At 37.1% G+C, this 72,089-nt stretch overlaps 2 protein-coding genes, 2 long non-coding RNA genes, 2 other non-coding genes and 1 pseudogene across 7 annotated transcripts in view; 4 read left to right on the forward strand and 3 right to left on the reverse strand.

The window, feature by feature from the left end:
* Window positions 1–5,957, reverse strand: part of LOC122310944 — a 15,850-nt gene extending 9,893 nt beyond the window's left edge. Inside the window, exons 1-2 of the long non-coding RNA XR_006242707.1 lie at window positions 5,760–5,957; window positions 4,937–5,045 (exon numbers count right to left, since the gene is read on the reverse strand). This is a non-coding gene — a long non-coding RNA (uncharacterized LOC122310944). The remainder of the gene's footprint in view (window positions 1–4,936; window positions 5,046–5,759) is intronic.
* Window positions 5,958–6,098: 141 nt separating this feature from the next.
* Window positions 6,099–7,741, forward strand: LOC122307820 (annotated as a pseudogene).
* Window positions 7,742–10,886: 3,145 nt separating this feature from the next.
* LOC122310958 lies at window positions 10,887–12,094 on the forward strand. Its single transcript, XM_043125255.1, has 3 exons — window positions 10,887–11,188; window positions 11,334–11,672; window positions 12,048–12,094. The coding sequence occupies exons 2-3, from the start codon at window positions 11,344–11,346 to the stop codon at window positions 12,064–12,066; spliced, it is 348 nt and encodes a 115-aa protein (XP_042981189.1). The 5' UTR covers window positions 10,887–11,188; window positions 11,334–11,343; the 3' UTR covers window positions 12,067–12,094.
* Window positions 12,095–12,649: 555 nt separating this feature from the next.
* LOC122310948 (mitochondrial adenine nucleotide transporter ADNT1-like) lies at window positions 12,650–19,633 on the reverse strand. 2 transcript variants are annotated; one of them, XM_043125240.1, is made up of 8 exons: window positions 19,099–19,633; window positions 18,687–18,735; window positions 18,053–18,216; window positions 17,484–17,521; window positions 16,942–17,051; window positions 16,525–16,638; window positions 14,821–15,165; window positions 12,650–13,013 (listed from the first exon to the last, which is right to left on the reverse strand). In XM_043125240.1, exons 1-8 carry the CDS (start codon window positions 19,251–19,253, stop codon window positions 12,930–12,932), a joined length of 1,059 nt encoding a protein of 352 aa, XP_042981174.1. In that variant the 5' UTR covers window positions 19,254–19,633; the 3' UTR covers window positions 12,650–12,929. The 2 variants fall into 2 exon arrangements, with proteins under 2 accessions (XP_042981174.1, XP_042981166.1); XM_043125232.1 differs by having other exon boundaries at window positions 16,942–17,054; window positions 19,099–19,627.
* A 2,143-nt stretch (window positions 19,634–21,776) lies between these two features.
* Window positions 21,777–23,347, forward strand: LOC122310963. The gene is made up of 2 exons (XR_006242708.1): window positions 21,777–22,009; window positions 22,906–23,347. It is a non-coding gene; the product is annotated as an uncharacterized LOC122310963 (long non-coding RNA).
* Window positions 23,348–45,794: 22,447 nt separating this feature from the next.
* Window positions 45,795–45,902, forward strand: LOC122293659. Its single transcript, XR_006237330.1, has one exon. It is a non-coding gene; the product is annotated as a small nucleolar RNA R71 (small nucleolar RNA).
* A 20,078-nt stretch (window positions 45,903–65,980) lies between these two features.
* LOC122293743 lies at window positions 65,981–66,088 on the reverse strand. Its single transcript, XR_006237352.1, has one exon. It is a non-coding gene; the product is annotated as a small nucleolar RNA R71 (small nucleolar RNA).
* Between the last annotated feature and the right edge of the window lie 6,001 nt (window positions 66,089–72,089).

Consider the following 72,089-nt stretch of genomic DNA (forward strand, 5'->3'; position numbering starts at 1 on the left):
CCAAACTTGGGGTACTTGATGGAAGACCGAGCCAGACCTTGAGGCAAGTGTAAGAGAGAACTAGGGATTCTGAGGTTGTGAACATCCATCCAGACTCACCTGATCATTCCTCGGCTTAGTCCTCCCTCAAAAAAGAAAAAACCCAATGTTTCTAGACTGTTGAGATCATGATCATCTCAAAGCAAACTCAAGTAAGGTACTGGCTATTGAGGCCACGATAGTTCAGAGGGAGAACTAGGTTGGGTTGCAATGCAAGTCTTTGGGGAGGGCAAGGACTAATGATGCAACGATTTTTCTGAGGCAAATTCAAGGAAGGGAATGGATGAGGTTGCAGGTCATCCCTATTCAAACTCAACAGAAGACCTAGGGTTACTGAAGCCACGATCATCGTGATGCAAACTCGAAGATGAATTTGGCAATGACGCGGGTCTTCTTGAGATAAACTTAAGGGAGGAATTGGGTAGTTAAAGCCACCGCAATCCTTGAGGTATACTCTAAACTGAAGGAACAATCAGACTATGCTAGGGCTATTGAAGCTGCGGTCATCCCTGAGGCAAACTCAAGGAAGGACCTTACCTACCAAGGCCAAAATTGTCTAACGGCAAACCAAATAGAGCGAGTAGGACCACAATCATCCTTAGGAAAAATCGGAGGAGAATTGGGTGCACAACAATTCACTTCAAGTGAAACTTAAGGGAGGACCGGTAATGGCAGAGGGTCATCTCAAGGGAAACTCAAGGGGAGACTAGGTAGCAAGCCATGAGCATGACATGGCAACCTTGACAGAGGATCCAACAGGTTTACGGTTATTCTGAGAGAAACTCAACAAAGCATAGGGATGCGCCACAAGTCATTCGAGGCAAACTCGAGGAGAGGACTAGGTCTGCTTAGAACATTATCGTCCAGAGAAAAACTTGAGGAAGGACTGAGCTAGGCCACAAGTCGCCACAAGGGAAACTCAAGAGAGGATAGGATAAGGCTGCCCGAGGCAAACTCAAAGGAGAGAGCCTAGTGAGGCCATGGATCATCCTCTAGCAAACTTGAGGGGGAGGGGGGGCTAGAGTGGTTAAGGCCACAATTGTCCCGAGGGGACTAGTGTGGTCACGGCCATGATTGTCCCAGGAGGCTAGTGTGGTCACGACCATGATTGTCACGATGCAAACTCGACGATAGATTGGGCAAGTCAGGTCATTCTGAACAAACACAATGGAGGATCAGGCTTGTCCGAGACAAACTTGATGGTGGATTAGTATTACTTCGGTAGCGATCTTTCTAAGCCAAGCTCAAGGGAGGATTGTGTGAGGCCTTCCCTCAAGTTTGCCTTAGAGAGACTTGTGACCCTACTTGGTCCACCCTAGGATGACAAGGCCTCACCTGATCCTCGAGTTTTCCTTGAGAAGATTGCGTCTTTAGCAACCCTACTTGCTCGAGTTTGGGATGACTTGCAACCTATCTGGTCCTCCCTCTGGTTTGGAATAGGATACAGCCCAATTTTTTCCCTCTAGTTTTCCTTAGGATGACCCTCATCTTGCCCTCCATTTTGTTTCCCTTGGGATGACCTATGATCAAGCTAGGTCCTCCCTTGAGTTTACCTAGATGATTACGGACTCAGAAACCCTACTAGTCCTTCCTCGAGTTTGCCTCTGGATGACTCACGATCTAGCATAATTCTCCCTCGAGTTTGCGCCTCAAGAAGATCTGTTCGATTACCTTATCTTCCTTCATGTTTACCTTGGAAAAATTTTCTGCCTCGCAAGATCCTCGCTCAAGTTTTCCTTGTGACGATAGCAACCTCAACAACCCTAGTCCCCCATCGAGTTTGCCTCAAGGTGATTTGAGGCACTACCCAGAGCTCCCTAGAGTTTGACTTGGGATGATTGCAGCCTCAACCCTAGTTCTCTATCTAGTTTGCCTTGGTATGATAATGACTTAAGCAACCTTAGTCTTCCTACAAGACAACTCACGACCTAGCTCTGTCCTCCCATGAGTTTTCCTCTAGATGACATGTTCCCTTGCCCAATCCTTTCTTGAGTTTGCCTTAGAACGATCGAGGCCTCAACAACCTTAGTCCCCCCTCGCGATGGTCGCAGCTTCAACAACCCTAATCCTCTCTCAAGTTTTCCTTGAAGCAACTTGCGACCCAGCCTAGTCCTCCTTTGGGATGATTGCGGCCTCACCTTAGCCTCACACAAGTTTGCCACATGATGACTTGTGACCTCACATGATCCTCCCTCAAGTTTGCCTCAAGATTCTCACCTAATCGTCCTCGAGTTTACCTCAAGAGCAATTTTAATAGCACTTGTCCTCCCTCAAGTCCTTGTTGTGAAGACTTGTGAATCAGTCTGGTCCTCCCCTAAGTTTGGGCAAACTCAATGGAAGACCAAGCCGGAGCTCGAGGCAAGCATGAGAGGGAACTAGGTATTTCAAGGCCATAATCATCTAGAAGGACACTCGTTGATTGCCATGAGGTAAAGTTAAATGGAGAGTTTGGCTGTTGAGGACTCAATCATGTCAAAGCAAACTCAAGAAAGGATTAGGCAAACACAAAGGTCCTCTAAGGCAAACTCTTGGGATTATCGTGCTAGGCCGCAAGTCGTTGTAAAGAAAACTCAAGGCTACTAAGGTCGTGGGTCCTCCTGAGGCAAACTAGAGGGAGGACTAGGGTTAATGAGGTCGAGATCGTCCTGAGGCAAACTTGATGGAGGATCTGGAAAGGTGGCCAAGTTGTCTTAAGCAAAATTAATAAAGGACTGGGTTGCACTGCAAGTTGTACAAGACAAACTTGAGAGAGAAGCAATCTTCCCAAGGCAAACTTTAGGGAGGATTAGGTCTAGCCATGGGTCAGCCCACGCCAAACATGAGGGATGACCGAGCTAGGTCTTAATTTGCCTCAATGCTAACTCGAGAGAGGTTCGGATGAGGTTGCCCGCCACTGAGGCAAACATGAGGGAGGGCTAGGTTGTTGAAACTGCGATCATCCCATGGTAAGCTCGAGGAAGGATAAGGTGATGCCATGGTTCGTCCTGAGACAAACTAACTGGTGGACTAGTTGAACGGGCACAAACCATTAGAAGAGAGGAGTTTGGATCGGCTACTGAGTGTTGAAAGGCTAGACAATGAAAGAGATGAAGATTTGAAATTGACTTTTTGTTTTGCCTCACCAAAGGCTCACCTAATCCTTCGTTGAGTTTTCCTCAGGATGATCGCCGCTTCCCGCTTCAACAGGTCTATGTTTCCAAGCTGTTGAGGCTGTGATCATATCGAAGCAAACTCAAGCGAAAACCTGGCTGTTGAGGCCACAATAGTTCAAAGGGAGAACAAGGTTAGGCTACAAGTCGTCATGGGGCCAATGTGAGGGAGAACTAGGATTGCTGAAGCAACAATCGTTTTGAGGAAAACTCGAGAAAGGAATAGAGGAGGCTATGGTTTAGGGTCATCCCTAGGCAAACCAGACAAAGGAGCTAGTCTGTGAGGCCCCGATCATCCAAAGGCAAACTCCAGGATGAATTTGGTGATGACACGAGTCTTCTTGAGGTAAACTCGGGGGAGGACTTGGGCTATTGGGGCCGTTGCAAGTCTTCTTGAGGTAAGTAAACTCTAAACTTGAGGAACGATCAGGTTACACACTAGGGCTGCTGAAACTGAGATCATCCCAAGGCAAACTCAAGGAAGGATTAGGAGATGCTAAGGGTTGTCTTGAGAAAACTCAAGAGAGGATCAAGAAGATTTGTTGTCTTGCCTTATCCTCTCCGTCGAGTTTACCTAAGGGGTGACTTGCGTACTAGCTCAGTTCTCCCTAGAGTTTCCCTTAGGTTGGCCTGCAACACATCCTGGTCCTCCCTCGAGTTTCCGAAGGGACGACTTGTGTCCTAGCCTAATGCTCCCTTGAGTTTGACTCAGCAAGACCATTGGCCTCACTCACTCCTCCCTCAAGTTTTCTTTGCATAGTCCTTCCTTAGTTTGCCTTAGGACGGTCACAGCCTCAACAGCCCTAGTCCTGCTTAAAAATTTGCCTTAGACTTGTGACAAAGTCTGGTCCTCCCCCCAAGTTTGCCTTAGGATGATCCATGATCTCCCCCAATCCCAAGTGTCCCTTGGCAGCCCTAGTCCTTAGTTGAGCTTGCCTCAGTGCCCAACCCGATCCTCCCACAAGTTTCCTCAAGATGACAGGTGATCTTGCCAGATCCTCCCTCTAGTGTCCCTCTAGGAGATCGCAACATCAACAACCTTGAGCATGCTTCATCCCAGTCCTCTCTCAAGTTTGCCTTGGAACCACCAATGGTGCCCTAAGCTCTCTTGAGTCTCGCTCGGGGAAAAGAGAGAGAGGAAGGGGGAGGGAAAGACAATGGAGCAAGAGAGAGAGATAAAAGGGAGATGGAGGGAGGTAGAGAGGAGAGGGAAGGAGAGAGAGGATTGGAATCTGAACTGTAAATACAAGAACTGAAAATGACAAATAGAAATGGAAAACAACTCATTGTTTACATGAACAATTTCCTATAAAGATAAAAATGAATTATACAAACAAGCTTAATCAAGATAGTAAAGAGATCCAGAAAATTTGCATAGTTAAAAAAACATGGTACCAGATCTACAAAAAGGTTTAGCACTACGAGATATATGTTTACTATGCAGATACTCAAATCTAATCTCATCTTTTATTTAAGGCTTTACAGATCACCAAGCCATGAATTATTGCTAAATACTTTTTTGTAGATACTCAAATCACCAAGCCATGTTTATTATGCAGATACTCAAATCTAAATATCAAAATATACAACAAACTTCTTGCTAATATTCCTAAATGAAGTGCCTTGTAGTTGTTATTACTATATCTTTCAAAAAATTGGACACCTTAAGAGTCACTTTTGAACCATTATCGTCTACAAAGCTTTTCCATTATTGCACCAAAATCTTACAGAAAAATAATTTTGAATACCTGTTCAATGACAGTAGCCGAATGTCTTTAATATTGTTCATGGCTTCTTAAACACGGATGAACGAGGTATGTGGTCAGCATCACCATCCATATACAAGATTTGTATGACCTGAATAAAGAAACAAACTTTAAAATAGACAGCAGCAAGTATCATTTTTATTTATCTTTTTTTTTTTTTTTTTGAAGAATAGAATATCTAATGGTGAAGCAGTTGTAGAGGGATTCCATAGCATAATCTCTGTGAGATTCCTCTCTACAGTTGTGTTTCAGCATTTGGTATTTAATTTATCAAGAAAAACTAATAAAAAGCTACACAGAAAACAAATCAAACAACAAATGGGTAACTAAGATATACATTTTACTTCCTGATGTTTTCTAATGTGTTAGCATGTGAGAAAAATTTCTACTTTCTTTACACAGAATGTGTATATATTCAGAGCCAAGCTCTACTAGGGAAAACTTAAACGAGAATTGACATCGATGGCTATCCTTATTGAACTTTAAGGATTTGAGAATCATGGCAGATGAAGTAAAATGTTCCGGGGATCAAAGCCACCGAATCTTTGTTTTCTTTAAAATACCGCATCAGTATGAAACCAGCTCAATCAAAACTTAGACGACCCAATTAGCAACCCGTAGAAACACACAAATTTTTGGTTCACGTCAAAAACTAGGATTGAAAACCAAAAAGGATGACAGCAATATGTATGAGATTAAAAACTGCAAAATTGAGAATCAAAAGGTTAAAGCGCATTAAGAAACCTAAGAAATATCAAAGAATCCATGGTGGGAATCCAAGAATGCAATTCCAGAAAATGAAAACCTCAAAACGAACGATCTGATAGTACGCTTCCTCTCTCGTTCTTTACACCTTCCTGTGAGTCCCATTGCCCTACCTTCTCCAACCTTTTGTACGCTTCCATTGCAAGCACAACCGCATTCTCTCTCTCTCTCTCTCTCTCTCTCTCTCTCTCTCTCTCTCTCTCTCTCTCTCTCTCTCTCTCTCTCTCTCTCTCACACACACACACACACACACAAATGGGCTACGGGTTGTGAGAGAAATTACAATGTATGTAATCAATATATAGACATTGGGGAGAGTAGGTTGGTGACTGCAACGGCTACTTTTCCCTTTTTTGTTTTATTTTAAAATTCAAATCCGATGATACGGTGCCAGTTTCCTCAATCAAATGGGCTTAAGGCTCTGGTTGTGATCGTTGGATTAATATCAAATCATATTGGTGCCTGTTTCATTCGTTATATGTTTTATTTAAGACGTCGCTGACAACTTACAACACCTCGATACGTGATGGTACGTGTATTTGCTCTTTCTGCGAGTGATGAGCACTTTTAACTCCCATATTTCTTCCGGATGACATTCTGGAAATGTGCTTGGTGAGGCTCCCGCTGACCAGTCTTATGGCCATACTTAACTCCCATTCCTAGTTTCCTGCAAAATGAGAAGAGAAGTTTCACATGAATCACATCAGAATCCATGGGTTTTTTCTGGTTGATGCTGTCAAAGATGGCTATTACTCCAGGGCGATACATGCATTAGATGTTTCTCTAGACCAATGGTGTAGGACCGATGCAGCTATTCTGAATGGAAGGTTCATGTTCCCTATTTCCAGCATCCAGGTTGAATTGTTGGAGATTGTTCAAGCTTGACCAACTTTGGGAGGGCGGACAGGAGCATATTGAAGCATTCAAGACACAAAGGGGTGCTAATGTTTAGTCCCTTGACATGGCATAAATATACATCTATGAAATAAGCACCAAACTGTTTCTGAGGTCAGTTCAGATTTTCCAACGAGAAATGCTTTTCCAAATCACGGGTTGTTGCGATGTCTGATATTAATGTCTATCCTCACAGGCTTTTTCATGAAGACGACAATAGTGGTATGCTTTTGATGCAAACGAGGCTTCATTGTTGCTCAATTAAAAAGTTGTACAAGTTTATTCTGCAAAAAAAGTGATCATTTGATGCACACTAAGTGCTGTAGAAGGTTTGTGCAGCTTGCTGTTGGAGGTCTTGGAGCTTGGGATAAGCCTTTGGATTCTGGAGAAAAAGATGACTGAGTATCAAATTGATGGACAGAATTCCAGAGGATGCATGAATTGGTTGCTCTGGCATTGTTTGTAATGGGGTGTTATGTTGACTCAGATACGGATAAACTTGCGGATATGACGCATAAATGTTAGTGGATTGGTGTCAAAATGACTCCATTCCCATCCCACGTTCAATATTACCACGCAAGGCTTTATCTTGTAGTGGGCGGCTGTTCATGTTCTCTATCTCCTGGTTTGAAGGAGAGGGTCAAATAGGCCTGAGAAACAAGGCTATTAGGACTGGAATGCTGCATTTATTGGGCATAGAACAATGATATTTGGGGTGGTTGAAATGTTAAGAATATTTTGGTCAGATCTTAGATTTCTTGATTGTATGTGACTCATGAATTTGATGTCTCTTCATGCATGTCTATGAAGTCCATTGCAAACTGCAACTCATGCAGAAAATGGAAGGCATCCCTTCTCACTAATGAAATCATTTTGAGCAGACATTACGGCTGGGAAATATCTGTTTCAAATTCTTTAGAGTATGCCTTTCTCATGTAATTTATTTTTGTAGTGTACGAGGAGACCTTGAAATTTGTTTTCAGATCAAATTTTGTATTTTCAAAATATGATCTGAAACAGAAATTGAGAGAGGCAAGTTTTCATTTTTCTTCAACAAAAGGCCTGCAGCAACCTTGATATTAGGCCCCAAAACATCCTCAAATCACAGAAACATTAGCTGATACTGAAAATATATTGACTCTCAAACATAGTTACCATAACATATCTTGAACACAAGATCACCGAAGACGAAGGATCGAATTCAAAGGAACATTACAAAAACATCCATAATAATTTTGCATCATATATATATATTTATAACACAAAGTACAATTCAGATTAATGAGACCAGAGAAACGATCCCATGGCGAACTTTCTCTTTTGTTCAACATCCCCAACCATTGGTAGGCCGTATTCTTTAAGCAAGCAATCCAGCTTCCACTCCGGCATGGTTTCGTAATCGGCTTTGGTGTATCTTGGGTAGTGCAACGGCATTTGGAAGTGTCCACATCGATCCTTCCCTTGCTGTCCGTTGGCTCTACTACCTACGTTTGTTGAAGCCCTTGTCACTGACTCCATTGCCCCCAACACCAATGTTTCTCAAACCTTTCTTCTTTACTCTACACTATCTCTTGTGCCCAGTTATGGCAAACTGGTGGGCTATTTAAAGCAGTTGAAAAGTTTTTTCTTCCTTTATTATTATTATTATTATTATTATTATTATTTTGTGGTTAAGGTTAAGGAATATTCTGCAAGCAGGCCGCAGGGTATTTGGAGTTGATTTCCAAGAGACAGTATGAACAGGAAAGTAAAAAAGAGTTACGTGGGGAAGTCCTTTACCAAAGGTTTTTGGGTTAAAGTCATTACAGTTTTACAACAAAATCAAGCAGATCTAGGCTACAGTTTTGTTGCTTTAAGAATCTTAAATAATCATTCTCTTGATGGAAAGTGATACCATGGGAAGCATTAGATCTATTTTTCCTGGGCATTTAATTTTAATCTCAAGCTTTTCAGTTATAGCTATTTACTTTTTCTTGAGCCTTTGTATCATGAGAGACATAAAAAGATAGGCACCCACTGTTCCAACTTTAGTCTATGCTTAAATTAAACTTCTACATCTTTGCTTTTTTATTTCACAGAAGCTGCCAAATCCTCAAGTTTTTGGCTTGTGTTTAGATGTTGTTGGGTGTGGTGTGTTCTTTTGAAAAGGTTGTTTACCAAGATTCCCAAGAATCATCTATAGGATAATTTGAAGTAAATTTTACTGGACTTCATCATGCCCTGGCTGGTCTTGAATTCAATGGCCTACCTCCTGTACTGAATATCAAGATTTAGACTTACATAAAATAGGTCACGTAACGATTTTTGCTATTTATGTGGAGTACTTGGGTATCATGAGATACTGTAAATGCTATAGCCAATAGGATCCGTGTGTCCATATCTTTCACTTGAGGTCCTTAAGTTTGGATAAAAACTTGATAGGGATCTTGATTTGTATCTTACATCACTCCCAAATATTTTGTTTTATTGGCTTTCAATTTTTGTCATAGCAGCTTTCCCAAGGTGCCGGATTCACCAAGAAAAACAACCCTCCTCTCCAAGGTGCCGGATTCCTTTCTCTAGATGTAATCGAAAGGAGGATTAAATTGTGCATTAAAAAAAAAAAATACATAGACAAGAATACTTGAACATAAATCAAGTCATACCAAGTCAACTATGTGTAGAGTGTGTCCTTTATATCATCATCTTGCAAATGAAATTTTTTTATAATGAAATGCAACAAATGGCGAAAGAAAATGAATGCTCACCTTTCTCAACTGAACAAAGGAAAAAACAATTTAAGGTTGATGGTAATGACTCAGTAACCACTAGACTATGCCTATTAAATGCAAACATAAATACGTACTGTTCATTCATTTTTTCTTGTCCACATCAGTCTGTGGAGTATGAGACATGGCAAGCAATCCATTAATTTCTTAGTTAATCATAGAGCATTCAAAATGTTTGGAACTACACGATCTGATCATAGCCATCTCCATTACATGTGAATATATTTAATGCCAACACATTACTAGTGATGAAGAATGAATTGGAGAACCAACAATACATATAGACCACATATGCTTTCTTGAATTCTGTGACAACCATAGTACTTGTCAGTGGGTCAATGTAAACAATCAGCATTAGATTCCATAGACCCACACAAAATTCAATGCCAAGATCTTACTTTTTCTACACTACCTTCAAATTTTCACTTGAAATACCTAAACGGAATATGAATTTGAATTAATTCCTTTGGGTTCTTAAGTGAATGCTGCTTTGGAGATTGCATGGCAACATATTTTAGCTAGATGATCCTGCCAATTCACATCTCTTCCCTATTTTGCAATGACAGAAACTTTTGATCTGCTATTAAAAACAACCAGTCTTTGACAAAACTAGATCAAGGCCCTCAAATAGGTCCAAGATTTATGACCCCCAAATCCTCATCAATGGTGTCCTTAGCCTCGATGTAAAACCATTGTCATATTTATCTGCTACTTGAAGCATCTCATCTGAAAAGTACTCGTAGTGTTAAGAATATAATACAAATAACAAAATCTACATTTTTTTATTAGCTTAACCTTTTAGGACAAATGGTGATTTCACAGGTAAACGCAGTATTTTACTGATGGAATAGTAATGTGGCATCTACTATACTACTTCCTCCCATTACAGTACCCCATTTTCTTCTAGTCAAAGTCTATAGAGTTCATACCACTAATAAATTGTGATACCAACTGATCCTCATACTCAATTAAATTAATATGATTAAATTCTGCGATTTCTCTTTTCCTTGATTACTATGAAGAAAGGTTGTACCTATAGAGATTACAATCCATCTATAGTTCAATTATAAAGGAAAGCATGTCAATTGAGTTATACAGTTCAACTAATAAATTTAACTCAATTATAAAGGCATGATACTTGAATGGTCTAATTTTTAAAATGTTTACAAGGATTTTACCAATAATTTACTCTCTCCAATTGTCTAATTAAATTGGATGATCCAATTCAGAAAGAGACCGAATCACCATTGAACGTTTATGCCGAACTCATGCTATCTAAAAAACTAAAAAATGTAAATATTATAGATCACCCATAATATATACCTATCTCTAAAATAGACCCATCCAATTTATCACACAATTAACGAGGATCTCTATTTTATTTAGTGATTTTTTCAAAAAATAACAAACAATTTATGACCATGAATCTATAAAATGGCAAAGGAATTTGAAAAAGAAGTAAACGGTAAATCCGATGTTAGTTAAAAGATTCAGAGTAATTCGTGGCTACTTTTCCGGTCTTCAACAACACACTCCATTTTTTCTTTTCTTTAACCTCTTTTTCTTTTCTTTTCATTTTTTCTTGTGTGTAGCCAAAACAATAAGTAATATTGATTCACAGACCCTTATGTACCTGTCGAAGAAGACATACTCTGACAAAAACAGTTATGCATGTTAAGCTTTTAAATCCAACTACTTTCTTTGGTTAATCAGTTGTCACCAAGTTGGTTCCTATTACCCCTCATGTCCTGATTCGTAAGATTCAAGATTTCTTTTTCCAGCGCGCATTTTCTCAACAACCAAACAGGTTTCTCCACAAGTTTATTATCACTCTTGTCAACAGTAAAAATCGAATAATAGGGCACCCTTAATTTCCATGTTCAATCTGTTTCTTATAATATATTCCGACCATTAATATGATCGAAACATTAATGACCATATTAATATTTCAGGTTGTTGGCGATGGTAAAAATGGCAGAACAACCTAAAGAAACAGATGAAGAAACTGCGATGGTAAATGAAGAGTGCAAAAGTGACGATGGCCGTCATCCTAAAGAGCTGTCCAACACGTCTTTTCTAGCTGAAATGAATCTCCTCCTTGTATTCCTCTCATCACTCTCTTCACCCGATCAAGAACTCTTAAATTACGAGCAGAGAAAAGGACAAAGTACAAGAGACCGTGAAGCCAAAGCTTGCATATCAAGATTACGCACCAAAAGACAGGAAATAAGTAAGGTCAAGCTCATGGGGCGACCAGCACCAAGGTTTCAGACAACCGTACGTGATTCCAGGTAAGATTGTGACTGTATTTCACAAAGATCATACAGATTCAGACCTTTAGAACCTTCCCATTCCCATATACTCTACTCTCTACTACGAACAAACTGCAATTTTCTAATCATCCAGTATTAAGATCAGAATGTACACCCAAGCACGCATAAGCAATGCTCTACTATATGTCGAGTGTGCTTGGACTCCTATTCTCGTGATCAATAAAATCTTGTTTACCGAGGGAAAAATAAAAAAAATAAAAAATAAAATAAAATAATTCAGAATGTACACCACAACAGTATGTCTCTAATAACTAGATTTTTATTTCCATTTTATTTGTGGTCTTCAACATCAGGATTTCTTTATGATGGCTTCCTCTTGTTTTTTGTTTTCAGTCATGGAAGGAGGATGTAACAAAAAATGTCCACCAAGCTTGACGAGAGAAAACGGGGGAAAAGCAAAGAAGTTATTCACGATTTGCACAATATCACAAATATGTTGATAATGTTGCAATAAATACGCGTTCTCCTAAACAGCCACTGCGAAAAGCAAACCAGAAAACAAGGAGCGGAAAGCTTGATTATGTTCTTTGTTTCTAATTCCTCAAATTCCTATACGTCATCAACATTTTTGTACGTAATTACTGGATAATGTCCAATGTACTTACTATGCCATAGGTATACGCATTATGTAGTGTGAAAAATCGAGTTACCATATTGGGACACCTCTGAATCTAGAATTTTCTATGTACTCAGCAACGTGTTTCCACTATATATTATTATCACATCTCATTCTAGATGAAATTACAGAACGTACTGAAACCAGTTGGGAATGAAACATATTGATCTCCATAACTTTGTTTTATGTGAGAGCAAAGTTTGATTCTAATAATTACTCTTCTGCCTTCTTCTTGATTTCCAAGTAAACAAACGATCTATGGAGAGAGAGAGAGAGAGAGAGAGAGAGAGGGAGAACTAAGGAACAATCACATCAAATATACTTGGAAAAAAGCTTTCTTAACTCTTATGCAAAGGCACGAAATGCATTGTTTTATTGTCAAGACATTTATTGATACAGCATAAAAATGAGAAGCTGAAAGCTAAAGCATGTTCACAAGGAAAAGACAGGAAAACAATTTATAAACACAAATTCAAACTTGCTTCTAACTGATTCTCGGAGAAACGAGAAGAAATAAATTATCCCGCGTTTACCTCTCGTCATCTTGCCTACAAAAATAGCATACTTGGTTAACTAATTACCATGGACTTTACTGCACTTTAGTCTGATATTCTGATCTCAACTCCCAGAATGTCCTTCACCATCTCGTATGTCACAAATGCAATTGCTATAGATGGAACTACCTGAACAAGAAAGGCAGCATGTCAAACAAGTCCTTAATGCAGGGCAAAGATACGTTCATTCAACTTTAACAAATGAATATCAGCAACATTTAAATGAGTAGATTTGAAAGGCAAAAAGTCTAGGACACCTTTAAGTAGACTGTAAAAAGTGAAATTGAAGGAGATCCTAGGTGAATGTCCATCTTAGGAAACACTATTGGGTACATTTGGAGCAAGGAACTGATCTGCAATATTTAACTGCTAATAGACTATGCTTGTACAGATCATAAAGGGGCTTGAAGCTGTGGCTCTAAGGCACAACGGCCTACCCTCAAAGTACAACCACTTTTCACATCAATCATAGAAGTTTTCCACAACTGCTCTACAAATTCTAGAACACACATTCTAGACTTTGAATAATAGAATTTTTTTTATCAGCAAATAAAGATTTTATTGATGAGGAATAGGTAGGGCTGTAAACAAACAATACTACTTGCTCATTGAGGGGGATTTAGAGACCTATTTCTCTGATCTTTGTTAATTTGGCTAAGGCTATTGTATTAGAAGGGGTAAATTTTAATGACGTGTATGCTTCTTTCATTGTTCCTAGGCAGCAATTAGGTATTTCTCTCTTGTATAATACTTGCGTACTTGGGCTATGCCTAATTATGAGGATCAATAAATTTTCTTACTTATTAAAAAAAATAAATAAATAAACAATACTATTCGACAAGCCGCTCGAGATCGGTTCATACAAACTCAAATTCGGCTTGATTCATTTATTAAAGAAGCTGTTCGTGAACATAAAAATATGATCAACTATTAAATGATACACATAAAACTCAGCTTGGCTCGAATGAGTTCGTATAAAATCAAATAACTTTGTATTTATTGTTTTTTATAGTATTCTCTATATGTATAATAAAAATATTTAAAATACTAAATATGTTACCTGAATCCTTATGAATTTAATTGTTGACATATGTATATACAAACTTTAGAAAGATTTAGCAAAAAGTCAAAACTTTTAGATAAAGTTATAAAATACAATATAGATAATATATTTTATTCAGCTCGTGAACAAGCTTGAATAATATTAAACGAGATTTTTGTAAACATAAAATTCAACTCGATGAAAAGCTTGAGCTCGACTTGTATTTGAATAAAAATTAAACAAATAAGCTTGGCCACCAATTACTCGCTCAAACTCAGCTTGTTTATACCCCTAGGAATAGGCATAGGCCAAGTACATGGGACATATACAAGAGCTAGAGTGTGAAGAATAGATACCCCCAACAAAATGACATTTGTAGCTCTACAAGACCCACTACCAGATGCACCTTATGTTGGACATCCCACAGGCCAGAATTTATAAGACTGGATGGTTCTTAATCACCTAATTTGTGGAGCACCGCAACTACAAATATGGTAATGGTTCAAAGGATCAAAACTCTCTAAGATAAACCTCTTTGGTATCTACACACACCAATAAAAAAAATATCCATACACAATGGATACTTGGCTTGGCAGCCAAATAAAAGTTCAACATGACACATTGGCATTCATAGGATATAGAGCTTTCTTTTTCCCTCCTCCCAGCCAGCCAGTGGGATTTTAGTCCTAAATCTTGTATTTTCTCTATTTGATGGAAAGAAGTGCCATAGTATCTCTGTGTCGCAAATAATGGCAATTCCCTCAGCAGGTGGCCTAAAATTTCAATTTGGTAACGCAGACCAAACATTCAATTTGGAAAGTGTCAAACCAGTTAAACCTAACATATTCCCACATTTCTTAAAACATAGATTGCAAAGAATAGAAAGAGACTGACCTTCACAGAATTGGGGACCAAACCCTTGTACAATGCCCCAAAGCCCTCATATCGAACAGTTTTTCTGAACGCATCGATCATACCAGTATATTCAAGTGGGGCCTTGCTCCTCCCATCACCAGTGACAATAGAAGCAGCATTACTCCATCCCACCATCTGCATCCGTCTACGTATGACATCAAGAGGATAAGCAACAGTTTGCCCAACAGTCCCAGCAGCAGCCCCGCATGCCAGCCGTGTTGTCACACTCAACTCAGAGTCTTCAGCCAGTCCAAATGGTCTCGTTTTAACTAACCAATCCTTTAGAGATTCATACACAGCAAAGTTCAGACCCACATATGGAACCTGCAAACATCAGATACTAATATCATACTACAATTCGAGAGAAATGTTCTTCTGATTTCATATTAAAATCCAGCGAGACAAGTTTAAGGTGCTAAAGAGAAAATGATAAATTAATATCAAGTATCAGGACAGAAGGGAACAAGAATATGTTTCTAAAACTTGAATTTCTTCACCCTTGCTACAATTTTGTCTTCCCCATTTGCTTATCTACAGCAGAAGAAAATACTAACATAACTATTGACAATTTACATCTATCCCACCAATGCATTTACACGTTTGTGTGTGAGAGTGGGCACACAAGTGTCTGCATGCATGAAGGTTACACCATTCAAAATAGAAATCAACTGAAGCACAGAACATTATTGAAGTGCAAAATAAACTGAGACTTTACGCAAGGAGCTCAGCTCTCTAAACTCACTCCCTTCCTCCCTCCCTCCCTCCCTCTCTGTCATGTGTACATTATTTCTTTTTCATTGTTAACAAAGCAGGAAATTTCAACTTTGAAAAAAAAAAAAAAAAAAAAACAACCAGGAACGTTCCTCCATTTTTCCATCGAATTCTTTCTTCCATGCTAGAACAATAAGCACTCAATCTCCATGATCAAGAATTCCACACGGCACTCATAGGTTAATAAGGCATCTTGTAACATATAATTCAAAAAATTAAAACCCTAGGGGTTGGCTCAGGTGGTAAAGGCCTTTGTCATGGTGGTATGTTCCTTCCAGGTTTAAGGTTTGAAATCCTCTTGAGTGCAAATAATTTCTAGGAGCCATTGGACGGGGGGAACTTCTTGAATTAACCGAGGTGCACTTGCATAAACTCCTAGCCAATGGCCTGTGCAGACTCAGAATTAGTCGGGACATTATTCACGGACACCAGGTGCCGATAAAAAAAATTCTAAAAAGTAACATTCCTCATGAGCAAGCTATACATGTTCAAGAACATAGAGCAACGTGATTCGGGCAAAAAATAAACATCAGTGACAGCATACAGCGGGGGAAGTGTTAAAAACCTGACACATAAAAGGCCCCATTGAAAACTAATATCATACATGAAAATCAAGGTACCAGACTCAAGTACTTGGTCGTGTTGAAACCTAAAATTTCATCAGCATCTCTTTTTATTATATAAATAAATTTCATCAGCAAATATATTCTTTTAATGAAAGTAAAATATCATCATTGGTACAGGATAAATCTCCACAAGTGCAAGGGCCACATAATTTTCAAGACAACCAGGACTTTAACTGCATGTAGATGAAGATACAGATACTGGCATAGACTTCACTTTTTATCATCCTGGTTGTAATTACCCAGTCCAACATAACAGCAGAAAAAAGAAGGGAAACAAATTGCTTACAACTCCAATCACAGAAGGAAGCCAACCCCTGTATAAAGCCCGTGGGCCTTCTTCCCTGAGCACAGTTGATAGAGCGTGGAATATTCCTCTGTACTGATAAGGAGAATTTTCCGTCTGCAATTATAAGTCCCATGAAATTTTAGATCCAATAAATGGGAATTAACTATGCACAGTCCTTAATAACCCAAAAGATGAATAGCTTAAACGAAATATGTTGCCATTTATGGTAATAAATAAAATAACCAAAAACCAAATCCCCCAGGAAATTAAAACATTGCTATTTGCATTTTATCTTTATATAGAGGTATTGGTGTTCCCAGCAACTTCCATAAATGGTATAGAAGACGAGCCTAGATAATTTTTCCAGGAACATATTTACTTTAAGTTATGAGTCTATAACGATAGAAGACCAAGTACCTGTACGGTTAACCTGCCTCGTACCATGTCCATTGGATAAGTTGCAGACATGGCAATTATTCCAGCACACGCCCCAGCCCCAAGACGCAAAAGAGGAGTGAGCTGAGCATCTTCTGCAGGAAATAACATAAAAAAGTGTGTTAGACAATATGTCCTCTATTAACTGCCATCTTTCCATTTATGAATCCTCAGACACTGAATGAAGTTCATCTGAGTTAATGTTATGACCATGTCCTACTAATAAAGTTCTTGAGTAGGCCAGAGGGAAAACAAGCAAATGCACTACTCACATCCAGTACAAAATGCATTACTAAATGTACGATTAAGGTAAACTGGATTCTTTATGCCTTCAATGATTTAATACATGGCCATGAAGGAATGAAAAAGGCCCATCTGATAGTTCTTTTACAGGCATCCCTTCCTTTTCTCCCCAAAAAACTAAATCAAATTATTAGTCTAGACCAAGTCTCCATGGGGTCTTGTTAATGCATAAACAAATACATAACCCTTCAATGACACAATGATGTTAAAGAAGAACATACCATTGCCAGTTTGCTGCTGATATAGACGCAAAATGCCCCTGCCATTACAAAAAGGGGAACTTTAATCAATAGGCCTCACTACTGCAACATCAAAGGTTACATAACTAAGGTATTTGGAGTACACAAGAGGATGATGAAAAAGGTCATAAATGTCTACGATTATTTTACTATGGCCCATCATTGGACCTCAAAAGGTAGTATTGTCATATCACGTTCTGATTACTTCAATTTCACAGAACAGAAATGCACATGATGTAAAGTAGCCGAACGGTATAATATAGTTTTTCTCCTTTAGAAAGTTTGATGAAATTTGGAGTAACAAATACAATCATCAACTTCACGCAAGATAGTTGCATGTCTATAATCAACAGCAATCAACCAAACTCAAAAGACCACACTCCCAAAAAACTCGCTTTCGCTCAAGAATTTGTGTTTCACCAATGTTTCCAACATAGAAAATTACAATTCAAAAGTTGGGCCCAAAATAAAAAGTTCAAGAGCACAATTTAAAAGCACTTTCCAGAGACCAATGTAATCTATTCACATAAACATCGAGCAGAAAACTTTACTTTGAAGCTTGCTCATAGCTGAAGAACTTGACCGCAGAGTTTGGTACAATACGTGCACAATTAGTTCCATTTCCTTTGAACAGTCCACGAAAACCCTCAGTTCTCCATATATATTTCAAGCCTTGAATCGTTCCATTGTATTTTATGTTATGGGGATTCTGGACCTGCATATTATCCAAGCTAATTAACATATCATTAATATACCATGGGATTTTGCATGGAACAGGAAATGTTCCAGACTAACGAATTTGGGTCCATAAGCATGGAAAAGGAAATCTTGTCACCTTGTGGCACTTACCAAAGGGGCCCTATTGATCACCATTACATAGAAGAAATTGACCATGGAAATTAATATAATTAAATCTCATGTGCATAGAAGAACTTGGGATTTTCAACGCCAATCAAGAATAGTTCATGATCAGGGACCCTTTTCAATAAGATCAAAGGGTTGTTTCATAAAATGTACTTCAAAGCATTTGCTCCATAGATAGGTATATGTATCCATATAAAAAATCATGTAAAGAAGGGGATATATTTTTCAATGAGTTTATACATATATAAACAATCATGAATTATTCCATTGAAATAAATTAAAAAAAAAAAAAAAGAATTATTCAGTTGAATATCAACCAACCTGGAGCAATATTTTTAACCTTTCTAATGGAGCAACAGCTGTGCGTGACCTGCATAGACAATAAGAAATTTATTTTACAAAATCAAAATAGCACTACCACAAAGAAGAGAATTGGAAAAAAAAAAAAAATACAGAGTATGTTCAAAGTTAGTGATGCCGAAGTTTTTCCATGCAGCTACATTTTACAAAACTTGGATATATCATCAACTACACTGGATGCAACACAGTCTCTCTTATTCCAACTCACAACAATATTCGAAATTCCATCATTTTTCCCGATTTTTCAATAATAAGCCGTAAATATAAAAAGAATAAATAACAAAAAACCAAAAAGGATTTCAGATTTCCATTTCCATTTCCTTTTTATAAACCAACATACTACCAATTAAAAAGATAAGGAAGATGAACTCACACTCCTCCAGCGACTCCACCCGCGACCAGAGACTTGCAAATACTGAGAACAGCATAGCTTGGAGCCTTCACGCCCTCTCTAGCTAGCTTTGCCTCCCCCGCAAAATTCACAAACTTCGACACCGCCGATTCGCTCTTCACATCCTCCGAAGCCATTGAAGGTAAAAATAATAAAAAATAAAAAATAAAAAATAAAAAACAATAAAATAAACTCCTTAGGGAATAACTAGCAAAACCAAATGGAACCCTACGTCGCTGTGCACTCGATCTCGGCTTCACGGAGTTCTGTTTCGACGATCGATCGGTTCGGATCTATGGCGAGTATTTCGAAAGGCAAGCCTTTCGCAGTTCTGTGCGTAGTCGCAGTGTGTGGTAGTGGCGGCTCGGGGAGCAGAAAGCGAGGGTTTAACTGCGGGATTGCAATTAAGCGACGGCGTTTCTTTATTGTGCCAAGCATGCGCAACGGGCTTCCTGAGAGAGTGAATGTACCTGCTAGCTCAGATCGGTTGCCGTGTTTGGTAAGCACGTTGGGCCAAACGATGTATGAACAATCTCGTCACTTACCAAGTACGTCCAAAACTGTTTGGTAATAATTTTCGAAAAAGTTTATATACAACCCAGCTGCGTCTCCTCCGCGGCATCGTATACTATGTGGCACATTATAAAACGACGTCATTGTGTATTTTAATTCCCCACGAAGAAGACTCGGTAGATTTGAAACCTTCATTCATTTTGTTTATAGAAGTAGATTTGTCTTCCAATATCCCCATCGTCTTTCCCACGAAGCCAGGTCTGAAACCCTCTATAACTCTCTTCTTCATCCCCATCATCCTTCCCACGAAGCCACAACCCAGTCAGCCAGCATCTTCTTCTCGAAATCATGTGCCAAAGTAGAAGTTTTTTATTTGGGAAACGACTTGGCCTGAGCAAAAGTTGAACTATGCTTTTAATTACCTATATTAGATTATGAACTAAAAAGTAGAAGCTTAAAATCATCTATATGTTTTTTAATAAATTACAAGCCTTAATTTGTCAAAGAAAGAGAAATTGGTGCAACACTGGTCTTGGCAAAATCATAAAGAAAATCAAAAGGCAAGACGAGCACCCTTAATTATTGTCTTTTATAAAGAGATCGAGAAAAATAGATTTCGGCTCACATATACACTAAATCAAATGTGTCATTCAAGATCAAGGCCGACGGCTAGCTAATGGTCAATGAACATTAGAGTTAGGTACCTATAATTCGAAAGGAAGAAGCAAAACCAAATTAATATACTGCATAGACAAATGCCGAGAGCCCACAAGTGTTGCAACAAAAAATAAGGTAGATATAAGGTAGAGATAAAAAAAATTCTTTTACAACTTCAAAGATCAACAATGGCAACATGGAGAAGAAAAGCTTCAGAGATCGACAATGGCGATTGAATACAGCGAATAGATGGCAACCGCAACCCATGGAATCCTTCACGGGCTTTAGCAAGGATATGGGTAAGCTTTGGCGTAAAAAAAGAACAAAATCGATTTCTCTTTGTTTTTCAGATTTCTTTTTTAATATTGACTGATGTGACATAAAACCACGTTAGCAGGTGCCTCGACTAGGATGCACACTAGTTGTCCCTAGAATTGTTGATAATTTTTATCTCGTCTTTCATATCATCTCATCTCCTTTCTAAATATCATTTAAATACAAATATTTTTAAATTAATTATTATAAAATTTTCAAATTAATCATTACAATTTTTTAAATTTTCAAATAAAATATAAAACACAATTCAATTTTTTCAAATCTCAAAATAAATATAATATTAAAAAATTATATTCTAACAATATTATAATTTTATAATATTTTTATTTAATTTTTTTCTCTTATTTTCTAGTGAAATTTAAAGAAAAAAATCTATATTATAACTATTTTAGGGGAGATTTAGATAATTAGTTGAGATGAGATTAAAGTTGAAAATTGAATAAAATATTGTTAAAATATTGTTATTATTTTAAGATTTAAAAAAATTGAATTCTTTATTATATTTTATGTATAAATTTAAAAAATTATAATGATCAGATGATCAGATCATAAGTTGGGAGAACTTTTATCTCCAAACTAGACTTTAGAGTTTTCAAATAAAAAGTAAATGTAAATATTTTAAATAATATTCTATTCCCTCTTAGATTTTAAGATGTCACCTATACTCGTTGAAATGTTGTATTTAAGTGGTTTTATATGTCTACCGCTTAGATGAATAGCCACTAAAAATATATCAAATAAACAAATGAAATTATGTACGTCAATAAAATCCAACTTTCCCAATATGTAACAAGCCATACATATTCATCTAAACCACATCACAAGAAATTCGAACTCATTCATAAATACAAAAACTCGTGTATATATACCATGTACCAAATTGTTGCAAGCCCTATCTCAAATCCAATTTCAGAAAAATCTTTGCGCCATGCAGTTCATTTATGATTAGAATTAGATATTTTTGTTTCAATATATAGGGGTGTGCATCCGGACCGGATTTTTTTCCGGTCTGGTCCGGAAATCCAGAATCCGAGCGATTGAAAAAAACCCAAATCCGGTTTTATAACCCGGTTATCCGTAACCAGGTTATACACTTTTTTTATTTTTTTCTCTCTTTTGAAAACGACACCGTTCCTGCTAGGTTTAGTAACTTTAGCTCATTTTCCTCTACACTCTACAATCGCCGTCTCTGAGTCACTCTCGGTCTCTCTCGAATCCTCTTCTTCTTCTTCTGTTCTTCAGACTCTCTCAAGTTCTCAACTCTGTCCGTCTCTTGTCGCTCATCTCTCAAATCTCAAGTCTCTCAAATCCTCTTCTCTCAACACTCGTCTCTCGTCTCTCGCTTCTTAACTCTCAAGTTTGTTGAATCCAAAACCCTAGTCGTGCGGTATGTTAATCTCTCTCTCTCTCTCTCTCTCTCTCTCTCTCTCTCTCTCTCTCAATTTAGTTGGATTCCTTTTTTCTGGATTGTTGTTTGATTTTCGCTTGGGTCTGTTTGGATTTGTGTTTGATATTCGCTTGGGTTTGTGTTTGATGTTCTGGGTTTAGTATTTTGTGGTTTATATTATGCTTTTTTTTGTTGCTGAAGGTCAGCTGCTCATTTAGTTTATATTATGAATGGTATCATATTGTATAAAAGGTTTAAGATTGATCCTGAAATGTTTGGATTTGTGTTTGATTTTTGCTTGGATTTGTGTTTGATGTTCTAGGTTTAGTATTTTGTGGTTTGAACCTTAGACTTGCTGAAAAGAAATTAAGGTGCGAGCACTGCTTATGGAATGATCAGCAAAACAATGTAAGGAGACAAATAGATTAGAGAGATACAAATTCTTACATAATCTAAAAAGTCCCAATTCTAACAAAACTATATAAACAACTCTCCATTTATGTTACCAATAAATATAAACAAATAGATTGGAATACTTTCAATGATTTGCAAAGAGAGTGGGATTATTGATGTCCCCATAAAGATAACCAAAATTCATAGTGGGATAGAATGTATTTCTTTAGAGGAACCCCACAAGGTGGCTGTGAGTGGGTCCCTCCGATGATTTCAAAGCAGCCCTGCTAAACATGCCAGTGGGTTTGTTGTTGTCTTTGGTTCTTTTTGGCTGTTAAGCAATCACTTAGGCCTCAAGAGTCACTCACAAGCTAATATTGGTACTGTCAATTTATCAAATCTGCATTGAGATTTCAAAATATAAAGTATGTATTTAATAAGAGAAGAAAGACTTGACAGATTATCCTACAATAGCCATTCTGTTGTGGTTTGCTCTCTTATAGTTTTTCAATTTAAACCCAAATGAGGAAAGTGAATGTTTGGGAAAGATTTGGTGTGCTAGCTGACTGGAAGACTGGGTCTTTATTGTTCAAAGCCTCAAGAAGTTCGAGTACATTCAAGACCCTCTGGTGCACCTCTCTCTTTATGTTCATCGTCTTGGTAGAATTATTCTATGTTTAATGGGAATTCAACTAAATTATTCTGTTTGATTAGAAAAAATTATCATTGTCAATTTTATTTTTTAGCTACCCTATAGTTAACCAATCATTTCCCAAAATTCAATTTTTATTTATTTATTGTTGCTGTTTTATTTATTTATTTATTTATTTCTTAGTTGCCTTGTTGAGACTTTGGTTGGGGTTCTTAGAAGTAGAATTTATCGGACAAAAATCAATGGTACTTTCTCATCCTGATAATTATCAAAAGTTGAAGGCTTACTTGCAGCATGATTCTTTAGTCAAATTCTGTCAAAGCACACAATCTTGCATCATCAGTTTAATGGCTATATTTCCTGTAATCAGGTTGTTGGAGGATGCTAGTATGCCCCTTGTGCTGGTCAATGTCCCTTGTGCAGCTTCCTCAATTCCATATTCAACTTTCAAGATGTGAAGAGTAGTAGAATTGTAAATTTTTTTTTTGAAATAGTAGCAGCATTATATTAGTTTAATTAGTTGTAATCTATTATTATTTATTTTGTTCTTTGCAAATTTATGTTTTGCATTGATATGTAAACAAAAATATTATCTATCTTGCATTTTTATTTATTTTGTTCTTTAATTTACTTTTTTATTTTTAATTTATAAAATGTGTTTAAATTATTTTTTAAGTAAATTGGGCAATTGAAACAAGATATCAGATTTTTTTTGTTTTAAGTGCTATATATTCCTTTTTGGAGTTTTAAAGTCTAAAGAAAAAAAAAAAACCCGGATGAAACCCGGTTATAACCCGGATATCCGGGTTTTAAGGAAAAATTTGCAAAAAAAGGGGATATCCGGTTATAATCCGGATATCCAGATTAAACCCGGTTATTCGCCCGGATTGGAATCTGGATGAATCCGGGCGGATAACCGCCCGGTTTTTAGAAACCGGATCCGAATCCGGATCCGGTTGAACACCCCTACAATATAATATAATTTAAACCTCAGGCTGGGTTTGGATGGTGAAAGTATTTCAGAATACTCCACAACTATTTATTATTTTATCATTTTCTTTTACTTACTTTTTAGTATTTTATACTACTATTAACTACTATTCAATACTTTTTCATTACTTTTACACTATTATTTATAAAATATCTTAGATCATCTCATTGCATATCATCCACGAGCTATGTTGTCTTTACACATACGATTGAATAACCTCGGAGTTAAGTCAAGTGGCCCTATCACCTTTTGAGAATGAGGATAACGACATGACCTTATACTAACAGGAGCACCACTGGGTAAAGGGGAAAGTTTATGATAGTGCATGGCATCTTCTAGATGGTAATTTATTAAAATTTTGAAATATGTAATTGAATTTATTAAATTCCTGTGTTGTGGGTTTAGGATGTGCAGCTCGTAAGGCTCCATTTGATTTTACACACCATTTTATCTTATTTCATCTCAATAATTTAAGATTGTTCAACTGTAGCTAGTGAATAGCGAAAACATTAGGAACCAGGCGAGGAAGCTGACGGGCTGGGTCATGTTTTTAAAAAAGATCCAAGTACTTGGGTTTTAAACTCGTACCCAAACCAAGAAGGTCGGGGTTTTGCAACCCTTCAGCCCAGGTTTGATCTAGACTAGAACTCAAAATTGGAATCTAGTTTTTCTGGATTCTAGACTGAGCCAGCCCAAATGAATAGTGCTACTCAACATTTAAATACCATTTAAACATAAACATTTTTTAATTTTAAATTTTTTATTTTTTTATCTAGTCATTACAACTTTCCGAAACTTAAAAAAAATACAAAAATAATTCAAAGTTTTCAAAACACAAAATAAAATAAATATTAAAAAATTATATTCTAACAATATTTCAATTTTATAATATTTTTATTTAACTTCTGCTCTCTCATTTCTCAAAACTCCATAAAATATCTTAATTCAAACAATTTAACTACTATTTACAAATTATCTCATTTTTATTAACATATTTCACATCTCATATATGCGACAAAATGAGGCAGTCTTACTACCAGGCACTTTATTTCCATGCAACTCCACATCTTTTGTGCCTCACGAGAACTTCATTGTCAACCTTGAAAAATCAAACAAAATAGGTACTAGACTTCATCCCATCCTTCAAGAGTGTAATGATTTCTCATAGAAAGGTGTAAAATCAAGGAGGAGGAAAAAAAATAAAAAAAGGGGGATATAGGTATGTCAGGGTTTTTTCCCCTTCTTCTTTCGGGCCCTAGCATGGGCCAACCAAGGAGCAAGAAGAAAGACCCATGACCCGACAAAAATGGGTCTCTCAAATCGACTCAATGGCAATCCCAAGGGACGGGACGCGCTGACCTGGCAGCTCCTCGAGCAACACCCAACCTTCAAGTACATGTTCGCATGGGCCAACGAGAAATAAGGAGGAACCTTTGATTCTCCAACATACATAGCTTCATCAACGGGCCACGAGAAACACCAACAAGACAAGGCCACACAGAGTGCCATGTCACATTAATGGCAGCTCAACTCGAGCCATGCGTCGCATTAATGCTACTGTCTCAAAGGCACGCAGCAGTAATAAGACTGGCAATAAAGAACATTGATAAAGACAAGAGTCCCACTGGAGTAGAGACGATCTGTCCCCTCTCAAGCATAGGTATAAATAGTCATCCCTAGGTACGAGGAAATCTTGCTAGCTCTCTTGATTTCTCTTAGTGATTACTTACAAACATTAGAGAAGTCTTATATTGGCTTAGGCATCGGAGGCTCCTCGGGCCCAAGGTCACCCTCCCCAAGCTTCATCTTCATCTTCCTCAAGGCCCCAGGGCACCATTTGTGGGATGACGTCATGTTTCATATGTTGTTGGGCCAAGTTCTAGTGACTCAGGTCTTCAACGCTAGGACTACAAAGCAAGAGAAGATGAAGCTTAGCGAGGGGAATGTAGAAGATATGAATGGACGAGGAAAACACAATATGAAAAAGAAAATGAGGGGAGGCCCCATCAAGTTCATAAAAAGAAGGAAGAATAACCCATGATGGGAAGGTGAAAGGGGTAGTTCGAATTTTGGGAAGCAAGCGCAACGAGGCAACGGAAAGATGAAGAGCCATTCAAAGCGATTGAAGGGACACCATCTCAATAGTCGCTGCCTTTGGGAAGCATGCTACCAAAGGCCAAGCTAAAACATCATTAGGGAAGTAACAACAATAGTCACTTCGGACCGCGAAGTTGGCCACTCCTTCTACAAGCGGCCATGGGCACGATAGTGAAACTAGGCACTATGTTGAATTCCCATCGGGCTAACTATAAGGCATTTTTTTCCTTCTTCTTTCGGGCCCTAGCATGGGCCAACCAGGGAGCAAGAAGAAAGACCCATGATCCGACCAAAATGGGCCCCTCAGCCAGACCCACAGGCAATCCTGGGGGAGGGACATGTCGACCTGGAAGCTCCTCGAGCGACGCCCGAACTTCAAGTACTTGTCCGCATAGGCCAATAAGAAATAAGGAGGAACCTTTGATTCTCTAACATAGCTTCATCAATGAGCCACAAGAAACACCAACAAGACAAGGCCAGACAGAGAACCACGTCGTATTAATGGTGTCATTGTAGAGGCATGCCACATTAATAAGACTAGCAATAAAAATATGATAAGAACAAGGGCTCCACGGGAGCAGAGAGGATCTATCACCCCTCAAGAACCAATATAAATAGCCATTCTCAGGTACAAAGAAACCTCCCTGGCTCTCTCGATGATTACTTACAAACATCCAAGAAGTCTTTTACTAACTTAGGCATTGGAGATTCCTCAGCCCCAAGGCTACTCTCCCCAAGCTTCATCTTCTCTGTGTTTTGCAGGCCTAGCATTGAAGACCCGAGTCTTTGTAACTTGGTCGAAAGTCATACAAAACATGACGTTAACATGGGAAGTTCGTAAAGTAAACGAGAGAATTAGATAGATAATGAAATACTTTCATTAAACAATGGACTAGTTTCAGGAAATCCAAAGATTCCAAACCTCCATGCAAGGCACTTGGACAAAAATCCCTTCCTAGCCATCCTATCTTTTTTCAGTAATGATATAAGCAATCTTTTTTTATAATTATTTTATAATTATATCTTAAAATGAAGTTATAAAGTTTTTAATTATTTTAAAAAAAGTATCCCACATTTAAATTATACTTATATAAATAAAATATAAAAAAATGATTATTTCTTTATACTTTTTAATTTCTTATCATATTTGGGTTGATAAGCGAAATAAGTGTAAGAATGGGCTGCAAACATACAAATATAACGTAGCAAGAATGCTGAAATGCACTATTTCATCATTACTTGAGTTCCCCAAACTCCTGATACTTCCATTCCTGCCTAGATGAATCCACGCGCTACAGCCTGAGTCATCTTCATCCTTTTACAAAATACCCATAACAATGTCACCTTTGAAAGTACTTGGCCTACAAGTTGCGGGTATTTTTTTTCTTGGCAAACATATTATAAATATAAAGGGATATGGGGCCAATGACTTGACCCTCACCCATTTCCCATAATGGGAAGCCACTTGAAGTGGTTTTGTTATAGTCCAAAAACGGACTGTAAGACTATGATTGGAAGTTGCAATAAAGTGTTGTTTTCTATATTTTGCTAGTCTAAACTAGTTGCCAGATACTTCCACTATCTCTTTCCCATTGGTTAGAGAAAGAAAAAACATAGGGAAGTAGCAAGCTGGAGATGCACCAATTTGCTAGCGGATGACTGCCTGGGACAGTGGTGGTGCATAGGAGCCACACGCCACTAGGGTTATGCAAATCCTCTACCAACTCTGACTTTGTCCGACTTATGCTCCGATTTCAACTCTAACGGAGTCGTAGTATTCGAAATTCAGAGTCGGAGTCGGAGTTCCTCTAAGAATGCATGTCAAAGTCAAAGTCAAAATTCAGAGGCATGTAGAGCTTCGAACTCCGACTCCGAACTCCAACTCCAAACTCTAACTTTTTTATTTTAAAAAATAAAAAAGACCAGGTGTAAAACGATGTTGTTTTACATATGGATTTTTTTTTTAATAAATCCAACTAAACGACATCGCTCCATTTCATGTGGAATGACATCGTTTTGTTCACATAGGGGTCCAAAATGCAAGACCCTAATTCTTCCTTCTTCCTCTCACTTTTTCCCTTCTTCTCTATTCTCTCTCTATTTCTCTCTTCCCGTATGTTCTATGCCATTTGTCATCGTCCTACCATCTTCACAAGCCCAAGCCCACCATAGAATATATTTTAGCGTTCCAAATTTTGGGGGTTTTGTTGCCATGATTTCATTGTAAATGTAATTTAATGATGCAGTTGATTTTGTTGTTTGAGGGCTACCTAATTTTGAGTTTTGTGGTGGATTATTGTGGAGTTTTGATTTTTAGGCTACCTAATGATGTAGTACTCTGAATAAACATCATAGTAGAATTCAAGAGTCTTAATTTCCCTTATGATCGGGATTGGTACATGTCCAAAAGTCTAGATCTAAATTCTACAATAATGGCTTCTAATTCTAGAGAAGAATCATTGTATGCACTTGACAACATACCATTTTGTTGATGTAGCCGACTTACCTTTTTTCCCCCCACGCCATGATGCAAGCACATTAGAATCATTTAAATAATTCATCAGAAATTCATCAAATTAGATATGTCTGCTACATGAAATATAAGTGCATTATATATATATATATATATATGACCATATAAAAAGTATGTATGCCATCATCATGGTAAAGGTTGTAGAGTTAATGCATTTCCCAGATGAACTTCATGGATCTACAACATAAGTTGTGGTGATGACTAGTTATCTCTACTGGCCCCATTGTTGACAATGGGTTTTTAACTTCAAATGGAATGCTTAGAAACTAGAACCATTTGACTAAAGTGTGCATTGTTTCCTCTTGAAAAGGGGTAGGCCATTTTCCACCTCATGCATATGATTTTCCCATGGACCCACTAGCCATTTTCCATTAACTGGTCTTTTCTACCGTTTTCAAATAGGCCAATAGATGAAAATGTTTTCCTAGAAAATATTCTTGGCTAAAACAAACATACTTTAATCTACTCACTTGTGTTTCATGCATTCTAACTCACTTGAAAGGTGTCTTTTTGCCTCATGCTACCATTTTATCAGTTTATAATTAGCATTGTCATGACATGTTTCTTTAATAGGATTGAATCATTAATAAAAATATATATATATATATATATATGTTTTATTCTTTCTGTAATGTTCTCTTTCCAAATGTGATTTTGATTGTTTGCCATAGTTCTTTTTTGTTCTTTTAAAATTTAAAAGTATTTCTATTTCATTATTTCTCCATTAATGCTCATTTATTTCATTAAGTTTTACATCATGTAATCTTTTATTGATGGAAAATATAACATGATTCATGAGCATGGTCTGTGTTATGGAAGAGTTTCACTCATTGTACTAAAGACAAAAACTGAATGATTTTATATGTATATGTGCATGCATCTGCATGTATCTACAGCTTGGAAATGGCTGCAGCTATCTGCACTACTACTGTAGTAATTTTGGACCTTTTGAGACTTTTGCCACCGATTGTCAGGGTATACTAGTCTCATATATAGGACGTGTAGATTGAGTTCACTAAAACACTGAACGAGTTTTAGTGTTTTTGTCTCTTGTCTCTCAGCCCTTAGTCATTACCCCCCCCCCCCTTCCCAAGATCTCAAATACCTCCCGAAATTGAGCAAGCCCTTCGTCTTCTTTGATAACCAACACCACAACCACCACAACCTTAGCCCTCTTGAGGAAGCCAAGCCCATTGCGGAAACCCTTAGTCCACAAGCCCTCGGTCTGTTCAAACCACCAATGCAAAGCACTCTGTCCCCTTTGTCTTCTTTGACAGCCAAGTGAAGCGCACCCCTTAGTCCCCTTTGTCTTCTTCGATATCCAAGCGAAGCACACCACAGCCACCACGACCTTAGCCCTCTAGAGGAGGCCAAGCCCATTGTGGCATCCCTCAGTCCCCAAGCCATCGGTCCGTTCAAACCATTGAGTGGAGCCCTTAATCCACCGACGCTAGGGCTGGGCTTCGACTCCGACTCCTTTCAGAGTCAGAGTTCAACTCCGATCAGAGTTTGGAACTCAGATCGAGGTATGATTGGGCCAAGGCCCACCTCTGATTTAGAAGGCCCAATTCCAAAGCCCCATGTCCAATCGAAAGGCCCAACCACCTAATTAACTTCTAATTTCGAAAAAATGATGTAAAAAAATCATAAAAAAACTTAAATACAAATGACAATGATTAAATTACATATATTACAAAACCAAAAAGTAGTAATTGAACATTGAAAAGCACAATAATATAATATGACAATATAAATTAAAATTGAGTAAGGAATAAAGTCTTGATTCTTGAAGTTGAAGCCACTACTAGTCATCCTAATAAGCTTTTATTAGCAAAATAATACATCCAAAATACTTTAAAAAATATAGTATGAATTATGAAATAATCAACAATATTTTAAATTATTTAAATATACTAATATAGTGCTTGAATAGCATCACTACAATCTACAACACATGAACACTCATCCATGTCACTTGTAAGACTCTCAAGTCCCAATCATCACTCATCCGCAATTATGTTAGGGTTTGCAAGTAGATCTACAAAATCATAAAAACTAGAAGTTAAATAATTAAAACATTATAAATATTTAAATTATTATTTAAAAGCATATAAAGTTACATGATTCAAGCATATAGCTTTCAGGATCAGTGATATCTAGTTCAATGGGCATTTCACATAGCCAGTTCTGTGTGCAAATGAGGGCCTCCACAGTTTTCGATGATAATGAATTTTGATAAGCATCCAACACACGACCTCTAATGTTAAACGCAGACTCAGAGGCAACCATAGTGATAGGAATAGTTAGTAGATCTTGGGCTATTAAAGAAAGAATATGAAACTTGATAGAATTAACCTTCCACCAAATTAATAACTGAAATGCATCACTAGGTGCCTTGACATCTTCCATCAAATAGCACTCAACCTCATACAACATAATATTCCTTGATGCACGCCTTTGATGATATCGCTGCACCAATGGTGATGAAAGATCTACACCTCTATAATCATAGGAAGATATCGAGCTGGTCGGGTGTGAGGAGCTATGGCCACCACTTGCTGGAGTAAGCTAACCACTATTGTTGCAATGGCTATATAAGTCATCAATATCCTTTCTTAGCTCTCTAATAAACTCTTCAACATTCTTTTCCCCAGGGATGTCAATAACCAAAAATTCTATAATTTCCAACTTATATCGGGGGTCAAGGATTGTAGCCACAAGTAATAATTTATTTATCTTCACAATATCCCTCCAATATTTATCATATTTGGATGTCATCCTCATAGCCATAGCAAATAACAATCTCTCAATGTTAGCATGACTTTGTTCCAAGTGGTCATGAATCCTCAAAAGCTCGTCGAAGTACAAGTTCATAGTACAATATTTGGATCCAAATATCCTCATAGTTGTATCATAAAACAATTTCAAAAAATCAACAAAACACTTCATATTGGCTTAATCAACTGCATTCGGCGCACCAAGCCCCCTTTCCCCCAGTAGACTCCATCAAAGCATACCTCAGCCCCCCATCCTCGACCTCTATCCGTTGGAACGCTCTTTCATACTTATGCACCACTTCCAACATCATATATGTTGAGTTTTATCGAGTCGAAATGTCCAAGCACAATATGGCAGAACATAAAATCTAAAACTATTCGGCTATCGCCTTAAACTTGCCAAGCCTCTGGGTGGAAGCCCTCACATATTTTACAATGTTGTAGACTTTGGTAATGAAATCATCAACCTCTTTCAACCTCTCAATAACTATGAGATTGATGATATGAGTACAACATCGAACATGTATAAAGTCATTTCCACAAATGATATCATCTTTTACCACCGTATTCTTCTTGAACCACTCAATTGCAGTGTTATTAGCACTAGCATTGTCAACTGTGATACATAAGATTTTTTTGACTTTTTTAATTCCCCAATCCTGAATACAATCATCCATCATTGCACCAATAGATTCAACCTTATGATCAACAATTTCTTTAAATTCAATTATCTGCTTATGCAACGTCCACTCACTGTCTACAAAGTGGGTTGTGATACACATGTAGCCCACACTATATGGACGTCCATGTATCAGTGGAAATAACACTTTCTGGCCAGTCCAACTAAACATCTCCTTCATTTCTGCCTTCTCCTTCGCATGCCTCTTCAAACAATCTCGCATAACCATATACCATAAAGGCATGGGAAAATGTGGCTCATGAGTGCGCACAAATTTGTTGAAGCTTTTTTTGTCAACTGTGGTAAAAGGCATCTCATTAGTAATAATCAGCACTATAAGTAGTTCCTGCAACATCTTCTCGCTATATTGAGGGATTTTAAGCTTTTTAACATGCATATTGGCACCATCAGTTGCCATTTAAGTTTCATAACTGAGCTTGGTTTGATCAATGACTGCCAATCCCTTTGCAATCTTATACTACTGGCAACCATTTAGATGTGTTATTAATACATTGGTGCCTTGCTTCTTCGAATGGCAACCACAAAGTTGTCCACAGTGGTGGCATCTTGCTTGTGGGTTCTCACAATTATCAAGAATTTTAGTGAAATGTTCCCATGTCCATGATCATTTTTTATAAGCCCGTGATGGTCGATCATGCTCATTCTCAATAGGCATCTCCTCTTCTTCATTAAACATATCCTCATCTTCTCCTTCTATATCCATTGGGAGTCGACTACTTGTGTGTTTTTCTCCATGCCCTAAGCTGCAATATCCATCTCACAAAACCATAAATTCACATATCTTAGTACACAAGAAGAATGTCCACTATGGAAGGAAAAATAGACCTTGAAATGATAACCAAGAAGTTGAGCGAGGGCGATGGCAAAACAAAGAAACACTAGAGCAATATCGTTGGATTCAAATCAGATTTGCTTGGTTCAACGAGCTCGCAGGGAGCGGTAGTGCTAGGCAGGTGAAAGAGCATCATTCTGTGGAAATGATGAGAGAAACGGTATTGCTAGGTGGCGCTGAGTATGACGTTGCTGTCGAGGGAAGAGGCCAGGTCTTTCTCGGGTTGATTTCGAAATGGGAATGAAACTACAAACCATTTTCAAATCCTAACAAAATGCATCTTTTGTGTTAAAAAATAGTAAAAATAGAAAGATAGAACTAGCCAAGTGGTGAGTGCATTGTGTGCGCTGCTACAATGGTTGCCCTGTAAAAGAACTCATAGGAGAAAAGGTGGCCCTGCCATGTTGTAAACACTGCCTTACCACTCCCGGCCATTTATAGTGTTACCTTTTGGCAAATGGTGGAAGGGGAGGAAAACATGGAAAAGGAAGCAGGTGGGGGGCATTATTTTACCTAGAGATGATGGTCCTCAAAACTCAAAATCATTAGTGCTACTTCCCAAAACATCCATCACTCACACACTCACACTCAAAAGGAGATAGCTCAGACAATGGACATGTATAGACCACCCACTGCATGCATGCCACTGCTCTGATCTCACAAAAATAGATTAGTCTAGTTTTTGAAATGACACTTTTGAGGAGAAAACATATATGCATTTGAATATAGATATCAAATTGTGAGTTTTTTTGTGAAAATAATATGAATAGAAGAACTTTGTTTGCATGATGCACCTATCATATTGTGAGTTTTTTTTAAGAAACAACGGAAGTTCTTCATCAGATTAATTATCGAGTGTAACATGTTTATCTCCAAGGTAATAGTTCGGCTGATTTTCTGGCTTGTATGGGTGTGGATAGCACTTCAAATTCTTGGGATAGCATACATGACTTGCCAAGGGAGATGAGAGGCATGTTGATATTGGATTATTTGGGATTGCCTTATCTAATATTGTAATTTTTTTATTGGGTAGTTTTTTTTTTTTTTGGTTATTATGGGATTGTTTTTTATGTGATTATGATTTTGTAAGGATATTCCTCTCACAAAAGTGAGGCTTTGTAAATAAAGAGGTTACCTCTATTAAAAACAAAAAAGAAAAAAGAAAAAAAGGTTATGAGTTTTTTATGATCTATCATATTGCCACACTTTGTTTCCAATCTTTTCCATATATATTTATGCAGTACATGTTTTTTTTTCTAATTTGTTTACTTCAAATTTATTCTTTTAACACACTTGATTGTGATATGGATGGTACACCTAGTGGATACGATCATTTACAAGGGGATGTAGCAGATGCCAGAGTTCCTACACTGCTAGAGTAAATGAAAATTTGTATTTCTATTCTCATTGTTAGGAATAAGGCTTAGTCTCTCTTTATATACATGGTTTTGACAAAAGAATATTCCTAATAACAGAAAAGTTACAGCTAGCAAAGATGTACACAACAGCATGCACAATACGTGCTACAATAGATGATTGGTTGCAGGCAACCTTGTGAGTACAAATATTCTAGAGGATTTTGTCAAGTGCTGCATATGAGTGGAATCTACTACAGTGCTTCATTTACTAGCTGTGTGCGTTTCATCATCATGGATTGCAGACTTTGTATGGGCTGCATGTGCATGCATTACTCTAACAGACCCCATCAAGTCAAGCGGAAGATATTTCAAGCGCAGATTGGAATGAAGATGATGAAATTGTGTGGTAGAAAGAGGCTTTGGAAGCACATCGGCTAACTGATCTTTGCCTAAAATGAATGGCACAGTGAGGGATTTATTGATGACCCAATCCTTGACAAAGTGGAAATCAAATTCCACATGCTTTATACGAGCATGAAATACTGGGTTGGATGAGAGATATATTGCCCCTAAATTATCATATTAAAGAAGAGGAGCAGTCATGAGGGTTAGACCAAGGTCTCAGCATAGATGTTGCACCCATATGATCTTGGCAATGGCGTTTGCAATAGATTTAAACTCATCCTCGGCGTATGATCTTGCGATTGTGGGTTTCTTTTCAGAGGACCATGAGAGGATCCAGAGTAAATGAGATAAGCACTTGTGGAACGTCTATCATCAATACACCCGACCCAATCTACATATATGAGTGTAGTTAGATTTATAGTTGCAAATCTAGAGAAAAATAAAACAAGTTTAGATATATGCTTGAGGAATCTTGAAATTCGCTTCACAACTTTCCAGTGAGGGACTCTCAATGCATGCATGTATTGACAAACTTTGCTTGTGGCAAAGGCAAGGTTAGGTCGGGTGAATGAAAGATACTGCAAGGAGCCTATGGTACTTTTGTAGAGGGATTGATCTTCAAATAAGTTTCCCTCATGCATACTTAACTTTTTGAATGTTGCCATAGGGGTCTTAGACAGCCTAGCTGATTCTATGTTTGTTCTTTTTAGTAAGTCTACAACATACTTTGCTTGAGTAAGTAGTAGTCCCTCACTTGTGGAAGTTTCCTCAATTCCTAGGAAGAAATGGAGGCTGCCAAGATCAGTTATGTGGATCTCCAGCTGTAAGGCTTGTAGAAGATCAGTTATGAGTGTCATATTAGAGCCGATGATGAGTAAATCATCAACATATACAAGAACATAAACTATATTAGTTCCACATATTCGAATGAACAAAGAAGAGTCAGCAGATGAGATATTAAATCCAAGGTCCACTAATTTCTGACTAAGATGAGAGTACCAAGCTCAGGGAGACTGTTTCAAGCCATAAATGGCTTTCCGAAACTTGCACACATTAGTGGGGAATTGAGGATGGGCAAAGCTAGGAGGCTGTGCCATGAAGACAGTTTCAAAGAGTGATCCATGAAGGAACGCATTCTATACATCATATTGGTGAATTGGCGACCCATTCGACACTGCAGCAATAAGAACTAAGCAGGTGGTTGTGGGTTTGACGACTAGATTGAAGGTCTCTTCATAGTCTATGCCTGATTGTTGCAAGAATCTCTTAGCCACTAGTTGGGCTTTCCATTGTTCAATTGTGGCATCGGCAAAGTGCTTAGTACGAAAGACCCACTTACATGAAATGGTGTTGGTGGCATGAGAAGCAGGGACAAGAGTCCACGTGACATTAGTGATGATGGTATTGAATTCCTTTGACATTGCAGTTCTCCACTTAGGATATTTCTCGACAATGGTACAAAAGGATTTTCAGGTATTGCTGAGGTGGTGGCCAATTGATGGTGCCACTAGTGAATTGTCTTGGGCGTGTTGAACCAACCTGTGAAAGTGTCAAGATGGAACGTGCATGCTACATAACAAGCGGTGAGAGTGGCTGAGAAATTGCAGGCAAGCTAGAGGAGGAAGATGAAGTTGGAATGGGCCTGAGTATTGAAGTAGATGTGGGGTATTTGCCCATATTAGAGTGAAAAAGTGGGAGAGGAACATGAGTGGGCTTAGTGAGGTGAATGGGCTTAGAGGGAGTAGCAAAGGGGAAATGAGACTCATTGAACTTGATATCTTTAGAGAGATATATATATATATATGTGTGTGTGTGTGTGTGTGTGTGTGTGTGTGTGTGTGTGTTGGGTTGGGATTTGGTAACAAATGGATCCATGGTGAGTTGGGTTTTGAGCAAAATAGACATATTCCATGGCCCAATAATCAAATTTATGTGGACTAAAGGGTCGAGTAAGAGACTAGTAGGCCGAGCCAAAGACGTGTAAGGAGCTGAAATCTAGGTCGAATTTGTGATGTGTGTAGAAGGGAGATGCATTAGCGAGTGATGTGGAAGGAAGTAGGTTGATGAGCATTACTGCATGTTGAAATGTGTAAGGTGACTCAGTCTCAAATGTGCTTTTAAGTATAGAAGTGTCAAGTTATATCAAGGATAAGTATAGGATCGTATTCCACAAGGACAAAGGATTTTCAAAGCATTTGTGAAATTTTGTTATAAAAAAGGTATTAACTATGGGAGATGAAAAATAAAATGAAATACAAAGTGAGGAATCATGAAGATGAATTAAGAAAAAAAGTAGGAATTTAATTTCCACGAAAATTAAATCAGAAGTGGAATTAAAGTTTCTAACCAAAGGGGCAAATTAACAAAGACTTGGGTTAGGTATGGGAATATTTTTGTTTCGATTCCTAGATAATTTTTTCTATTAACAATCCAGTCAAAACATTGATAAACAAAAGATAAATAAAAGTTATGCTCAAGTTTTACTGACTCGTAGTCGAATGTGCTTCCAAGTGTAGAAGTGTCAAGTTGTATTAAGGATAAGTCCAGAATCGTATTCCACAGGGACAATGGGTTATCAAAGCGTATAGGAGATTTGTGAGTAACAAATGAATCAAGTATGAGTGATGAAAATAAAATTCAAATGCAATGAAAAAAAGATAATCGAAGTTAAAATAAGAGTTTCTTAAGAAAAACAAATTAACGAACACTTGGGTTGGGTATGAGACTCTCTTTATTTCGGATTCTAGATAATTTTTTCGATTAACAATCCAGTCAAGGCATTGATAAACGGAAGATAAAAAGTTATGCTCAAGCTTTGCAATATTTTTTTTCTAAGGGATTCTCTACTTTACTAGCCGAATATACATTAACAATCAATCGAGAGAAGCCTTGATAATTTTCAAGCTTTGTTGTGCCTTACGTCAACAACAAAACAAGAGCAAGAGCTACAATCTACTTTCAATTCAAATCCGACTAGTAATATAGAGTAATCATCATTTATCGACAAAATATTGCACTATACTAGAATCCAAAACAAATCAAGCTTCATTCCACATCCCAAGTTTCAAAAATTAGCTACACATGATAATTCTAACAACAAAGATTAGTCTAAGTAAAGCCATAACAAAAACGGAGAAGAAATAAAAATAAATAAATAAGACCACAAGCTCCACACCGACTCAACTAAGAACTTAGGAAAGAAAACTGGGCAACTAAAAATAATAATAAAACTGAAAATGAGTCCTCTGAAATAACAACTGAAAAACACTATAACGTAAAGCAAAAAAATGAAACCAGCGCCGCAAGGCCACCGTCGCCCCTGCATCTCTAAAGGAACGAAAATGTGAAAAAAAAAAAGAAAACAGCCAAAAGAACAATGAAACCCGAGAGGAAGAGAGGGCCTTCCGTCCGTCTGAAATCTTAAACTAAAGACTAGTACAATAATAAAAATGAGAGAGTTCTGAAATGAAAAAAAAAAAAAAAGAAACTAAAACAGAAAATTCCCAAAAAAAAAAAATGAAAAAGTAAGTAAATTAAATGCTGAACGGAACGGAAAGAAAGAAGACTGGTGCTGAACGAAATAAAGAAAAAAAAATAAGCAAATGCTAAACGAAAAGAAAAGTAAAAGCCGCATGGTTCTCAACGAAAAGAAACGACTAAGCAAAACTGAACTCTCCAAAAGCTGAAAATGAAAAGTAAAGTCAATGAAAACTTAATGCACTCTAACGTGAATGACAGAAGAAAGAACAACAAGAAAAATAATAATCCAGCCGCCTCAATCGTAACATGAAAGAAAAGAGAAAAAAAGGTGTCTCCGTCTCCGAATGAAAAGTAAGTTAAATGCTGAACGAAAAATAAGAACTCAAAAACTATGCTACTCCGGCTGTGGCCGAATGAAAAACCAAAAGAAACATCAAGAAAATTAACTGCAGCCTAGCGTCTGAAACAGAAAATGAAAATGAAAAAAATAAAACCAACCCCAGCTACTGAACTAGCTTAAACGAAAAAGAAAGAAAAAAAGGTCTGCTCTGCTGTAGCCGAGTCCCCCTTAGCATTTCAGCCTTCTTTCGTTTTATAGCCGTGTGTCTTGTGAGCTGCTCATGTGATGCCGTGGTGACCTTCCATGTGCAGAAGCAAGAAAGCTGAAATGAACACCTTGCCTTCCATGATCCCATGTGATCTCCTGCTGCTCCAGCTTCTAAAAAAAAAGAAAGAAGGTAATAAACTCTCTGCTGCTGCACGTGTGGCTGCTGTCTGCTGTGTTGCTGAATGTGTGAGTGGCTGCCGTCCATGTGATGCTATTGATCTCCTGCTGCACGTCCAGTTACTCAAAAAAGAGAGAACAAATCTGCTGCTGCATGTGCATGTTCTGTCAAAGCACGTCCGAGTGTCTGCTGCATGTGTGAGTTGCCGAACGAAAAAGGAGGAATAATCTCTGCTGCTCCAGCTGCTCTCTTCAACGTGAGTTTCTTTCTGCATGTGTATTGCATGTGTGAGTTGGTTGCTGTCCTGCATGTGTCCACTGCATGGTGTCCAAATGAGTGTTCTGCTGCTTTTATGGTGTGAGTTTCCTTGCATGGTCCGAATGTGTTCTGCTGCTTGGTGTAGTAGCTGCTGTGAGTATTAGTGCTGTCCGAGTGCTTTGCTGCTTTTAGCATGTGTGAGTTTCTAGCGTGTGTGAGTTTCCAGCGCGTGTGAGCTGGTGTTCTCCTGCTGTAGCAGCTACATGTGTGAATGGGTGTTTTTTTTGTTGCTGTGTCCAACGTGATGATGCATGTGTGCTCCTGCTGTTGGCTGTCCGAGTGAAGTGCAATTGATCTCTATTAGATGAGATTCTATAAAACCATAATTAACTTCTCAATTTTCTCATAGCAAATATGAGACTTTGATGTGCAAAAATATTGGCATCAATTAATTTGACATTCAATATTAGAATTTGATGCATAATTAAGTGTTCAATCCTTATTTGATAAAATAAATCACTTATTTAAACAACTTAATTATGCAATTCTAACCCTTTATCACACCCCCCAACTAGCTTTTTGCTAGACTCTAGCAAATAAAGTGAATGAATTCATGCAAAGGTGAGATTTCCAACTAAAATTTTAAAAGAAGTTCGAGAATCACATACCATGAAATAGACTTGTTGAGTTTAAGAACACTGGAGATAGATTAATCTGAATTTTGTATCAACTAAGAGATTTATACACAATTTAGATAATCAACCAAGGGAATTACATGTAACAAAGCTTGCTTTCTTTCAAGTACATGGAAATGGGGTTAGAATTCCAAGATCGACTACCAAGAGATATTAACAGTTTCAATCACAACAACCAATCTGAGAAAACCACATGGTCTTACTCTAATTCAAAACCATTGTAGTGGCGGCTTTCACGCTATTACACTTTGAAAGGCGCCTACTTCTTCTTTTTTTTTTTTTTTTTTGTAAGGGTCCCGGTAATAGGCAGCCTTTTCCACTACACAAATGTATTTTTTTTTTATGTTTTTAGATTTCCTAGTGGGGGAATCGGACTTATGAATGTGCGCCTATCCACACTTTCACAAATCAGCCCTTACCACTAGTCTACCTAAAGGATTATTTTTTTTATTTTTATTTTTGGATCCCTGGCTTGTCCCTTTTCTCATTTAATTCATTTCAAATTTCTTCCTAAGCCATTAGGATATGGTTCATTAGAGTCTCAAACAATTGAAGTGTAAATCAACCAACAATGACTCAATGTAGTCTTTCTAGGCCTTCCGGATATGTGTTGTGTGTGTTTTAGCAAAAATTTTAACATCTTTCCCTTGGTTTAACAACTAAATAAAATGGATAAATCCCTCTTTTGACATATACTCTTATTTGCACTACCTTCCACATGTTCCATGACCTCAACAAATCTCTCTTTTTTTTTTTTTTTTTTTTTAAAGTGGACCAAAATATGTCTAAGGCATGCAAACAGAGAAATAAATTCTCTTCCACCCCCCAACTAGATTGTAGCATTGTCCTCAATGATGCAAGAGAAACGAAAGAATTTACACAAAAAAAGCAGTTAAGGGGCAAAACAACTAAAAGAAGAACCGAAAATTCAAAGAAAAACTGAAGGAAAGAGGAAAAGAAAGTACCTGGATAGCTTTGAAAGGAATGCAGCAAAAATAAAAACTGAAGAACAAAAGAAAACAATGAAAAGAGATGGATAGATCAAGAACCATCAATTAGGATCAATCAAATGTAGAGTAGATTCCTCAGGTGCAAAGTTAGAAATAAAAGGCTTGAACCTTTGACCATTAACCTTAAAAATGTTACAACTGAGAGGATTCATTATCTCTATAGCACCATGAGGAAAAACAGTTTGTACCACATAAGGCCCACTCCATCGAGACCTTAACTTACCAGGGAACAAGTGTAACCGAGAGTTGTACAATAACACTTTTTGATTAGGCTCAAAAGTCTTACGTTGGATGTGTTTGTCATGGAAGTTCTTCATTCTTTCTTTGGACAACTTAGAGTTGTTGTAGGCATCCTTCCTCAACTCATCCAACTCAGACAATTGCAATTTTCTCACACAACCAGCTTTATCAATGTTAAAATTGCATTGCTTAATGGCCCAATACGCTCTATGTTCCAACTCTACAGGCAAATGGCAAGCCTTGCCATACACTAGTTTATATGGAGACATGCCCAAAATGGTTTTAAAGGCTGTTCTATAAGCCCACAAGGCATCAGACAATCTCAAAGACCAATCCTTCCTGTTTGGGTTAACTGTTTTTTTCAAGAATGTTTTTAATCTCCCTATTTGCTAGTTCAGCTTGTCCATTGGTTTGAGGATGATAGGGAGTAGAGATTTTATGATGGATACCATACTTCTTCATTAAGGCCGAGAAATGCTTGTTACAAAAATGGGTGCCATTATCACTGATTATGGCTTTACGCATGCCAAACCTTGCAAAAATGTTTTCTTTCAAAAATTTTAAAACAACTTGATGATCATTAGATTTGCAAGGGACTGCCTCAACCCACTTAGAAACATAGTCAACAGCAAGCAAAATGTATAAATAGCCATAAGAAGAAGGAAATGGTCCCATAAAATCTATCCCCCAATAATCAAAAATTTCAATCACTAGTATGGGTTGCATAGGCATCATATTTCTCCTAGTGATTCCTCCTAATTTTTGACAAGGTTCACAAGTTTTACAAAAACTAAAAGCATCCTTGTACATGGTTGGCCAATAAAATCCGCTTTGAAGAATTTTGGCCACAGTTTTGTGGGCTGAGAAATGCCCACCACAAGCTTCCGTATGGCAGAAATTTAAGACACCAGAAATTTCGTCATTGGGCACACACTTCCTAATGATTTGATCTGAACAATACTTGAAAAGGTAAGGATCATCATAGAAGAACGATCTCACCTCATGCATGAATTTCCGTGTATCTTGAGCGCTCCAATGAGGTGGTGTTTGTCCTGTCACCAAGAAATTTACTATATCAGCAAACCAAGGCAAATTTTCAACTAACATAAGATGTTCATCAGGAAAAGAATCAAGAACAGGTGTCGGTTGTTCAGTTTCAGCAACTGTGAGCCTAGACAGATGGTCGGCTACCACATTCTCTACTCCTTTCTTGTCCTTGATGATAATATTGAACTCCTGGAGTAAAAGTATCCATCTAATTAACCTTGGTTTTGCATCTTTCTTTGTCAATAAATACTTGAGAGCTGCATGGTCAGTAAATATGACTATAGGAGAACCAAGAATATATGCACGAAACTTCTCTAAAGCAAATACCACAGCAAGTAATTATTTTTCAGTAGTAGAATAATTTTTTTAAGCAAAATTCAAAGTTTTACTTGCATAGTAAATGACATAAGGAAGTTTGTTCCTACGCTGTCCAAGAACAGCTCCTATAGCAAAATCACTTGCATCACACATGATTTCAAAAGAAAGTGACCAATCAGGAGGTTGAAGAATAGGAGCAGCGGTTAGCAAAGTTTTAAGCCGACAAAAAGCTTCTTGACACTCAGGTGTCCAATCAAATTTTACATCATTCATCAATAGCTTACATAGAGGCTTAGAAATAGAGTTAAAGTCTTTGATAAATCTCCTATAAAAACCCGCATGTCCAAGAAAAGATCTAATGTCTTTTATTGACTTAGGTATAGGAAGTTTAGAAATCAACTCTATTTTTGCTCTATCTACTTCAAGTCCTCTAGATGAAACAATATGTCCCAGAACAATGCCCTATTGTACCATGAAATGACACTTCTCCCAATTTAGTAGCAATTGCTTCTCTTCACACCTGGCCAAAACAGCTTGTAAATTGGTTAAACATCTCTCAAATGAATCACCAAATACAGAAAAATCATCCATAAACACTTCTAGAGTGTTTTCAATCATGTCACTAAAGATGCTAAGCATGCATCTCTGAAAAGTTGCTGGTGCATTGCATAAACCAAAAGGCATTCTCCTAAAAGCAAAAGTACCAAAAGGACAAGTAAAGGTGGTCTTTTCTTGATCCTCTGGTGCTATTTCTAATTGATAGTAACCGGAGAATCCATCTAAGAAACAATAAAAGGCATGTCCAGCAACTTTTTCTAACACTTGATCAAGAAAAGGCAAAGGAAAATGATCTTTCCTAGTGGCGGCATTCAACTTCCTATAATCTATACACATGCGCCAACCATTAGGAATCCTCATAGGAATCGATTCATTTTGTTCATTTTTAACAATGGTAAGCCCGGATTTTTTCGGAACTACATGAATGAGACTTACCCACTTTCTATCCGAGATGGGGTAAATGATACCCACATCAAGCAATTTCAACACCTCACCTTTAACCACTTCCTTCATTGTGGGATTCAACCTTCTTTGCATTTCCCTTGAAGGCTTTGCATCATCTTCTAAATAAATCCTATGGGTACATTCCAAGGGACTTATACCTTTTATATTAGTCATTGTCCATCCAATAGACTTTTTATGCTTCTTAAGGACCTCTAGCAATTTATCTTCTTGTTCACTAGTTAAGTGAGAAGAAATTACCACAGGGAAGGTGCTTTGTGGTCCTAAGAAAGCATACTTCAACTCCAATGGAAGAGGTTTGAAGTCCAAAGTTGGGAATTGCTCCTCCGAAGGCTTGAGGGTTGATGTCAATGGTGGAAGTTGCTCAAATTTTGGCCTCCATGGTGGTGTAACTTGCTGACCTATTGAGGAAACAAAAGATGAGTCATTAACATTATCAAATATTTTCAAATCTTCTTCAAATTCTTCTAAAGAATCAATAAGTTGAAAGTAATGTGTAGAATTTTCATCAATGAAATTTTCCAGCAAATTCACTTCATGAACTTCTTCAACTTCTTGCGGTTGCCTGCAAAGATTAAAAATATTTAGCTCCAAGGTCATATTTCCAAAACTCAACTTTAAAACTCCACTTCTACAATTTATGAGTGCATTAGAAGTAGCCAAAAAGGGTCTTCCTAAGATAACAGGTGCTTGGAAGGTAGAATGATTAGTCAATTGCATGTCGAGTACGACAAAGTTTACTGGATAGTAGAATTTGTCTACTTGAACTAAAACATCTTCCACAACACCCCTTGGAATCTTTATAGACCTATCAGCCAACTGCAATGTGATAGAAGTAGATTTCAACTCACCCAATCCAAGCTGAACATAAACATTATAAGGCAATAAGTTCACACTTGAACCTAAGTCTAATAATGCTTGGCCTATTTTTGAGCTCCCTATCATGCAAGCTATGGTAGGGGATCCTGGGTCTTTGTATTTGGGAGGAGTGTTGGTTTGGATAATAGCACTAACCTGCTCAGTAAGAAAAGCTTTCTTTTGCACATTCAATTTTCTTTTTACGGTACATAAATCCTTTAAAAATTTAGCATAGGTAGGAATCTGTTGAATAGCATCTAACAATGGCATATTAATCCTAACTTGCTTAAAAATTTCAAGAATTTTCGCGTGATGCTTATCTTTGTGCAAAGGGGCTAACCTTTGAGGAAAAGGTGCAAGTGTAGTGCTTGGGACACTTTCAGATTTCAAAGGATCATGTGCCTCATTTTCAGAAGGAGGTTTAGAAGTGTTACCATTCTTTTCTACCTCTTGAGCTGGAATGCCAATCACCTTACCACTTCTCAAGGTTGTAATAGCCTTGACTTGCTTGACATTTGAATCTCCTGCCACATTTTGAAATTGGTGGTTTTGGCCTTGGGGATTAGGTTGAGATTGTGCAGGGAATTTCCCTTTCTCTTGAGCACTCATGGTTGTAGTCAACCTTGTGACTGACCCTTGAATCTCAGCAATGGCTTGTGAATTTTGACTATTGATAGCAGCTTGGCTTTGCATGAATTGCTGAAAATTGGTGGACAGCTGCTGGAAATTGTTGGATAATTGCTGGAAATTGTCTTCAAGGTTCTTTTTCTGGGCTGGCACCATGTGGTTGGCATACTAAGATGGTCCTGGACCTCCTGGGGTAGTGTAGGGTACAATTTGTGAAGGACCGACTATGTTGGGTGTAGGTAAAGCAGCTTGATCACCTCTCCAACTGAAATTAGGGTGATTTCTCTATCCCGAATTGTAGGTGTTGGAATAAGGACCTGAAAAAGATTTAGCAACCATATTAATAGCATTAGATTGTTCCAAAAGAACTTCTTTAAAAGCTGGAATGGTTGGGCAATCATTAGTTGAATGCCCTTGGCCTTCACAAATATTACAGCTCAAGGTAATCTGAGGTACAGCTTGTACTTCATTCACTTTCTTCAGTTCTATGGTTTCTAATTTCTTAGAAATCATAGCCAACCTAGCATTCAAATCATCTACTTCTCTCAGATTATATTTCCCACCCCCTGAAATTGTCCTTGAACTTTCCGACCTATCATGAACATCAGATGTATCCCATGATTATGAATTTTCAGCTAGATAATCAAAATATTCAAAAGCTTCCTCAGGTTCTTTGTTAAAAAACGCTCCATTACACATGGTCTCCATAAATTGTCTCATTTTTTGTTGCAACCCCTCATAAAAAAAACTAATGACCTTCCAATTCTCATATCCATGATGGGGACATGCATTTAAAAGGTCTTTGAATCGTTCCCAACAATGATAAAATGTTTCCACATCCTTTTGGTCAAAATTCATGATCTGTCTTTTTAAGGCATTGGTTCTATACATGGGAAAAAATTTCTTTAAAAAATCCATTTGCATTTCTTGCCAAGTTCCAATGGATCTTGGTCTTAAGGAATTCAACCATGTCTTAGCCTTGTCTTTTAAGGAAAATGAAAACAGTTTCAATCTTATGACTTCATCAGTGCATGTTCTATCCATGAATGTAGAACACACTTCTTCAAATTCTTTGATATGCAGATAGGGGTTTTCAGATTCCATACCATGCAAGTGTGGTAACAATGGAATCATCCTGGGTTTGAAATTAAAAGCATTTGCATTAATAGGTAAAATGATACAAGAAGGTGTGCTAGTCCTAACAGGCTGAAGATATTCTCTAAGAGTCCTGTTTGGATTCTCCACTTCCCTATCATGATGCTCATTTTCAGCCATGATACTATCAGTGTCTGATGATGATTCTACAGAAGATGATGCAGAGCTAAAAGATGTCAATGATTCTGTCCTAAACAGTCGAGATGTATGGTCTCTAGTCCAACTAGTCATACAATCAAGAGCAGATAATCAAAGACCATGAAAAATAAACAGAGAGAAGGGGAAAAAAAATTAGATGTCACCCAGGCTGTGGAAAGGTTCACAGCTCCACAACGTCCTCTTAGCGGTAGAGGAATGCTCTAATAAGCACCAGTTGTCCCCGGCAATGGCGCCAAAAACTTGACTCGTAGTCGAATGTGCTTCCAAGTGTAGAAGTGTCAAGTTGTATTAAGGATAAGTCCAGAATCGTATTCCACAGGGACAATGGGTTATCAAAGCGTATAGGAGATTTGTGAGTAACAAATGAATCAAGTATGAGTGATGAAAATAAAATTCAAATGCAATGAAAAAAAGATAATCGAAGTTAAAATAAGAGTTTCTTAAGAAAAACAAATTAACGAACACTTGGGTTGGGTATGAGACTCTCTTTATTTCGGATTCTAGATAATTTTCTCGATTAACAATCCAGTCAAGGCATTGATAAACGGAAGATAAAAAGTTATGCTCAAGCTTTGCAATATTTTTTTCTAATGGATTCTCTACTTTACTAGCCGAATATACATTAACAATCAATCGAGAGAAGCCTTGATAATTTTCAAGCTTTTGTTGTGCCTTACGTCAACAACAAAACAAGAGTAAGAGCCACAATCTACTTTCAATTCAAATCCGACTAGTAATATAGAGTAATCATCATTTATCGACAAAATATTGCACTATACTAGAATCCAAAACAAATCAAGCTTCATTCCACATCCCAAGTTTCAAAAATTACCTACACATGATAACTCTAACAACAAAGCTTAGTCTAAGTAAAGCCATAACAAAAACGGAGAAGAAATAAAAATAAATAAATAAAACCACAAGCTCCACGCCGACTCAACTAAGAACTTAGGAAAGAAAACTGGGCAACTAAAAAAAATAATAAAACTGAAAATGAGTCCTCTGAAATAACAACTGAAAAACACTACAACGTAAAGCAAAAAAAATGAAACCAGCGCTGCAAGGCCACCGTCTCCCCTGCGTCTCTAAAGGAATGAAAATGTGAAAAAAAAAAAGAAAACATCCAAAAGAACAATGAAACCCGAGAGGAAGAGAGGGCCTTCTGTCCGTCTGAAATCTTAAACTAAAGACTAGTAAAATAATAAAAATGAGAGAGTTCTGAAATGAAAAAAAAAAAAAAGAAACTAAAACAAAAAATTCCCAAAAAAAAAAATGAAAAAGTAAGTAAATTAAATGCTGAACGGAACGGAAAGAAAGAAGACTGGTGCTGAACGAAATAAAGAAAAAAAAATAAGCAAATGCTAAACGAAAAGAAAAGTAAAAGCCGCCTAATTCTCAACGAAAAGAAATGACTAGGCAAAACTGAACTCTCCAAAAGCTGAAAATGAAAAGTAAAGTCAATGAAAACTTAATGCACTCTAACGTGAATGACAGAAGAAAGAACAACAAGAAAAATAATAATCCAACCGCCTCAATCGTAACATGAAAGAAAAAAGAAAAAAAAGGTGTCTCCGTCTCCGAATGAAAAGTAAGTTAAATGCTGAACGAAAAATAAGAACTCAAAAACTATGCTACTCCGGCTGTGGCAGAATGAAAAACCAAAAGAAACATCAAGAAAATTAACTGCAGCCTAGCGTCTGAAACAGAAAATGAAAATGAAAAAAATAAAACCAACCCCAGCTACTGAACTAGCTTAAACGAAAAAGAAAGAAAAAAAGGTCTGCTCTGCTGTAGCCGAGTCCCCTTTAGCATTTCAGCCTTCTTTCGTTTTATAGCCGTGTGTCTTGTGAGCTGCTCATGTGATGCCGTGGTGACCTTCCATGTGCAGAAGCAAGAAAGCTGAAATGAACACCTTGCCTTCCATGATCCCATGTGATCTCCTGCTGCTCCAGCTTCTAAAAAAAAAAAAAGAAGGTAATAAACTCTCTGCTGCTGCACGTGTGGCTGTTGTCTGCTGTGTTGCTGAATGTGTGAGTGGCTGCCGTCCATGTGATGCTATTGATCTCCTGCTGCACGTCCAGTTACTCGAAAAAGAGAGAACAAATCTGCTGCTGCATGTGCATGTTCTGTCAAAGCACGTCCGAGTGTCTGCTTCATGTGTGAGTTGCCGAACGAAAAAGGAGGAATAATCTCTGCTGCTCCAGCTGCTGTCTTCAACGTGAGTTTCTTTTTGCATGTGTATTGCATGTGTGAGTTGGTTGCTGTCCTGCATGTGTCCACTGCATGGTGTCCGAATGAGTGTTCTGCTGCTTTTATGGTGTGAGTTTCCTTGCATGGTCCGAATGTGTTCTGCTGCTTGGTGTAGTAGCTGCTGTGAGTATTAGTGCTGTCCGAGTGCTTTGCTGCTTTTAGCATGTGTGAGTTTCCAGCGTGTGTGAGTTTCCAGCGTGTGTGAGCTGGTGTTCTCCTGCTGTAGCAGCTACATGTGTGAATGGGTGTTTTTTTTGTTGCTGTGTCCAACGTGATGATGCATGTGTGCTCCTCCTGTTGGTTGTCTGAGTGAAGTGCAATTGATCTCTATTAGATGAGATTCTATAAAACCATAATTAACTTCTCAATTTTCTCATAGCAAATATGAGACTTTGATGTGCAAAAATATTGGCATCAATTAATTTGACATTCAATATTAGAATTTGATGCATAATTAAGTGTTCAATCCTTATTTGATAAAATAAATCACTTATTTAAACAACTTAATTATGCAATTCTAACCCTTTATCATTTACAATATTTTTCTAAGGGATTCTCTATTTTACTAGCTAAATATATATTAACAATCAATTGAGAAAAGCCTTAATAATTTTTAAGTTTTTGTTGTGTCTTACATCAACAACAAATCAAGAACAAGAGCTGTAATCTATTTCCAATTCAAATCCGACTAGCAAAAAAAAGGAAATCATCATTTATCAATAAAATATTGCGTTAAACTAGAATCCAAAATAAATTGAGTCTCATGCCACAATTCATGATATTTCTAGCAACAAAAATTAATCTAAGTAAAATCATAACAAAATCTGAGAGCAAAAGAAACCCAAAATAAAAATGAACAGAATGCCAAAAATAAACGAAGAAGAATGTCGTGGCCAAGAACTAAAGCTAAAACTGAAATAAAAGTCTAATGGAAGAAAAAGAAAATGATAATGATAATGTTGTCCGTAACAACCAAAAAATTAAAACCCAGTAGCAAGAAAAGCAAACTGCCTCCAATGAAAAAAAAAAAAGATGACAAACTAACTGAAATGAAAACTCCACCCCGCAGAAAATAAACACGAAAAACCCAAAAAATGAAGTCAACGTCCAAAGTAATGAAACCAAAATAAAACCCAACAAAAGGAAAATGAAACCAAATGGTCTGAACGTTCTCGCCCAGGAAAAACTAAAACTGAAAGCCCAAGAAAAATAAATCTAAGCTAGAGAAAAAAAAACGTTGTCCAACAAAAGGAAAATAAAACCAGCAATAAATCTAAGCTAGAACAAGAAAAGAAAAACCTATACCCAACATAATGAAAACTGAAAATAAAAACAAGAAAAAATAAAATAAAATGAAGCTGCATGCCATCATACAAGAGAAAGAAAACTCTAAAACAAGAAACCCAGAAAATAACACCGCCCAATACACTAAAATGAAAACTGAAATAAAACCTAAAGAAAGTAAAATGAAATCTGGAGAATGAGGTAACGCCACCCAGGAGAAAAAAAATAATTAAAAAAAGCTAAAACTAAAATAACATTCTAAGGAAAGAAAAATGATCTGAAATGAAAATGCTATCTAACCCTAAAGAAAAAGTAAAAACCAAGAAAAAATAATCAAGACAATGCCATCGTCCATGAATAAAACTTAGGAAAAGAAAAAAATGAATAATGGGCTCAGCCGCGTTATTTTTTCTTGTTTTATATGCCCCCAAGCTCTCAGTTTTGATCCAGCATTTCGTGCATCCACTTCCTGCACATCCCAACGCATTACGCATCCAAGAGTAGCTCGTGTCAGAGCCAACGTCCTGTCCAAACCTACTTTGCCTCTCTTTCTTTTCATCTCCCCTGCACTTCCATCCAAGAACAAGCCACAATTCCTCACATGCCCTTGTTCTTCTCCCAGACATGCTCCACTTCTTTTACTTAGCTCACTTATGGGCCTCTCTCCTGCAATGGACCATGGCATAAACTTTAAGTGAACTCTTGCTTAATAGCAATATTAATCAGACCATGTAATTGTTAAATGCTTGAGAACATAAAGTATATATATCCACTTAGAGGGTAAAATGTCATTTCACAAGTCAGGAAGAGTTAATGCATATTGTCTGATTAATACTATTATTTTAACAAATAAAGTTCAATTGACCCACTATATTAAGAGTATTAAAAACAACATAATTACCCATTTATCATAAGACCAAAACTGAAGTAGAACAGAAGCATGGGCTAATAAAGCTAATCCTGAGTCAACTATATGCTTGTGCTTGTGTTCAACGATACCGTTTTGGGTATGAGCATGAGGGCAAGAAATCCTATGTTTGATGCTAGAGGTGGAGAGGATATTAAAGAATGACCTAAATTCCCTTCCCCAATCCGTTTGAAGCTATTTTATTTTTGTATTAAACTGCAATTCGATGTAGGCCTTGAACTTTATAAAAGTGGGTAATGCTTGGGATTTATGTTGAAGGGGAAATAACCAAGTGTATCTTGAAAAATTATCTACAAAAGATATGTACTACCGAAAACTTTCATTAGATATATGAGGGGAAGGACCCCACAGATCACTAGAAAGAATATTAAAAGGTTCTATAGACCTATTGATTTAGGTAGGAGCTGGCATGCTATGGTGTTTAGCCATTGCACTTGTATTACAAAATGAAGGTAAAGATAATGGATCAAATGGAATGCCATGCTGACGAAGAATGGATTAGAAAATTTTGATGGAGGATTGGCCAAGTCTGGAGTGCCACAATGGAAGTGAAGAGAGACCATTAGTGCTTGAGTAAGCTTGAGGGGGGCTTGGTGTGAAGGTGTATAGACCATTACTGGCTTTGCCTTGAAGAAGAGGACTCCTCATGTTGCAATCCTTAACACAAAATGATCAAAATAAAATTTAAAGTAAACGTTATTGTCAAGACATAATTGGTGTATTGAAATGAGGTTTTCGTTAAAAGAGGGTACACACAAGAGTTTAGTTAAAATAAAAGGAGAAGAGGAGCACGGAAAAGTAGCAAAACTAGATGGGATATAGTGATGCATCACTGACATGAAGATGCTCATTAACAAGATGTTCTATAGCATGCAAATTCAAATTGGTGAGTTCACTAGTGACATGGTTAGTGGCTGCAATGTCGGGGTACCAAGTATTGTCAGACATATGAGTAGAGAAGCTATAGTGGGTTGAAGGTAAAGATGCCGCTGTGTAGGCTTAGTTGAATCGGTAGAAGTAGGACAGAGCAATGTGGCCAACTTTATTACACACTTGAAAAATGGGACGAGCATCAATAAAAGAAGAGGGAGAAGCATTAGGTGAAGTACCTGCATAACCAGAAAAGCCACAAGAGCAATGTGGAAGATAGCGGCCTCCACAACCATGACTGCAATTGTTACGACCACATGAAGCACGCCCGTGTCCATTGAAAGCTGAAGAAAAGGCCAAAAAATTAGCAGAGGGTTCTAGGGTAGAAAAGAGAGAGAGAGGTTGGCTGCATGGTATAGTAGCCACACTTCATGGGCATGATGATGACTATGTAGTTCCTTTGTGAAAATAGGATCGATTCTCGTGGTAACAAAAGAAACTACAGCATCATAGTCTGGATCAAGTCCAGCTAGAAGGTAGGGGATGAATTCAGTGGAGGGTAAGGGGCGACCAGCTGCAGCTATAGTGTTAGCAAGGGTCTTAGCTCTTCTGAAATAGACGTAAATGGTATCAGCTCCCTTCTTAAGGGATGCTAGCTGAAAATATGTTTGAATCAAACATGCTTGAGAGGCAGAGGTGTATATATTCTCAAGGGAAATCCATACATCATGCTAAGCTATGATAGACTTAGAGAGGAATGAGATTAATGCAAACATGACTAGCTGATCATGCTACACCCAGACATCATACTCTAGGTTAGAAGAATTATCTGGTAATTTGGAGAAGGGAGCTGGATGAGTATCATCTACGTATTTGAAGAGGCATTGGCCTCTCAGGTAAGGAACAATTTGAACCTTCTATAGAAGTAGTTCTTAAGGTTCATTTTGACAGAGATGATATAGGAAAGATTTAGTAAAGAAGGAAAGGAAGAAGGAGGAGGAGGAGGATCGCTAATGGTGGAAAGTTACTAGTACTCTTGGTGTCGCTCTGTAACCATGCCAGAGTAAATGAAAAATTGTATTTCTATTCTCATCATTTACAGTAAGGCTTGGCCTCTCTTTATATACATGTTTCTGACAAAAAAATATTTCTAATAATAGAAAAGTTACAACTAGCAAAGATCTACACAAAAACATGCACAATATATGCTACAATGGATGGTTGGGTGTAGGCAACTTGGTGGGTACAAATATTCTTGAGGATTCTGCCAAGTGCTGCATATTATTAGTATCTACTGCAGTGCTTCCTTTACTAGCTGCGTGTGTTTTATCATCATGGGTTGCAGACTTTGCATGGGCTGCACGTGCATGCATTATTCTAACATACACCAATGGGTACTTCCACCCCTAGAACCACATCTAAAGCATATACTTCCTGTGTAAGTCATCAACTCCTAATAGATGTAGAAGATGAGGACATGTTTAATGAGGAGGAGTAGATGCCCATTAAGCACAATCAACCACCACGGCCTACGAAAAAAAGGTCATAGACATGAGAACATTTCACCAAAATTCTTGGTGATCATGTGAACCCGCAAGCAAGATGTCACCACTGTGGACAACTTTGTGGTTGTCATTTGAAGAAGTAAGGCACTAGTGTGATAATAGCATATCTTAGTGGTTGCCAGCAGTATAAAATACAAAAGAGATTGGTGGCCACTGATCAAACCAAGCTTAGTTATGAAACTTCTATGGTCATTAATGGTACGCATATTAAGAAGTTGTCAATCCCTCAATACAGTGAGAAGATATTGCAGGAATTTCTTGAAAGATGATTATCTGTAATGGGATGCCTTGTACCATAGTTGACAAAAAAGGCTTTCATAAATTTTTGCACACTTTTGAGTCATGATTTTTCATGCCATCACGGTATATGGTGATACGAGATTGTTTGAAGAGGCATGTAAAAGAGAAGGTAGAAATGAAGGATATGTTCATTACCACTGGCTAGATAGTGTCATTTTCGACTGATACATAAATGTCCATACAGAATGTCATCTACATGTCTCACAACCCACTTTATTGACAGTGAGTGGACGTTGTACAAGCGGATAATTGGCTTTAAAGAAATTTTTGATCACAAGGATTCAATCATTGGGATGGAGATGGATGACTTTATAAAGGATTGGGGAATTAGAAAAGTCCTTTATATCATAGTTGACAATGCTAGTGCCAATGACACTACAATTGAGAGGTTGAAGTGAAATACGACCGTAAAAGAGGATATCATTCATGAACATGAGTTTATCCATGTTCAATTTTGTGCTTATATCATCAATCTCATAGTTAATGAGGGGTTGAATGAGGTTGATGATTCTATTACCAAAGTCCTTAATCTTGCGAGATATGTGAAGGCTTCCATCCAAAGACTTGGCATGTTTAAGACAATAGCCAAACAACTTCAGATCATGTGTTCTAATATGTTGTGCTTGAATCTTCTGACTTGATAGAACTCTTCATACATGATGTTAGATGTAACGCAGAAGTATCAAAGAACATTCGAGCGAATGGAGGCCGAGGATGAGGGTCTGAGATATGCTTTCTAGAGTTAGTAAAGGGAGAAGGGGGCCCGGTGCACAAGACACAGTTGATTGGGCCAATGTGAAGTATTTTGTTGAACTTTTTAAGTTGTTTTATGATATAACTATGTGAAAATCTGAATCCAAATATACTACTACAAACTTGTACTTCGACGAGCTCTCGAGACTTCATGACCACTTGCAACAGAGTTGTGCTGACACTGTGAGATTGTTATTTTCTATGGCTACGAGGATGAAATCCTAATATGATAAATATTTGGAGAATGTTGAGAAGATAAATAGGTTATTATTTGTGGCTGCGATCCTTGACCCTCGATATAAGTTGGTTATTATAGAATTATGGATTAAGGATGTTCTCGGGGAAGAGAAGACTGAAGAGTTTATTAGAGAGTTGAAAAATGATATTGATGATTTATATAGCTACTACAATGATAGTAGTCATTCTTTAATTGTAGGTGGTAGCTCCTCACACCTGACCAACTCAACATCTTTGTTAGATGATAGACATGCACAAAGTTCATCTAGACTGGTATGGTAGTATCATTAAAACCGTGCATCGAGAAATATTATGCATTGTAGGTTTGAGGTTGAGCATTATTTTATGAAAGATATCAAGACACCTAGTGATGCAATTCATTCATTAACTTAGTAAAAGATTAATTCTACCAAGTTTCCTATTCTTTCCTGAATAGTCTGAGATGTGCTAACCATTCCTATTACTACGATCGCCTCTAAGTCGGCGTTTAGCACCAGAGGTCGAGTGTTGAATGCTTATCGAATTTCATTGGCACCGAAAACTATGGAAACCCTCGTTTGCACACAAATATGGCTAAGTGAAATGCCCAATATACTAGATACCATTAATCTTGAGAGCTATAGGCTTGAATCAAGTAATTTTATATGCTTTTAAATGATAATTTAAATATTTTTAAAGTTTTAATTATTCAACTTCTAATTTTTATGATTTTGTTGACCTAATTATTAACCTTAGCATAATTGCGGATGATTGAGAGTCTTACATGGATGAGGAGTTGTGTTGTAGTGATGCCATTTAAGTACTCTATTAGTATATTTAAATCATTTGATCCAGATCAGAGGAATGATTTGGAGAAAATATTGTTGACCATTTCATACTATATTTTTTTAATTTATTTTTGGATTATTTTGCAGTTAAAAGCTCATGAGGATGACTAGCTTCAAGAGGCATTCTCAATTTTAATTTTAATTTTAATTTTAATTTTAATTTATATAATATTGTGTTTGTCATTCTGCAATTACTACTCTTTGGTTTTGTAATATATGTAATTTAATTAAAGGTGTAAAAGAAATCGGGAAACTAGAAAACTAGAAAATTGGATCGGACTCGCCGGAACCAGTCAAACCAATCTAGAATCGGTTTCCGTAATGGCAAAATCAGTCGGAACCAGTTCGATTCCAGTTCTAGGCTTTTTAGGCCACGTCGGGATAGGTTCTAGGCTTTTTAGGCCTAGATTGGACCGGTTCTATATAATATATATTTTAAATTATTTTTTAATATTATATATAATATTTTTTTATATATAATATATAATAATATAAAGTAATTTTAAAATAAACTGAAATTTTAAAACTTTAAACTGAAATTGAAAAATCACGTCAAAATTTTTTTTATCGCTTAAAATAAGTTTAAAATTGAAAAAAAAAAAAAAAACCTAAATATCAAAAGATTGGTATGCTTATTTACCAAAAAAGAAAGAAAATGACTCAAATATTATTACCAAAGTTTTATCTTAACGATTTTTGTGTTAATTAATTTGAGTACCTGCTTTCATATATAGTAATGATCTGTAATAATATTCTAGCTAGGTATCCTTTTGATGCAGTTTCAGATTCCTTGCATTTGTTTTCAGCTATTGATCTCTCTCTGACACATATAAAGTAACAAATTTTGGAATAAAAGTATAAAACAGAATTTTTAAAGAAGTTTTTTTTTTTTTAATAAACATAATTTTTTTATGAATTTGCATTTTATTAAAACTTGAAAATTGGACCGAACCGGATTAAAACTGGTAAAATCGGAAGTACAATTTTAGGGAGGGTAGCCGGTGTGTAATTGATTTTTTAAAAGTAAAACTGGTACATACCAATTCGATCTTAAATTTTTTCTAAAACTGGATTGAACTGGTTACACCACTAAATTTAATCATTGTATTTAAGTTTTTTAATTTTTTTAAAGCATTTTTTGGAAATTAGAAGCCCACTATGGTGTTAGTATGTTTTTTTTATACTATTTCAAATACCCAAAAATCATAATGGGCCTTGGGCCTTTGGAAGTGGGCTCAGGATTTCAGAATTGGGCCTTGGCTCAATCACACTCTAATCAAAATCGAACTTTGACTCCAATCGAAGTTGGAGTTAGAGTACGTTTTGACCTCCGACTCCAATCAAAGTCGAAGGTGGCTACTTTGACTCTGTCGGCCCACCCCTATGTGTCACACTAGGAGAGTGAGGTATGGTCAAGTCCAAAAGATCTAAGGTCAATGGCCTTGGAAATGTCATGCGTGGCAACATGGATTTCATGCGCATGGACCTCAACAAGCAATAGAATTGGCAAGGTTGCTCGCCTCTTGACGAGTACGAATGAGAATCAGTTGCGAGCGAGCGAGCAACGTAGATCCTATTTATAAAGCAAGTGGTAATGCTCGCTTCCTGTTGAGCAACGAAAATAGTAAAGTTACTTACTCCTCATTGAGAAAGGACACAACCATGCTCGAACCTTAGGCGAGCACCTCGTGAATGGAATATATTAGTCTAGTTATATATTTCTTTATCTTAATACATTAAAAAAAAAAAAATGTGTTGTGATAGCTTACATGGTTTCAAAGCATAACTACTAGAAAAGTTTACTTTATATGTCTTATTGTTAAATAATTTTATGATGAATCCTATACTAGAAGACTCTTCATAAGTTTTTCATAAAAAACAATTTATTATCTTAGAATGGAAGGACAAAGAGAAGGCAAAACAGCAGGACGAGCCAAGGCATAGGACAAGGCCAAGGGTGTGAATGCACCCAACGAACACCTCCATTCGATCTCAAGACAGTCTTTCGAAAGGATGTCAAAATTTATGACCTAGTTTGCTACTAGGATACCACATCCACCACCAAGAATGAATAGTCCTACTGTCGACCAATTTGTTCATTTACTATAGCCTATCAATGGGAATAAGGGACAAATTGTCGTGAAAAATTGGATCCTTAAATTTGAGGAAATATTCACAGTACTCAATTGCACAAAGGCACAAAAGACTAAACTTTCCATGTTCAAACTCCTAGGAGATACTAAGAAATGGTGGATTTCTAGAAAAGAGCAATTGATGTGTGCCCTGGCAAAAGGGTACATCTCATGGGCACAATTCAAGCAAGAGTTCCTTGGCGCATACTATCCCTGAATTCTCTAGGAAATCCAGGCAAGGGAATTTCCCAGTCTAAAACAAGGATCCTTGATGATGGATGAGTATGTAGCCAAATTTTTGGAGTTGTCTCGATTCACATCCTACCTAATTCCAAATGAAGAACAAAAACCATAAGAAGTAAAGAAGGGCTAAACCTGCATATTCACAATCACATATGTATCTCACGGTTGAGGGACTAAATGAAGCTAGTAGAATGATGCATGATTGTGGAGAAAAGAATGGTGATGAATGTACAAAAATGCACTCTAAATACCTTATTATTTGACTAAAATACCAAAATGTGAATAGAAATGATAGGAATTAATGTATATTCTTGAATTGGGTTTCTATTTAATTTGGGATACTTCTAAGCATATTTTTATATTTAATTTCAAAGTTTATAAAATAGCAAGTTAAAACCCAGTCAAATTCAAAAGAGGACTTTCAAGTGGGCAAGACGTTGGAAAGACCTAAGAACTTTCAACGAGTGCAGGACTCTTCAAATAAGGATAACAATGGGGTTTGAGAGTAATTTGTATCAAGAAAAAAAAACCAATCATAAAAGAAAACTGTAAAAAGTCCAAGTTCAAAATACATTAGGAGATAACTTGGATATTCTTTAGTATTTTGATCATAACTTTCCACTCATACATCCGACTAATGCGATTATTGATTCATTAGAAAGCTATCTTAAAGGGATACAAATTTGTCTCAATAAGGATTTCTAAATTCTGACTAATGAAGTGCATACGTGGCTGTCAAGTTAAGTCCTAAAAGTTAGGTATTTTTTATGCTAAAATTGTGAAGACATTAGGATTTCTTTTCTGACCTATATAAACATATTATTAACACGAAATTGAGGATGTGGGAGGATAGAAGGCTCAGTTATGGGAAAAAAAAAATACTCTTTTTATTTTTTAGTTCTTCTATGGAAAACTAAATCTTGGGTAAAATTTAGGACGTAAATTGATTGGTGAAATACTTTGACTTTATTTCAATTCATAGATTAAGCTTTATTATTTAAATTCTAAGATTCAATCTCTATTTGTTCTTTTATTTTTATAAGTTTGAGACAATCATGTTAAATCTTGCTATGGTTTGATCTTGTTGAGCTATAGGATTATGAATATATGATTGTGACTTAAACAAGTTTTTTATGCCATTGATGTAATCATTTGCTGCACTATTATTTGTGAACATAATGTCATCTTTAGATCTGATATTCCTTTTTATACATAAAAACTGTGGTTTGTAAAGAGGAAATAGATTCTAAAATTAAATTTGAGAAAGTAGATGAATATATTGTCATATCTTCCAATTATGAATTTGGTGCTATAATTCTTAATTGTATATATAATTTGGATTGAAAAATTCAGAGTATTAGATCCAATTGATGGAAGCCCGAAGCTTTACTTGTCTTTTTATCCGTGCTCTAATCTCATTTTAATTACATGCTTTAGGTAGAATTTTTAGATTTTTGTTATATTATCATTTAATATTTTCCTTTAAGCTTGCGTTTTGTAGTGTTTCTTTAGACTCCCTGTGGATCGACACCCTGAACTGTACTATGACCGTGTAATAGTTTGGGCATAAACAAATGGCAAGAAACTCAACATTCTTTGCCCAACATTGGAAGAGGCTCGCATTCAATCAAAGACAGACACCCAACAAGGGCAAGAGCTTGTGGCTAAGAGGAACTCCTTCAACTCAAACATTGGAAACAAATGGCTCAATTGCCCTAAGTGCAATAAGGCCCACATTGGGGATTGTTGGATTAGAGAATTTATTTGTTACAGATTTCACAAGCCAGGGCACTTCTCCAAGGAATGCCCATGGAGCCTAACCACAAGAACGACTCAACAAGGAAGGCATTTGGCCTTGCCACCACCTACCCGTGGAGGGAATTAAGGGAACATGACACCAACACAAGTATTTGCTCTCAACCTAGGTGAGACTGAGAAAAACATAGATGTAGTCACACGTAACTTACAACTACTTTCTAAACTTGATGTTGTACTATTTGATTGTGGAGCTATGCTTTCTTCCATATCTCAAGTGTATGTTAACTAATAAAATATTAAAACTAAACCATTAAAGCAAAACCTTAATGTGTCCACAATCATTGGAGGTTAAACTCTGTGAAAAAGTTGTTGAAAACCTTCCTATAAAGATCATAAGGGCTCTTTAAGGGCTACACTGGTATTTTACTACATGAATGGGCTCGATGTCATTATCGGAATGGATTGGTTATCCATCAATCATGCGAGAATAAACTATAACAACAAAAAGTTAACCTTCACCTTGCTCAACGAACCTAAATTAAGCTTTATAGGAATTAAGCTTCGGTCTCCTCCCTTACTAGTATCAGCTATACAAGCAATGAAAATGGTCAATGATGGTTATTCCAGCTACTTGGCAAGCATTATAGAGCCCCCCAAGGAAGAAATTGCTCTAAGTGATGTGCCCCTTGTATGAGAATTCAAGGTTGTATTTCCAGAAGACATACCAGGATTATAGACATCTAATCTGACATCCATTTTTATAATTCGAGTCCCAATCCAACATCCGATCTGAATTCACTATGTTTTTAATGGAGTCAAACTCAAACCATAATTTGGACTTGTCCAAGTCAGAAAAGGCTGAATGTAAATCCAACTTGGTCAATGCTCAGCTCTACATTTGGCGTCATATGATCCAATATATCATGAATGAGAAGGAGGTCTTGAAGATCTTAAATCACTCCCAGATTGAGACTAAGAAAGGGAACTCAGAAAAATACTGAAAGGATCATGAGGCATTTGAGAATTGGCTCAAGAATGAACAATGTGCGCACTTCACTATATTAAGCAGCATGTAGAACAACCTTATAGGCAAATTCAAAAAGTATAAGATTGCTCAAAATATGTGGCAAGCACTAAGAGTGAGGTTTCGGAGAAATTTTGCCACCAGGTTGTACGGGTTGATCATAAGGTTTATTGCTACAAGATGGCTCTAAATGCACAATAAAGCAACATCTTAGATATGGGTGGGTGGTACTATGGTTATCGGCCTTGGTTTTACTACCTCTAGAATTCAGTTACATAATGGATTAGGCTCGAAAAAAATCAGCCTGAATGAACACTATTAAGCACAAGAACACCAAGACCAGGGTAGCTGCTAGACATGTGCAAAAAGGGCCAGGACCTTCTAAGCACGACAAGAGAGGCAATCGTGGTAAGAACAAGTTCAAGCTAGACTACTTCAATTGTGAAAAGAGATACCACTTTCTCATGATTAAGTTGAGCTGAAGAATGTACAATCTTACTATTCTCTTTTTGTTTATGTAATAAGTCATGTAATGGTTGTTCACTTCTATCGCATTTGGACTGTTTATTTAGGAGAGATTGATCACATAGCTCGAGATAAAGTTAGGTTTGTAGGGGCATTGTCGAATTCGAGTTGGGAGTAGTGATATCAAGGTCGAGAATCGAGCTAGTGTGGAGGTGGGAGTTGGTACTTACAAGATATATTAGAGAGGCATTCACACTCTATTGCTCCACGATGTACTATATGCTCCCAAAATCAGCAAAAAACCTACTCTCCACAGTTATTTTAGTTGGACTTGGTTTTCATATTTTATTTTAAAGCAATGGTATTTCTATCTATTTGGCTACGTTTTTTTTTTATGGTTATGCTTTTCTTTCAAATGGCTTCATGATATTGGATTTGGATTATTCAAATTTGAATGAATCTACAATTATTTTTACTACATATGATAATCTAGATTCATATAAATGACATGCTAAGTTTGGCCATATTGGGCAAGAAGATCTAATAGGAAATCTCGCTCAAGTCGCATTGCCCACATGTGAACATTTGATGGGAAAAACAAATAGAAATCTATATGAAAAGATAATAGGGGCTATCTATTTGTGGCCCAATGAGTGTGAGGGCAAGACCTGAGGGTCATGTCTATTTAATCTCCCATAACTTTGAAGTATTAGACTACTTCAGATAATATGTAGGCTTGGTTGAAGATCAATTAGACAAGAGTGTAAAGGCTCTGAGCTGATTGTGGGCATAAATATGTATCTGAGCAATTTAAAGGACTTTATGATGAAAAAACCAAAGGCAGTTGATGATGTCATATACCCTAAAACAAAATGGCATGATAGAAAGGAGAAATTGGACACATCTTGAGGTTGTTAGATCGCTGATAGAGCAAGAGAACCTACCAATATCATATCGGGGTGCAATTTTGATTGCAGCCTACATCCTTAATCGAGTACCCTCCAAATCAATACATTCCACTCTGTATGAACTTTTGACTGACAAGAAACCTGACTTAAGTATCTTGCTACCATGGATTTTAGTGGGCTTTGTTCACAATTCTTCTCATAAATATGGGAAGTTAAACCTTAGAGGAAAGAAGTGTATCTTTTTATAAGGCACTCCAACCACTATAAGGGATATATATTTATTGGCAAATAGCTTGATGGAAGCATGTTTGCAATTGAGTTATAGGATGTAGATTTCATTAAGTATAAGTTTTCAAAAAGAAGTGAACTTGTGGATTAAGAGGAAGCCACTCCAAGTATCCTAGTTGAGAAATGAGAAAATCTCTCAAGCTCCTAGAAACAATGGGAGTGACTTGGCTCCGAGTGGTATCAACCCATTTGACATCCACAATAACCTCTACCACATAGAAGCTTACATGGAAATGGTCCCCAACATCGATTTGAAATTGAAGGAAAAACTTTCATCATGGCTCTGTAAGATGACAATGAGCCTTGGACTACTCAAAAAGCCATCTCATCTCCTACTAAAGATGAGTGGATGAAAGTACTAAATGATCAAATGGAGTCTGTGAGGATTAATCAGGTTTGGGATTTGGTAAACCTACCACTAAGATGAAAGGCCATTAGGAACAATTGGGTTCTAAAGGGCAAACACAAAGTAAACATGTCAATTGAGTGTACAAAACTTGCCTCGTGGTTAAAAAATATACCCAATAAGTGGGTATAGACTATGTGGAAACATTTTCTCCAGTAGTAAAGTTTGCCTCAATTAGCCTAATTCTAGCCATAATAGCATATATGGATTTAAACTCTACCAAATGGATGTTAAGACACATTTTTTCAGTGAACTTGATGGAAAGATCTATATGGATTAACCCATGAGCTTTGTGCTCAAATGTCAAGAGTGCAAAGTGTGCAAATTCAAGTGATCTATAAATGATCTAAAGCAATCATCTAAATGATGAAGCGCTAAAATTGCATGATTAAGTTACTTAAGCGAACAAATTGTTTAATAAAAAATGATTTAAGTACTTAATTATGCAATAGATCACATTACTTGAGTCAATTGATAAATTCTGGAATTTTGGTGCTTAAAAAGATTTATAATGCAATTGTTTCACATGAAAATAAATATTTCATTTTTATTCCTCTCATAACAGGGATAGTTTGGGCAATACACAGCAAAGATATCATTCAAGTGTGAATGGACACATGCAGGCCAGCCTCATTCGGACAGCACTCACTACACATGCTGACCATTGCAAGCACCTCACATGCAATAAACCACACCAGTGCACACAAGCAAAAGAAACTCACTCGGACATCACATGCATACAGCCGGACTCACACATGCAACACACACATGCAGTGGACTCACACAACACATGCAGAAAAACTCACACATGCAATGAACCTGCAGCAAAGAAAACGTGACAGCAACTCACGCATGACAGCACCCACACCATTCACGCATGCAGGAACACATGCACTCATGCAGAACACAATGCACATGCAGCAGACCATTCGGACATATGCAGAACACAATGCACATGCAGCAGACCATTCGGACATATGCAGAACACAATACACCTGCAGCAGACACTCGGACATGCTTTGACAGAACATGCACATGCAGCAGCAGATTTGTTCCCTCTTTTTCGAGTAGCTGGTGCAGCAGGAAATCAATAGCATCACATGCATGACAGCAACCAATCATTCGGATCACACCAAGCAGCAGAAAGCATTCGGACAACACTCATTCACAATGCACATGCAGACCATTTACACAAGAAAAATCACATGGACAGCAACCACTCATTCGGACACATGCAGGAACACATGCAGACCAACATGCAACGCACACATGCAGACCAACATGCAACACACATGCAGAAAAGTGACACCAACTCACTCAAAAGCACACAGCCGGACAACAGCCACTCACACACGCTGGATGTTGTTGGAAAGCAAGAGCATTTCAGACCTGAGGGATGGAAGACAGCTGGACGCACATGTTCTTCTGCACAATTTATTTCAATTAATCTTATGGAAGCACAGGAAGACAACAGGTCTTATTCCCTTTGTCGGATCTACAACAGTACATGGATGTGCAGCAGGAGAAGAATGGGAGGCAGCAACATGCACGTGCAGCAGCTGGAGATCAGCTATTTATTTAGCTGGAAGCAGTAGCAGCAAGGAGAGGAGTTCGGTAGCTTAGTTTAGGAGTTCTTAGTTTTTTTTCTTTCTTTCATTTCGTAGAGTAGCTTAGCTTAGATTTTTATTTTCTTTCATGTGTTTTCTTTTTCGTTTAAGCTAGGAGTTAAGTAGCTTAGTTTGTATTTTTATTTTCCTTCTTTTGTTTTAGTTTTTGCACAGCGAGTTTATCTTTCTTGCACTTTCTTTTGGTTTTTTCGTTCGGCTACAGCAGTAGCTTAGCTTGGAGTTTATTACTTTCTTTCATTTTCATTCGGTGTTGCAGCAGTTTTATTTTTATTTCATTTTCATTTCAGACAGTATCTTTATTTTTATTCGGCTGTTTCTTCGTTTTATTTTTCATGGTTGCTCTTCATTCTATTTTCTGCAATTTACGTTTCAGTTTTTATTTTAGTGTTTGTTCTCCTGCGGGAAGTGGCAACATCTTTAGGATTTATCTCATTCGGATATTTTCTCAGATTTTGTTATGACTCAACTTAGATTTATTTTTATTACTAGAAACATCATGTGTATAGCTAATTTTAGAAGCTTGGGTTGTGGAACGAAGCTTGATTTGTTTTGGATTTTAGATCGATGCAATATTTTGTTGTTAATTGTTGATTTTATTACGTTACTAGTCAGATTTAAATTGAAAATAGATTGAGGCTCTTGCTCTTGTTTTGTTGTTGACGTAAGGCACACCAAAAGCTTGAAAACTATCAAGGCCTCTCTCAGTTGTTTGTTAATGTGTGTTTGGCTAATAAGGTAGAGAATCCCTTAGAAAAAAAAATATTGCAAAACTTGAGCATAACTTTTTATCTTCCGTTTATCAATGCCTTGACTGGATTGTTATTCGAGAAAATTATCTAGAATCCGAAATAAAGAGAGTCTCATACCCAACCCAAGTGTTCGTTAATTTGTTTTCTTTTGGAAACTCTAATTTCAATTTCGATTATCTTTTTGCATTGCATTTGAATTTTATTTTCATCTCTCATACTTGATCCATTTGTTACTCACAAATCTCTTATACGCTTTGATAACCCATTGTCCCTGTGGAATACGATCCTGGACTAATCCTTGATACAACTTGACACTTCTACACTTGGAAGCACATTTCACCACGAGTCAAGTTTTTGGCGCCGTTGCCGGGGACAACTGGTGCTTATTAGAGCATTCCTCTACCGCTGAGAGGACGTTATGAAGCTGTGAACCTTTTCACAGCCTGGGTGACATCTAATTTTTTTTCCCTTCTCTCTGTTTATTTTTCATGGTCTTTGATTATCTGCTCTTGATTGTATGACTAGTTGGACTAGAGACCATACATCTCGACTGTTTAGGACACAATCATTGACATCTTTTAGCTCTGCATCATCTTCTGTAGAATCATCATCAGACACTAATAGCATCATGGCTGAAAATGAGCATCATGATAGGGAAGTAGAGAATCCAAACAGGACTCTTAGAGAGTATATTCAGCCTGTTAGGACTAGCACACCTTCTTGCATCATTTTGCCTATTAATGCAAATGCTTTTAATTTCAAACCTGGGATGATTCCACTGCTACCACACTTTCATGGTATGGAATTTGAAAACCCCTATTTGCATATCAAAGAGTTTGAAGAAGTGTGTTCCACATTCATAGATAGAACATGCACTGATGAAGTCATAAGATTGAAACTGTTTCCATTTTCCTTAAAAGACAAGGCTAAGACATGGTTGAATTCTTTAAGACCAAGATCCATTGGGACTTGGCAAGAAATGCAAACTGAGTTTTTAAAGAAATTTTTTCCCATGCATAGAACCAATGCCTTGAAAAGACAGATCATGAATTTTGGCCAAAAGGATGTGGAAACATTTTATCATTGTTGGGAACGATTCAAAGACCTTTTAAATGCATGTCCTCATCATGGATATGAGAATTGGAGGCTCATTAGTTTTTTTTATGAGGGGTTGCAACAAAAAATGAGACAATTTGTGGAGACGATGTATAATGGAGCGTTTTTTAACAAAGAACCTGAAGAAGCTTTTGAATATTTTGATTATCTAGCTGAAAATGCACAATCATGGGATACATCTGATGTTCATGATAGGTCGGAAAGTTCAAGGACAATTGCAGGGGGTGGGAAATATAATCTGAGAGAAGTAGATGATTTGAATGCTAGGTTGGCTATGATTTCTAAGAAATTAGAAACCATAGAAATGAAGAAAGTGAATGAAGTACAGGCTATACCTCAGATTACCTTGAGCTGTAATATTTGTGAGGGCTCAACTAATGATTGTCCGACCATTCCTGCCTTCAAAGAAGTTCTCTTGGATTAATCTAATGCTGTTAATATGGTTGCTAAATCTTTTTCAGGTCCTTACTCCAACACTTACAATTCGGGATGGAGAAATCACCCTAATTTCAGTTGGAGGGGTGAACAAGCTGCTTTACCTGCACCCAACATAGCCGGTCCTTCACAAATTGTACCCTACACTACCCCAGGAGGTCCAGGACCATCTCAGTATGCCAACCACATGGTGCCAGCCCAGAAAAAGAACCTTAAAGACAATTTCCAGCAATTATCCAACAATTTCCAGCAGCTGTCCACCAATTTTCAGCAATTCATGCAAAGCCAAGCTGCTATCAATAGTCAAAATTCACAAGCTATTGCTGAGATTCGAGGGTCAGTCACAAGGTTGACTACAACCATGAGTGCTCAAGAGAAAGGGAAGTTCCCTGCACAATCTCAGCCTAATCCCCAAGGCCAAAACCACTAATTTCAAAATGTGGCAGGAGATTCAAATGTCAAGCAAGTCAAGGCTATTATAACCTTGAGAAGTGGTAAGGTGATTGGCATTCCAGCTCAAGAGGTAGAAAAGAATGGTAACACTTCTAAACCTCTTTCTGAAAATGAGGAACATGATCCTTTGAAATCTGAAAGTGTCCCAAGCATTACACTTGCACCTTTTCCTCAAAGGTTAGCCCCTTTGCACAAAGATAAGCATCACGCTGAAATTCTTGAAATTTTTAAGCAAGTTAGGATTAATATACCATTGTTAGATGCTATTCAACAGATTCCTACCTATGCTAAATTTTTAAAGAATTTATGTACCGTAAAAAGAAAATTGAATGTGCAAAAGAAAGCTTTTCTTACTGAGCAGGTTAGTGCTATTATCCAAACCAACACTCCTCCCAAATACAAGGACCCAGGATCCCCTACCATAGCTTGCATGATAGGGAGCTCAAAAATAGGCCAAGAATTATTAGACTTAGGTTCAAGTGTGAACTTATTGCCTTATAATGTTTATGTTCAGCTTGGATTGGGTGAGTTGAAATCTACTTCTATCACATTGCAGTTGGCTGATAGGTCTATTAAGATTCCTAGGGGTGTCGTGGAAGATGTTTTGGTACAAGTAGACAAATTCTACTATCCAGTAGACTTTGTCGTACTCGACATGCAATTGACTAATCATTCTACTTTCCAAGCACCTGTTATCTTAGGAAGACCCTTCTTAGCTACTTCTAATGCCCTTATAAATTGTAAAAGTGGAGTTTTAAAGTTGAGTTTTGGAAATATAACCTTGGAGCTAAATATTTTTAATCTTTGCAGGCAACCGTAAGAAGTTGAAGAAGTTCATGAAGTGAATTTGCTGGAAAATTTCATTGATGAAAATTCTGCACATTACTTTCAACTTATTGATTCTTTAGAAGAATTTGAAGAAGATTTGAAAATATTTGATAATGTTAATGACTCATCTTTTGTTTCCTCAATAGGTCAGCAAGTTACTCCACCATGGAGGCCAAAATTTGAGCAACTTCCACCATTGACATCAACCCTCAAGCCTTCGAAGGAGCAATCTCCAACTTTGGACTTCAAACCTCTTCCATTGGAGTTAAAGTATGCTTTCTTAGGACCACAAAGCACCTTCCCTGTGGTAATTTCTTCTCACTTAACTAGTGAACAAGAAGATAAATTGCTAGAGGTCCTTAAGAGGCATAAAAAGTCTATTGGATGGACAATGGCTGATATAAAAGGTATAAGTCCCTTGGAGTGTACCCATAGGATTTATTTAGAAGATGATGCAAAGCCTTCGAGGGAAATGCAAAGAAGGTTGAATCCCACAATGAAGAAAGTGGTTAAAGGTGAGGTGTTAAAATTGCTTGATGTGGGTATCATTTACCCCATCTCGGATAGCAAGTGGGTAAGCCCCATTCATGTAGTTCCAAAACAATCTGGGCTTACCATTGTTAAAAATGAACAAAATGAATCGATTCCTATGAGGATTCCTACTGGTTGGCGCATGTGTATAGATTATAGGAAGTTGAATGCCGCCACTAGGAAAGATCATTTTCCTTTGCCTTTTCTTGATCAAGTGTTAGAAAAAGTTGCTGGACATGCCTTTTATTGTTTCTTAGATGGATTCTCCGGTTACTATCAATTAGAAATAGCACCAAAGGATCAAGAAAAGACCACCTTTACTTGTCCTTTTGGTACTTTTGCTTTTAGGAGAATGCCTTTTGGTTTATGCAATGCACCAGCAACTTTTCAAAGATGCATGCTTAGCATCTTTAGTGACATGATTGAAAACACTCTAGAAGTGTTTATGGATGATTTTTCTGTATTTGGTGATTCATTTGAAAGATGTTTAACCAATTTACAAGCTGTTTTGGCCAGGTGTGAAGAGAAGCAATTGCTACTAAATTGGGAGAAGTGCCATTTCATGGTACAACAGGGCATTGTTCTGGGACATATTGTTTCATCTAGAAGACTTGAAGTAGATAGAGCAAAAATAGAGTTGATTTCTAAACTTCCTATACCTAAGTCAATAAAAGACATTAGATCTTTTCTTGGGCATGCGGGTTTTTATAGGAGATTTATCAAAGACTTTAGCTCTATTTCTAAGCCTCTATGTAAGCTATTGATGAATGATGTAAAATTTGATTGGACACCTGAGTGTCAAGAAGCTTTTTGTCGGCTTAAAACTTTGCTAACCACTGCTCCTATTCTTCAACCTCCTGATTGGTCACTTTCTTTTGAAATCATGTGTGATGCAAGTGATTTTGCTGTAAGAGCTGTTCTTGGAGAGCGTAGGAACAAACTTCCTTATGTCATTTACTATGCAAGTAAAACTTTGAATTTGGCTCAAAAAAATTATTCTACTACTGAAAAAGAATTACTTGCTGTGGTATTTGCTTTAGAGAAGTTTCGTGCATATATTCTTGGTTCTCCTATAGTCATCTTTACTGACCATGCAGCTCTCAAGTATTTATTGACAAAGAAAGATGCAAAACCAAGGTTGATTAGATGGATACTTTTACTCCAGGAGTTCAATATTATCATCAAGGACAAGAAAGGAGTAGAGAATGTGGTAGCCGACCATCTGTCTAGGCTCACAGTTGCTGAAGTTGAACAACCGACCTGTTCTTGATTCTTTTCCTGATGAACATCTTATGTTAGTTGAAAATTTGCCTTGGTTTGTTGATATAGTAAATTTCTTGGTGACAGAACAAACACCACCTCATTGGAGCGCTCAAGATACACGGAAATTCATGCATGAGGTGAGATCATTCTTCTATGATGATCCTTACCTTTTCAAGTATTGTCCAGATCAAATCATTAGGAAGTGTGTGCCCAATGACGAAATTCTGGTGTCTTAAATTTCTGTCATACAGAAGCTTGTGGTGGGCATTTTTCAGCCTACAAAACAGTGGCCAAAATTCTTCAAAGCGGATTTATTGGCCAACCATGTTCAAGGATGCTTTTAGTTTTTGTAAAACTTGTGAACCTTGTCAGAAATTAGGAGGAATCACTAGGAGAAATATGATGCCTATGCAACCCATACTAGTGATTGAAATTTTTGATTGTTGGGGGATAGATTTTATGGGACCATTTCCTTCTTCTTATGGCTATTTATACACTTTGCTTGCTGTTGACTATGTTTCTAAGTGGGTTGAGGCAGTCCCTTGCAAATCTAATGATCATCAAGTTGTTTTAAAATTTTTGAAAGAAAACATTTTTGCAAGGTTTGGCATGCCTAAAGCCATAATCAGTGATAATGGCACCCACTTTTGTAACAAGCATTTCTCGGCCTTAATGAAGAAGTATGGTATCCATCATAAAATCTCTACTCCCTATCATCCTCAAACCAATGGACAAGCTGAACTAGCAAATAGGGAGATTAAAAATATTCTTGAAAAAACAGTTAACCCAAACAGGAAGGATTGGTCTTTGAGATTGTCTGATGCCTTGTGGGCTTATAGAACAGCCTTTAAAACCATTTTGGGCATGTCTCCATATAAGCTAGTGTATGGTAAGGTTTGCCATTTGCCTGTAGAGTTGGAACATAGAGCGTATTGGGCCATTAAGCAATGCAATTTTAACATTGATAAAGCTGGTTGTGTGAGAAAATTGCAGTTGTCTGAGTTGGATGAGTTGAGGAAGGATGCCTACAACAACTCTAAGTTGTCCAAAGAAAGAATGAAGAACTTCCATGACAAACACATCCAACGTAAGACTTTTGAGCCTAATCAAAAAGTGTTATTGTACAACTCTCGGTTACACTTGTTCCCTGGTAAGTTAAGGTCTCGATGGAGTGGGCCTTATGTGGTACAAACTGTTTTTCCTCATGGTGCTATAGAGATAATGAATCCTCTCAATGGTAACATTTTTAAGGTTAATGATCAAAGGCTCAAGCCTTTTATTTCTAACTTTGCACCTGAGGAATCTACTCTACATTTGATTGATCCTAATTGATGGTTCTTGATCTATGCATCTCTTTTCATTGTTTTCTTTTGTTTTTCAGTTTTTATTTTTGCTGCATTCCTTTCAAAGCTATCCAGGTACTTCCTTTTCCTCTTTCCTTTAGTTTTTCTTTGAGTTTTCAGTTCTTCTTTTAGTTGTTTTGCCCCTTAACTGCTCTTTTTGTGTAAATTCTTTCGTTTCTCTTGCATCATTGAGGACAATGCTACAAACTAGTTGGGGGTGGAAGAGAATTTATTTCTCTGTTTGCATGCCTTAGACATATTTTGGTTCACTTAAAAAAAAAAAAAAAAAAAAAAAAAAAGGAGATTTGTTGAGGTCATGGAACATGTGGAAGGTAGTGCAAATAAGAGTATATGTCAAAAGAGGGATTTATCCATTTTATTTAGTTGTTAAACCAAGGGAAAGATGTTAAAAGTTTTGCTAAAACACACACAACACATATCCGGAAGGCCTAGAAAGACTACATTGAGTCATTGTTGGTTGATTTACACTTCAATTGTTTGAGACTCTAATGAACCATATCCTAATGGCTTAGGAAGAAATTTGAAATGAATTAAATGAGAAAAGGGACAAGCCAGGGATTCAAAAAAAAAAAAATCCTTTAGGTAGACTAGTGGTAAGGGCTGACTTGTGAAAGTGTGGATAGGCGCACATTCATAGGCCCGATTCCCCTACTAGAAAATCTAAAAACATAAAAAAAATAAAAATAAAAATTACATTTGTGTAGTGGAAAAGGCTGCCTATTACCGGGGCCCTTACAAAAAAAAAAAAAAAAAGAAGAAGTAGGCGCCTTTCAAAGTGTAATAGCGTGAAAGCCGCCACTACAATGGTTTTGAATTAGAGTAAGACCATGTGGTTTTCTCAGATTGGTTGTTGTGATTGAAACTGTTAATATCTCTTGGTAGTCGATCTTGGAATTCTAACCCCATTTCCATGCACTTGAAAGAAAGCAAGCTTTGTTACATGTAATTCCCTTGGTTGATTATCTAAATTGTGTATAAATCTCTTAGTTGATACAAAATTCAAATTAATCTATCTCCAGTGTTCTTAAACTCAACAAGTCTATTTCATGGCATGTGATTCTCGAACTTCTTTTGAAATTGTAGTTGGAAATCTCACCTTTGCATGAATTCTTTTGCTTTGTTTGCTAGAGCTTAGCAATAAGCTA

The sequence above is a fragment of the Carya illinoinensis genome, chromosome 1 (assembly GCF_018687715.1).
Source record: "Carya illinoinensis cultivar Pawnee chromosome 1, C.illinoinensisPawnee_v1, whole genome shotgun sequence".
Lineage (NCBI taxonomy): Eukaryota > Viridiplantae > Streptophyta > Magnoliopsida > Fagales > Juglandaceae > Carya > Carya illinoinensis.

Bases quoted from the DNA above. Each gene is read 5' to 3' on its own strand.
- LOC122310958 (XM_043125255.1), top strand. From the start codon at position 11,344: ATGGTAAAAATGGCAGAACAACCTAAAGAAACAGATGAAGAAACTGCG.
- LOC122310948 (XM_043125232.1), bottom strand. From the start codon at position 19,253: ATGGCTTCGGAGGATGTGAAGAGCGAATCGGCGGTGTCGAAGTTTGTG. The intron at 18,736-19,098 runs GTGAGTTCATCT...TTGTCTATGCAG, and splicing joins GGTGGAGTCGCTGGAGGAGT to GTCACGCACAGCTGTTGCTC. The intron at 18,217-18,686 runs GTTGGTTGATAT...GATAATATGCAG, and splicing joins GGTTAAAAATATTGCTCCAG to GTCCAGAATCCCCATAACAT.